General features: G+C 42.2%; 2 pseudogenes; one reads left to right on the top strand and one right to left on the bottom strand.

Annotated features, from left to right (window-relative positions):
• The first annotated feature begins 21,183 nt into the window (after positions 1-21,183).
• Positions 21,184-27,239, top strand: LOC136398474 (keratin, type I cytoskeletal 19 pseudogene; annotated as a pseudogene).
• Positions 27,238-29,286, bottom strand: LOC136398475 (beclin-2-like; annotated as a pseudogene).
• Positions 29,287-59,279: the final 29,993 nt, after the last annotated feature.

The following is a 59,279-nucleotide window of genomic DNA, read 5'->3' on the forward strand; positions in this document are numbered from 1 at the left end:
GAAGGAAACAGGTTACTTAACTTACAGGACTGTTCCAGAGCTCTGGGCACAAGGTACTACTTCCAAGCCCCTGAGGCAATCATCTTAGTCATCTTAATAAACCCTCATTAGGTCCTGTGTCCCTTCCTCCCCCTAGGAAAGACCAGGTCCCACCCAGAATTTGTACTGAGGATATTTTATAGAACAAAGATACCATGGTTCCTAAGCATCCTCCAAGGAAGTAGCTTTCCTATCAGGGCGAAAAAAGAAAATCTGTTTTTTCCTGTTAGATTTGTGTTTTCTTGTACTAGCCTGACCTGGACCACAGCCCCACCCAGCACCTCTCTTTCCCCTTGAGCCCTCAGAGCTTTCCAGATCAACCATCACAGGAACTCCCAAGACAATGCCATCCCTATCCCACTGGAGGGAAATAAACTCTGGGACTTCATCTAAAGGAGATCATGGTCCTGACTGACTCAGGAAGGGTGGAGATCTACCAATGTCCATTTTCTAGAGAAGGGTTTTGTACACATCCCACATTCCACCCTCTCAGAAGAGCCACCTCACACCATTTCAATTTTCTAGTGGCCACCTCAGGGATGGCCATGCAATAGCCCTCAGCTTTCCATCAGGGCTAACAGTCCAAACTCAATCCTTCATCTGTTCCATTTTGAGTGCCAAGAAAGTGGTACATTAGTCCTGGTCAGGTTGCTCAATGGGTAAAGCGTCATCCCAATGCACAAGTCATGTTTGATCCCCAGACAGGGCACGTAGGAGATACAATCAATAAGTGCACAACTAAGTGGAGCGACCAAGTAGAATAACAAGTTGATGCTTCTCTCTCTTTCCTCCCCTCTCTCTTTCTCTCTCTCTCTCAGGTCAATGGAAAAAAGATAAATAAATAAAGTTTATTAATTCACTTCAAAAAAAGGGAAAGTGGTACATTAACTGAGGTAGGTTGAGCGGAAAGGAAATGCTGTGTAACTGCAGCTACACTCAGTGCTGATGACAGGGTCTGGAACTGGAAAAGGCATGGGATGGAGGAAGGGGAAGAGTGTGTGTTTGGAAACTATTTTACACAGTCCAAATTAAACATGCTATTTTTTCATGTCTTCCCCCTCTTTCTACTAATTCTCACCTCTCCTAAGAGTTCTCTACCTCAATCCAATGTCTCATGTCTATCAGACGCTAGGGAATTCTTCCTGATCCTCTAGTTTTTTCTGATTTTCCTGATCCTGATCCTAACATGCCCACATAAACTTAGTACTATCACCTGTCAAATTTTAAATGCATAGAACAGAGTAAGGCCCACATCTTCTATTGATAGTTAAGTCTTTCCCAAAAACTGAAGCCATCTCTGTATTCTCTCCTTCACCAGTCTTGAAACTTTCTGACTGGATCATTCATTTCAACATTTGAACCTCTAATTAGCCCAACAGAGACTATCACTGTTTCATCTTGACTATTCTCAGATTGTTTCATGTAAGTATCTTGTCTTCCCAGAAAAACTGTAAGCTTCCTGGAGTCTAGGACTGGGCCATGTAGTCCCTTTGCATATGATGCTGTATAATCTCATGGTTCTGACTGCATGGGAAATATCTGAATTTATGAAGCTGCATGAGCTAAAAAGAATCAAAGGAAGGCACACAGCAAAACATGAAGCCACTGGACCTTTATTAGGACAATGGTTAGTGGCCTTTAATTTCAGGCAAGTAATGCATAAGATGGGCCCAATGTGTGTGCCAGAATAAAATATGAGCCAGTACCTGTTACAAAACACAAGCTGACAAAGCACTCCAAGGCTGGATTGAGCAGACTGCACATGGAAAGGGGAGAAGGAGGAAGATCCACACTTCATTTAGACCAAGACTCAACATCAAACCATAGGCCGACCCAGGCTAGCAAAATGGTAAACTTCCCTAGGATGGGTGCCAGGTTTGTGGGACCTGCTGCTCATCAGTTCATTTTTGCCCTATTTTACATCTCCATGATCATACAATTTCCGAGGAACATGTGATTTTACCTCAACTACTGCCTATGTTGAAACAGAAAGTAATTTGTCAACTTATTTTATCAAGCCAATTAAGTTACTGGAAATTTAACTCCCAGCTCTAGATTTTCAGGTCTATTCCCTAGAACTGAAACTCACTTTATTGTCCCACCAACACATGTGAACTCTAAGAGAATATTTTTGGTGGTGACCCCTTTGCAGATATAGCAAGAATGAATTTTCTAACCCCTTTATGAATGGGAGAAATCAGCAACCCGAGAGAAGACAGAGCTAACCAGACTGGTCAGTGAGGTTAATGGTGGACTCTCTGTAGTGTCCACCAGAGTTGGGAGCAACTTCGGAGAACATCTGCTCCAATGCTAGTTTTACAGGCCAGCAGCTCAAGGCCCCAGGAGATGGCATGCCCTTCCCAAGCTCACACAGCTTGGAAACGGTGTTCTTAGAGCTGGGGCTTCAGTCTCCTAACTCCCAGTCCAGTCCAAAGTTTTCCCAGTACACCAAGAAGACAACATTACAAAGAATAAATAAGTACAAACTCTATAGTAAAACTTGATGGGTGAAATTTTTTTTTAATTTTATTTATTTTTTGACAGAGAGAGAGTTAGAGAGAAGGACAAATAGGGACAGACAGACAGGAGAGAAATGAGAAGCATCAATTCTTTGTTGTGGCATTTTAGTTGTTTGTTGATTACTTTTTTACTGATTACTTTCTCATACGTGCCTTAACTAGGGGGCTATAGCAGAGCAAGTGACCCCTTGCTCAAGCCAGCGACCTTGGGCTCAAGCCAGCAACCTTGGGCTTCAAGCCAGCGACCTTTGGGCTCAAGCCAGAGACCATGGGGTTATGTCCATGATCCCACACTCAAGCTAGTGACCCTGTGCTCAAGCTGGTGAGCCTGCACTCAAGCCAGCGACCTTGGGGTTTTGAACCTGGGTTCTCCGCGCCCCAGTACGATGCTCTATCCACTGCACCACCATCTTGTCAGGCTGAAATAAAATTTTTTTTGATGGGTAAGAAGGACAATGTCCTTTGAGAGCTTACTAAGAACTGAAAGAAAAACAAAATTTCATAGAACACCTGAATTGGTTGACAAGTTCAAGTTGCCAGAGTAATAAAGAACACCAGGCCCAGTATATTTGTTTGCTGTGGCTACAATAACAAAGTACCACAGACTGGCAGGCTTAAATAACAGAAATCTATTTCCTCACAACTCTGAAGCCTAGAAGCCTGAGACTGAGGTGTCAGCAGGGTTGGTTTCTTCTGAGACCTCTCTCCTTGGCTTATAGATGGCTGTCTTCCCTCTATGTCTCCACTTGGTCTTCCTTCTGTGTGCCTCTGTGTCCTAATCTCCTCTTCTTATAAGGACACCAATCATATTGGATTAGGGCCCACCCTAATGACTTCTAAGGTCATCTACTCAGATATTGGGGTTAGGACTGTAAAACCAGTATCCACGGTCACCATCACAGCTGCCTGGCCCATGCAGGATTGCATTAGATTTAGACAGACGGTAATGAAACAATGGAGCCAAGAACTGGTGGGCCATCAGCTTTAATCCTAGCTTGCACCCGGCAGGCAAGTAAAAACACACACTGGGCTCCAAAATCCAATCATTCCGTGCTCACAAAGCTACTGACTTGTCCAAGTTTTCTAGAATCAAAGGTTTCTAGTTCACTAGCCTTATTCACCTCTGTTCCTCATCTCCTTCTCTCTACACAAACTGGCTTCTCCCTCGGCACTCCACCATCTTGGCTGCTTCTCCTGGCCTCCTCCACGTGGCCTTTCTCTGCTCTCCTCTCTAATGTTAATCTCAGGAACCAAGAGAGAGCAAGCTCCCAGTCTGCCCCACTTTATAGTATAGAAATAAAAACCTTTAATTCAATATACAAACAAGAAAGTCTCTGAAACAAAGTCACTTATCTGAGGCATAATGGGATTCCTCATGAGAGTGCACCACCCTACATCAAAAAGGGTGGGAAAGGCTTAGTCTTAAAACTAAGCCTTAGGCTATAAGAATCCTGCCTGCTTACAGCCTGTCCCCCCCCCCCCCACATCCAATGCAAACTATAAGCGAGCAAACATATATATGATTATTTACAAACTTATTTGACCAACAGACTTCAACATAGAAAGTTGAAGGGGACACAATTCAGCCCATTAGATCCCATAACGTTTTCTTCTGAATATACTAGTGAGGAGTCATTCTCTTCCTCCCACAAAGGGGATTTTGGCTAGTCTGGTGAGACGTTGACCTAGAAGCTATAGTGGAGGTGGGGTCCCTTAGTCCAGCAACCAGAGTAGGACTGCAAAACACCCAGAAGTCTCACGCCGACCTTTCAGGAGCCACTACTCTGAATCGTTTCATGCCTTCTCATCAGATTCTCCTCACTGATCTCCACAAATCTCCACATGCAAGTGCAGTATAAACAGAAGATTTTTCTGAAGGAGATGGGGTTCTGCCTTTAGTCCATTCATATGGAGCAGAACTCCTGAGTTAAAAGTGAGAGGCACATAGGAACGAGATGAAGGTTCTGGTGCAGCCCTGGCCTGGGCCCAAATAAGCACAGCCCTGAGGCGCTGAGATTGATCAGGCAGCTGCCAACCCAGCAAGCCCACACTGAGCAGGAAAGCCAAGGGCGGGGTAGCACCTCCCTCCTCTGGCTTCACACTTTCTTCATACTCTTTCCACATCTGCAGCAGCTTCCTGCGGACAAATCTGTTGGAGCCTGCCCAGATTTGGAAAACCACCAAAACAAAGAGCAAAGCAGTATCTAAATTGGTAGGAAATGCTGTTTTAAGTCTTGAAAATAGGCAGTCTTCTGATTCTCTATGAAATTGGCCATAAACATAACACAGAAATTGGATCACTCAGGGCAAACTGTGTGTTGGTTTTTAAAAAATATAGGTGGTGGGGGCTGTCTTATGAATTGTGCCCAGCCTGGGGGAAGAGTTGATAAGAATATAAAAGATAAACTGAGCAAAATAAAATAAAATAAATAAAAACCAATGTGTCCCCTTTTAACAGGAGACCCAGGAGAGAATCAGATTTGCCTAACACCTACTGGGACAACAAAGTTCAAGGTAACTGCAGAACTATTTCTCTAACCTTGTCTGGACTCACTGGCCATTTGCAAATGAGCTTCATCTACCTACAAATGTGCAGGTTTCTATGAGTGAGATGGAACTTGGTTCCTTGCTGTACCTAGAATCAAATAGGTCCTTGGCTCACTTTTGTCAGAACTCAACACAAAATGCCAAAACCTACTTTGCAATCAGTGATTTCCTTAAAGTCAGTGCAGCAGGCCAGTCATACAAGATAACCTCATACAAGTTAAGGTGCCTCCCCACCTCACAGCCTGATGGCTCCTTAGCTTCCCGTTCATGATTCAGCATCAGCCAGATCCCAGGGCTTTTTATGGGCTTGGCACCAAGCACTACCTCCATGGAAAGCATACATTTGGGGAATAGCAAAGGTTCCCCATGGCTGGCACCTCGGGTGTCGAAGTTGAAATTTTCCTCCCGCTGTCCAAGTACACATGAACTCCAAAGAGGGCTGGTTAACCAGGTGGGTGCTATATAATAATTTTAAAGTCTAGATATGGAAAACAAATGGCATATAAATAAAAACATAGGGTATTCAGGGAATATACAGACAGAAATATTGTGTTCTTATATGTGAGTACTTAGTAGACACACAATAAAAAAATGAGTGAATGAATGATCCTGGTTCATTTGCCCCGTGCTGGTCCCTATCCTCAGGGGGAAGGAGAAACGTCCATGGGGCCTTCATCCCCTCACAGCTGGCATCCCAGAGGCCACTCCATAGGCTGCCCAGGTAAGTGCAGGAGGTGAACACTATTTCAAAAATTAGTTTTGTTTGCTAGAATGTAGATAATAATTAATATCCACATTGGTTTAATAAAACAAATGGCTCGCTTTGCCCCCCCATATAATAAAAAATAAAACTTGCCACCAAGATAAAGAAAATCAAGCCTGACCAGGCGGTGGTGCAGTGGATAGAGCGTCAGACTGGAACAAAGAGGAACCAGGTTCAAAACCCAAGGTCGCCAGGTTAAGCACAGGCTCATCTGGTTTGAGCAAGGCTCACCAGCTTCAGCCCAAGGCCACTGGCTTGAGCAAGAGGTCACTTGGTCTGCTGAAGTCCCCTAGTCAAGGCACATATAAGAAAGCAATCAATGAACAACTAAGGTGCCTCAATGAAGAATTGATGCTTCTCATCTCTCTCCCTTCCTGCCTGCCTGTCCCTATCTGTCCCTCTCTCTGTCTCTCTCTGTCTCTGTCACACACACACAAAAAAGAAGAAAATCAAGCGCTCTAGTATATCAATGCAATTAGACATCCTCATGATCCTGGTGGCTTTCATAGCAACAGAATGCTAATTGTTCCACGAAAATAGAACAAGGTAGATAAGCACTAGTTTTTGATAATGTTACAGTCCTCTTTTTGTTTGTTAAGGAAAGGCTGTCCACCAGCCAAACCGTGATGTTATTGTAATCAGAGAAAAGGTCCAACCTTGGGATTATGAGCAGGACAGGATAAATCAACCCAACCCGCCAGGATAACAAGTCAAAGAAGAGAACAGAATGTTGGGGAGGTTTAATTGTAACCCCTACAGCCTGGATGAGGACGGGAAGCCCTACAGAAACTGGACAGCAGCAGGTGAAGGGAACATTTTACCTGGGCGTTACTTCCTGTGCACCCAGCCCAAGCCCTCAGAGCATGCAGATGAAGTAGATAGCACAACCCTGCCCTGCCCTTGTGGAAATGACAGTCTTTCTGGGAAGAGGAGACTGACTAATTTCTGCGCAAGTAGCAGAAAACAATCTGGACCACATGTGAGAAAGTGCTGGGTAGAGGCCCCAACCACACAGGCCAGAAAGACAGAAAAGGTAGGAATGAGGTGACCTGGATTAGCCAATTAGCCAGAGGAGATTCTTGAAGGGGTAAAACATAAGCTAGGCACTTAAGGACAGATGAGGAAAAGCATCTGGAATGAGGGGAAGGGAGGAAAAGGAAGGAAAAGATTTCTTTATAAAATAGAGTCACATCTAAAGAGTTAGTGGAAGTTTTTCTGTGATGGGTTGTTAATTATGAAAACCTCATGAAGGCCTAGTGTTCTCTTTCCTCCTGTTGATGTACATTTTGTCTGGTTATGAAACCAGAGGGTAACTCTGTAATCAGCACTTTCAGGAGAGTAGAGGCAGACCTCTGAGGTAGCTCCGAGTCATTGAAGAAGTATCATTAGCAAATAAGGGTGACTCTCCACAATCCCTCATGGGCAGGTGAATCAAGTAGAGAGGTTCATGACTCATTCTTCCTCCCTCTAGAAACCAGGTTCCCTGAAAGGGTAGGACATAATTCCTGACTTCTTCAGAACCGTTGACCATGGCATTCTGGCAGGTTACATGAACTTGCTTAGCCCGCCCACTCCTGAAGACTGGGGATTTATTTACTGTAAAGGGCACAGCTCAGGAAGGGTGTGCCTCATCAAATTTTGGGAATTCAAGAATAAGGCAACAAAGCCAGAATTTACTGCACCCTTTGCCCACCTTTCACAGATCTTCTTTCCCTAAATGTCTCATAGGTTCAAAATATAGGTCCCAGAAGGTCAGCCATGGGCCTGGTATATCACCTTCTTGTTTCACAGGAAGGGACATAAATCCTGAGGAGTTGAGTGATTTGCCCAAGGTCACAGAGCTAATGCCTATCAGACTAGAGCCCAGGCTTCTTGGATCTGAGTAATTACTCCCTCAACTGTGTCTGGTAACATTAATAGGAACAAAAGTCAGCAAACTTTTCTATAAAGGACTAGAAAATAAATATTTTAGACTTTTCAGCTGTTGTAACTGCTTGACTCTGCCTTTAGAGCTTGAAGGAAGTCGTTAATAATTTTATGATAGAATGGTTGTGGCTCATTTCCAATAAGACTTCATTTATAATAACAAGAAGCTGGCAGGATTTGGCCCACAACCCATAGTTCTCTAACCTCTGAACAAAAATATTGATCACGTATTGATTCCTTACTATGTTCCACAGCCTGTGCCAAGAACTAGGTGGGCATCCTGTCATTTAATTTTCAACCATCCTAAGAGATTAATATTATTCCCACAGTTCCACAGATGTGAAAGCTGAGGGTCAGAATGTTAGATAACTGGTCCAAAGTCTAGAAACTACAACTGGCAGTGCTGAAAGGCTGTCCGAGGTCTTACAATTTCAACTCCAGAGTCTTTACTAATCAACTATAGACCAAAGTACTTTCCAGATGTATGAAAACTTTTGGTTCCAAGTATCTAATGAAACTCCTTTGAAGACTGCTCCTGTTTAGGGCATACTGAGAGGAGATCAACCATCCAATTTGCCTGGGTCCAAGGTCTTCCCAGGATGCAGGGTTTTCCATGCTAATGCTAAAATTGAGATAGTCTCAGGCAAACCAGGATGGATGTTTGGTCATCCTACAGACATTTTGATGGTATAGTTGGGGCCTGTTCAACTGAACAAAATAAAGTAGACTCCTGTGGCAGCTACCTCAGGCAGGATTTGAACTGAGGCCCCTTGCCCTGAGTAGAGCACAGCTTCACAAAACAAAGTCATATGTCAGATAGGACTGGAGTGGAGAGTTACTGAGAAGAGAAGGATGACAAGGATGGGTAATTTCTCTCAAGAAGTCTATTTTATTTTTCCTGGTTGGCCCCAGACATTCTTTCTTTCTGTTTCTCTTCTCTTGGGCTTAATCTGTCATCCAGTGTCCTCTGAAGACTCCAGCTGGGGTATCTACATACTCCTGTTAGCACACAAGCCAAATAGGGAAGGAGAACTCACTGGGAAATTGGTCATGGTGAAGGGCCACAGGCTTTTGCATGTGCCTGAAACACAATCGGGCCCTCTGCTTACTTTTCAAGAGTCCCAATCCAGTCTAGTTCCTTTGGGAACTTTTCCCCCTCTGCCTCTCTTAATTCTACCTCTCCTTTGCTCCCATATCACTCTGTACATCCCTTCCATAAACTACATGATTCTCATGAGGAGATAATTATCAGTTTGGCTTGTTTATCTCCCTGGCCAGGCCTTGAGCTAAATGCTGGTCACTCCTGTTCAGTGCTATGTCCCTAGAGTCTAGAAAACAATGTCAAAAATAACTCCTCAATAGATGTCCACTCAAAAAGATGTGTTAGTTCAAGAGGAGAAAAGCATCTCATTAGACTTTTAGGACACAGTGAATGCTCCATGTGTTTTGTTTTGTTTGTTTTGTTTTGTTTTGATAAATAAATGCATGTAGGATCACCCAGTAGGATGCTAAGCACACAGTGAGTAACTTCTCTTCAAAGGCTGGTCCAGTATACTTTGGTCATTTCAGACTTTTAAAGCAACATTCCTCAGGGCAGTTGGTAAGAAAAGAAATAAAAAGCATACAGATTGGAAAGGAAGAAGCAAAACGATCTCTAACATTTACAGATGACTTGATCTTGCACATAGAAATTTTAGTGCATATAGATATCCACTAGAAAACTATTAGAACTAATAAGTCCAGCAAGGGTGAAGGTTACAAGATTAATATACAGAAGTCAATGTATTTCTATATACTTGAAATAATCTAAAAAGTAAATTAGGACAACAATTGTATTTGTAATATCATCAGAAAAAATAAAATACTTAGGAATAAATTTAACAGAAGTATAAAACTTTACTCTGAAGACTACAAAACACTGTTGAAAGGAATAAAAGAAAATCTAAATAAGTGGGAAAATATCCCATGTTCATGTATCAGTAGGTTTAACCTTGGTAAGGTAGTAAAATTTCCCAAACTGATCTACAGATTCAACAAAAAACCTATCAAAATCCCAGGTGGAATTCTTTATAAAAGTTGACACGATGACTGTAAAATTCATATTGAGTTTCCAGGGACCAGAGTAGCCAAAACAACCCTGGAGAGGAACAAAGTAGGAAGACTCACATTCCCAATTTCAAAATTTACTACAAAAACAACAGTAATCAAGACAGGGTAATATTGGCACAGGATATACATATAGATCATATAGATCAATGGAATAAAATTAAGAATCTAGAAATAAACCCATTTACATATGGTAAACTGATTTCCATAATGGTACCAAGACTATTTAATGGGCCTGACCAGGAGGTGGCACAGTGGATAGAATGTCATACTGGGACAAGGAGGACCTGGGTTAGAAACCTCGAGGTTGCTGGCTTGAGTGGGGGCTCATCTGGTTTGAGCAAGGCTCACCAGCTTGAGCCCAAGGTTGCTGGCTTGAGCAAGAGGTCACTTGGTATGCTGTAGCCCCCCACCCCCCCGGTCAAGGCACATATGAGAAAGCAATCAATGAACAACTAAGGTGCCGCAATGAAGAATTGATGCTTCTCATCTCTCTCCCTTCCTGTCTGTCTGTCTCTATCTGTCCCTCTCTCTGTCTCTGCCACAAAGGGAAAAAAAATCACAATAAGTTACCACTTAATACCCATAGGATGGCTATAAAAATATTTTTTAGTGGAAAATAACCAGTGTTGGTGAGAATGTAGATACAATAGAATTTTTATGCATTGCCAGTGGTATGTAAAATGGTACAGCTGCTGTGGAAAACAACAATTCAGTAGTTCCTCAAAAAGATCAACACATGGCCCAGAAATTCCAGTCTTGAATATATACTCAAGAGAATTGAAACATATGTCCATATAGAAATCTGTATATAAATGTTTATATCAGCATTATTCATAATAGTCAAAATGTAGAAACAACCCAAATGTCCATCGGCTGATGAATGAATAAGCAAAAAGCAGCATATACATAAAATGGAATATTATTCAACCATAAAGAGGAATTAAATACTGATACATGCTACAACACAGTTTAAGAATGAACCTTGAAAACATTATGCTAAGTGAAAGAAGCCAATCATAAAAGATCACATATTACATGATTCCATTCATATGGAAGTCCTGAACAGGGAAATCTATAGAAACAGAAAGTATATTAGTGGTGGTTTAGAGCTGAGGTGGGGTGGGGAAAGAGGATGATTGCTAAGGGGTATGGGGTTTCTTTTTGAGTTGATAAAATGTCCTAAATTGACTGTGGTAATGGTTACACAATTCTGTATGTGTACTAAAGACCAGTGAATTTGTATACTTTCAATGGGTAATTGTATGGTATGTAATTATATCTTAATAAAGCTATTTTTAAAATAAATAAAAGATTCCAATCCTCTCCCACACTCCCATATCCCCACATAAAGCCTTGCAGTCTCCAGATCTATGCCTGGAACTTTTTTAAATTGGGTTAGCTCATTTCCTAATTTGGGGAACTGATTTTTGAAACTTCTGGGGGTCCTTTTGACAGTTTGAGGTAATTGGCCATTTACATGCAATGACAAAGTAGTATTTGGATAATTACTAAAGCTACAGTCCTGAATCACAGGAGTTTGGAGTTTGGAAAAACACATCAACCTATTCAACGACCAGATTTCCATGAAAGGATGCCTCAGCTTCTGATAACTCTCAAGTGTATTCTAGCACACTCCACCCTTCTTTAGCTCCTCCTTCCTCATTTTGGCAAATTTTCTTCTCTCCCCCTCCCGCACCCCAACAAACTCTTTTTTTTTTTTTAATTTAATTTTATTTATTCATTTTAGAGAGGAAAGAGAGAGAGAGACAGAGAGAGAGAGAAGGGGGGAGGAGCTGGAAGCATCAACTCCCATATGTGCCTTGACCAGGCAAGCCCAGGGTTTCGAACCGGCGACCTCAGCATTTGCAGGTCTAGGCTTTATCCACTGCGCCACCACAGGTCAGGCCCAACAAACTCTTAACTCGAGAAAAAGCAAGAACATTTCCCGCCATCCCCTTTCCAACCAAACTCAACTGCCTCCTGCCCTCAGCTCACACTAAAGGCCAATTGAACTCTCTGATCTGAGTTAAAAGCTTTGTGTTGTGTGTGTTAACAAGCTAAGATTTTTGCCTTTTTCCTCCAGCTCAGATTACCTGGTTTCCAAGTGAGCCAACTCTGGGAGAAACCCTTCCAGTCAATGCCTTCAGTTGAGAGTTAATATTCATGCCTCTTACAGCAGCGGAATGAGAAATAGACCAGAAGGAAAACATGGTGCAACACGGTTATTGCATGATTTCTTTATAACCAAGGTCTGGGGGGGGGGGGGATAAAAGGTTTTTGTATTTAATGAATAAATGCCTTGTAATCCTCTTTGGCTTTTCTTTAAAGAACTCTAAACACACTACAGTACAAATATTCTCTCTACTGTATGTACACATACAGTACAGATATGCCACCCCCTCCTCAGGAAGGAAGTTGGAAAAATAAAACCCATTTCACAGATCCAGAAATGAAGGCAGCAAGTAACCTGGTAATTCTTCTGTCCCAAAACAAGTTCTTAAATGATAATTTTCACCATCCAACTTATTTCCCATGTTCCTTCTAGACTCCCACTACTTGCTTGTCCAGGCCAAAGCCTACCTCCATCCCAACCCTCTTCTTCCATGATGTGACTACCAAAACCCAAGCCATGCTGCTCCTCATTCTTCCGGGACACGCTAATCAAGCCACTAATTATATCATATTCTCTAGTTGTTTTCATGTAAATGGAGTGCCCTAGCAGAGTGATGCTTTGCCAGAGATAAAATTTGTGGGAAATTTTCTTCATTTGTTTTCTTTTATGTGGAGGGAAAATTACCTGCCTCTTCAAGGCACTGGACATGACATGGGGTAAAATGGCCTAGAAAATGTTTATATGAAGAAAAGAAATATATAAGATTTTTAAGACGTGATAAAGGAGAACATCTGATGAGGTAAAATTAAACTGAACTGAAACCCAAATCAATGGAAATGAAAAGGAATAATCAATAGAGTGTTGAGTGGTTGGTTACTTATTTGTAAAATACATCAGTTTAGAGCCTTACCTTATGTCATATATCAAAACTAATTCCAGAGTGGTTAAAGAGCTAACTGGGGGGAAAAAATAAAATTATACCTGGTGTGATGGTTAAATTTATGTGTCCACTTGACTGAGGCATAGGGTACTCAGTCATTATTTGACCAAACATTATTATTGGTGTTTCTGTGGGGTTTTTTTTTGAATGAGAGTACCTTTTACAATAGACTAAGTAAAGCAGATTGCCTTCCATAATGTAGACGGGCCTCATCCAACCAGTCAAAGGCCTGAATTTAAAAAAAGGTTTACCTTTCTCCAGTGCAAGAGGGAATTCTCCTGCTTGATGAATCTTTGAACTGGAATAATGGCTCCTCCTGGTTCTACAACCCGCCTGCTGGTCTTCGAATTCAAACTGAAAACCTATGTCTGAAGATTTTAGACTTACAAGTCTCCATAAACATATGAATAAGTTCCTTATAATAAACTATGTATGTGTTATTTATTGCTTCTATTTCTCAGAGAACCCTGACTAATACATATAGAAAAAATAAAGGTAGAAGAAAATAATAAAACTTGGGTTTAGAAAGGACTTTCTTAGCCTTAAAAGTGATGGTAGGAGGAACCTTATGGCAGAAATTCTCAAAGCTTACCTTACTTAATCTATGCCTCAAAATTATCTGGGGCCCTGGCCCACTCTTCAGGGTATGACTGAGTTAGTCTGGAACAATGTTAAGGCACTGGTATTTTTTTAAAGCTTCCCAGTGATTCTAATATGCATCCAGGTTGAAAACCATCGCCTGAAGGAAAAAGACCAACATATTTGATGACATAAATGTAATGCCTAGAAAACTTCTATGTTTAAGATAATGGACTAAAGACATTTCTTCCTCCTTCTTCCCTTAGAAATCACCTTAAAACAGTAAGAATAAAAAATAGAAATACAGCCTGACCAGGCAGTGGCACAGTGGATAGAGCATCAGACTGGGATGAAGAAGGACCCAGGTTCGAGACCCCGAGGTCGCGCGCGGGCTCATCTGGCTTGAGAAAAAGCTCACCATCTTGGACCCAAGGTCACTGGCTCGAGCAAGGGGTTACTCGGTCTGCTATTGCCCCACGGTCAAGGCACATATGAGAAAGCAATCAATGAACAACTAAGGTTTTGCAACAAAAAACTGATGATTGATGCTTCTCATCTCTCTCTGCTCCTGTCTGTCTATCCCTATCTATCCCTCTATCTGACTCTCTCTCTCTGTCCCTGTAAAAGAAAAAAAATAGAAATACAAACTCCACTTTTGATGAAATTCAGAGCCATATGTAACCGATATTAGAGCAGGTGGAAGAAGATAACTGATTAGGAAGAGGAGAAAAGAGAAGAACCTGAAGAAAGAGAACCAATGAGAAGCAAGGTATTTTCTAAGCAGAATTCTAAGCAGAAACTGGAGGTACCTGGAATCACAGACTGGGAAACAAGGTGTGGAACTAAACCAAAGAGTTTGGTTGAAAGTCCATAAATGACACCCATTAAACCTACACTGATCCCTTCCTTATGCAGGCACATAGATAATGGCTTCCCCCACCTTCAGGAAGTTTAGTCTCTGGAAAAAATGAACTAGATGGACTCCAAACCCCAGGCACCCCAAGAAGGATTGGATGAAATGTAGACCCCCCAAATCAAGCAGTTAAACGGAAGTCTGCACTTAGAATCATAGTGATAACCTCAGCCCCTTTCCTTCGCCCAACTACCAGAATGCTGCCAACAGCCTGGCTTATAACCGCAGGCAGGGGACTGATTGCTTGACAGAGTCTAACTTGGAGTATTGAAGGGGTAGCGAACATGTGCTCTTTGATATAAATGTAATTCAAGAATCTGAACAATTTCCCAATGAAGCTCAGGTGCAGTAGGAGCTCCTTTCCTTGCAAGATGAGAGGTTGTTAGACAAGGGAGCCTTCGCTGAGTGGAGGCTTCAAGCCATTTTGACTCCATCTGAACAAGCTTTATAGAAGAGTAGGTTTACCTGTTGGGACAACTGTCAATACAGATACAACTGGCCTATGGAAGAAAGGAAAGTGAGACATCAAAATGGCTCACTTGATCTTAGAATAAAGTACTCAAAGCCTCGAAACCCCTCCATGCGCTGACCCTTTAGCCCCCCACTCACTCACCGCTGAAACTTTTACAGACCCCAATACCTGCCAGGCTGAAATCCTTTTGGCTCCTCTCACATATGCTCCCTTAAGCCTCTGGTCTTCATCCAGCTGTTCTCTGCCCCTGGAACCATCTCTCCACCTGCAGCTACCACTTGTTCAAAATGGTCCAGAAGCAACAATGAACTGCTATTTCTACAATAGAATGTAGAAAAGGCTGAAGCAATGCTTCTTAGAAAAGAAAATGTTGCATGGCTCTTCTATACATTTCTCAGGTCTCAGCCAATGAGAAGCTTTCTCTGTCTTCTCTCCCTCGCCCCTCAGAACACCTCCCCTGACATACCTCCAAGAAACCTCTCATCATGGAAGGAGCTCATCCTACTGCACCTGAAATTTCACATAGAAATTTGTATAGGCTGTTGTCTTTCTCCCTGACTTATGGATATCTATGTAGTTGAATCTATAAGTATAGCTCATTTTATTGCACTTTGTTTGCGGATACTATGTTTTCACAAATTGAAGGTTTGTGACAACCCTGTGTAGAGGAAGTCTGTTAGTGTCATTTTTCCAACAGGTTCAGTTAGCACTTTTAGCAATAAAGTATTTTTTTAAGCAAGAGAGAGACAGACAGACAGGAATAGAGAGAGACCAAAAGCATCAACTCATAGTTGCAGCACCTTAGTTGTTCGCAATGAAGTATTTTTTTAATTAAGGTATGTACTTTATTTTTCTAGAAATAATGTTACTGCACACTTAATAGACTATAATATAGCATAAACATAACTTTCATATGCACTGAGAAACCCAAAATTTCACATGACTCACTTTATTGCAATATTCACTTTATTGTGGTGGTGTGGCATTCAACCCACAATATCTCTGAAGTATGTGTATGTGAGTAGCTGTAATGTAAAGAATGGGAAAAGGGCTCATAGTGACCACTCTGACTGGGCAGATGTGTGAGCGACCTGAGAGACTTCTGAGGGCTGCATTAGAAACATTTGTAAAAACCCTGACAGATTGATTACTTATCCCATTAGTTCTAGTGCATCCTCAAAAGTAGTTCGAAGGACAGAAGTGATCCCATAGAGGCAGGGGGAAGGACCTCTGGGTATCTAGTGGACTGTGGGCTTCACTATTAATCCCTTGGATTCAGTGAGACAAAAACCAGTAAGTAGGCTCCTATCACTAAGGAACTCAATACTTACTCCTTCACTAATATTGCTTTCACTTTCTCTTTTTTTTACAATTTAGAATTTTTTAAACTTTTCAACAAATATTACTTTGGGGCAGGCCATTTTATTTATTTTTATTGTGGTAAAATCACATAACATAAAATCGACCATTTTACATTGTACAACTCCATGGAATTTAGTACATTCACAGTGTTGTGCAGCCATCACCACTATCAAGTTCCAAAACATTTTTATCATCCCAAGAGGAATCACTTCCTTTTGGGAAGCAGTCACCTCTCATTCACTCCTCCTCTCAGCCCCTGGCAATCATTAATCTGTTTACTGCCTCTATGAATTTGCCTATTCTGGTTTTAAATTTTATATAGATGGAATCAGCCTCTTGTGTCTGACTTTGTTTACTTAGCATGTTTTTTAAGTTCATTCATGTTGTAGCATGTGTCCGTATTTCATCCATTTTTATGGCTGAATAATATTCCACTATATGGATATACCTCACTTTGTTCATCCATTCATTATTCATCAGTTTATGGACACTTGGATTGCTTCCAACAAATAATACTTTTGCAATCAGAAAAAATATAAAGTTTTGGACTATTTCGGGGGGTTTTTGTTTGTTTTATTTGGGTTACCAAATCTCTTCTATCCATAGGCAAAAAGAGGTTCATGTTCTAATTCTTTATTCACCCATCAACCAAACGTAAATATATTTTCTCAATTCTAAGGCTCATAATTTCTGTTTGTTTCTTGGGACAAACCTGGTAGGTTCAGCGACTTGCTGCTTCTTTCTCAAATAAGAAGAAAGCCAGTCTTCTTTTTTTTTTTTTTTTTTGCAGAGACAGAGAGTGAGTCAGAGAGAGGGATAGACAGGGACAGACAGACAGGAACGGAGAGAGATGAGAAGCATCAATCATTAGTTTTTCATTGTGCGTTGCAACACCTTAGTTGTTCATTGATTGCTTTCTCATATGTGCCTTGACCACGGGCCTTCAGCATACTGAATAGCCCCCTGCTGGAGCCAGCGACCTTGGGTTCAAGCTGGTGGGCTTTTGCTCAAACCAGATGAGCCTGCACTCAAGCTGGCGACCTCGGGGTCTTGAACCTGGGTCCTCCGCATCCCAGTCCGACGCTCTATCCACTGCACCACCTCCTGGTCAGGCACCAGTCTTCTTATAACACACACACACACACACACACACACACACACACACACACACACTCATGTAGAGGCACTATACACATAGTCTTAACAGTAAAGTAAAATTATGTCACATATTCCCAGGAAAAATTGTAAAAGACTTCCAAACAGCCAGAAAAGATTACTGTGTTATAAGTGCCTCTCATTGTCTTTGATTAAATTGTAAAAACTGATAAAAATGCAAATTCCTTGCATCCATAGAAATGCAAATAAGTTATATCCAGTGGAGTGCAATTGATTTTGCAATATTGCTTTCTGGACAGTTTAGAAACTATTTATAAATTTATTTCAGCACTCCCTATTGTCTATATACATACAGTCTTTTAAATACGCCCATTGAACCAATGCAGCATCTTACTGGTTCCCTCATTCATTAATAATTTAAATAAAATTATTGACATATGCTCATTTTATATTTGTGTGAGAGTCATAATTACCTTTGAAAAGTTACCCATACACTAGCTGCAAAATAAAATGTAGCCAGCCAGTAAAAAATGATGTATACAGTTCTTTGCTTGAATGACAATAAGATTGCTCAAAAATTAACAGCAGGTGAAGAAAACAAGATATAATATTGAAAAATACAGTGTGACTCAACTATGTCAAAAATATAAGAAAATAAAATGGAAAAAATAAGGCAAAATGTGAATAGGGACTGCCAATCTTAGTCCTCAGGTACAAAGAATGTGAGTAGCAGTTTTTTGTTTTTTGTATGTGTGGGGTTTTTTGTTCCTCCTTTATATCATTCCGCAGTTGGCACATTTTTCTAGTGAACATGAATTGCTTTTATAGGCACAAAAAAAAATCTTTGAAGAGGAAAGAATACAATATATTCCATATTCAAAACAAGACCTAAGACACTGAAACAGGTGGAGCAGGGATTAGGAAACAAACAGCACCTGCAAGACAATAAATGACCAAGGGCCTCTACAGCCAGATGGAACTGGCAGCTTGCTGGGAACCTGAAGGGCCTCTTGCATTTCATGGATATTTTTGTTTTCCTCTTTACAAAGGAAATATGCATGGCTCAGTGCCTGCTCCTAAGAAAACAACTGCTAGACTAATCAGTGTAAAGTAAATAGAGATTTAAATTTAAATTATACATATAGCCTGGAAAAATACCTACCCAGCCTTTAATCTCCACCAAGATGCTCATTAGGCAGCTTAGTGAACACTTATTACCTGTCCCTGTCAGAGACAGTTCCAAGGCCTTTTTAAATCAGGAAACCTACCAGAACCACATTCCGGAACCTTCCAGAATTACACAAACCAGAGCATTCCAAAATCTTGAGTTTAACAGATGTCAGTCACTGGTAGAAAAAGATACATGCCACATAAAGATGAAATTTAATGCTCAAGTAAGGTAATAAAATGAGCTTGTTTATACCCATTATTATATCTTCCTTTATAATAAAAGTATGCATATACGTTTGTCAGATGTTTTTCTTAGGCCATAGCTCAGCTCGTTCTTACTTCCCCACTTCCCCTGGGTATGATGTGAGGCTAGTCCTCTCATAGTTATCAACACAACATCAAGAGAGAATAAAAGAGCTTGGTAACCATGCGGGGATGAGGATCCAGATTCCCCCCAGTTTGTCATGATAGGCACATGCTATCTCATCCCAGGAATGACCAACTGCACCCATTCCCAAGTTCACTGACAGAGGGCGAGGCAAAAAGGGTTGTCCATTATTCATATTAGTGGATTTTAATGGAAAGACATAGGTGCATCTCTAGAATTGTTACAATGTGTCAAGTTTGGAGAACATTGATTATGGAAGTATTTTCCTGATTAATGAAAAATAACTCAGTTATGCCTATCTACCCCTGCCAGAAGGTCATGCAATGTATTACATAGCATGCAGTGCATTATGCAGCATATAATAGAAATTTAAAAGTAAAAAGAGAGAGAGAGAGAAAGAGGGAAGGCAGTGGTTAATGGGGACACTGTGAAATGAAACCTTCCATTTGCCCCAAGTCCTGCCTCTAGGCAGGCTGAGGAAGGTCAGCAATGTAACCAATTGCAATCATTTGTGAACAAAGTGACTCCTTCCTTAAGTAAATTAAATTAACAAAGTAAAATTTCACAAAGAGATGGAGAGGACTCAGGATGGGGAATGCAGTAAGAAGGCTTGGGATGGACGATATTTGGGAGAATGGACAGCACTGAGCAAGGTCCCAGGCTGCTGGGAGAATGGGCTCATACTCACCATTTCTCATTTGGGGCTACATTTACAATATTAGTGTTTATTATTTGCACCACCTGCTATGGACTATATTGCACCCTCCAAAAAACTATACAATAAAGCCCTAATCTCTGATGTGATTATATCTAGAGATATGAGGCCTTTAGAAATAGTTAAGGTTGAATGAAGTCATAAAGGTGGAGCCCTGATCCTATAGGTTTGGAGCTCTTATAAGAGTGAATAGCAGAGAATTCACTTTCTCTTTCCCTGTGCATGCTCAAAATAGAGCTTGTGAAGACAAAGCAGCCACCCTTATAAGCCAAAAAGAGAGTTCTCACCAGAAACCAACCCTCTGGACCTTGACCTCAGACTTCCTGGCCTCCAGAACTGTGAGAAAATAAATTTCTGTTGTTTTAAGTCATATAGTCTGTGGCATTTTTTTATGGCTGCCTGAGCAAACAAAGACACCACGCCCTGTTATTAAAGAACCTGAACTTTTTCCAAATAATTGTATATCTATTCTTTTTTATTTTAAAATATCTATATGGTCTTATATAGAGAAAGAGTATTGAATTATTTGATTTTATAAAATCAAATAAACTAAAATACTTTAGTAAGCCCTTATATCATGTGCCAGATATACTATGTTAATCTCTGGATATATAAAGATAAATAATTACACACAGCCTCTGACTCCAGGGCTTAAAGTCTAGTGAGAAATCTGTACATGCACAGAATTATATTACAAAATAATAAATGCCATAACTGAGATGTATTAAGGGGACTAGGGAGTGCAGAGGAAGAAATGCATGACTTTGACTGGCAAAGGGCTTTCTGGAGTTACAGACAGTTAAGTTGAATGAAGATGAATGATTATTCCACAGGGAGAAAAGGGAAAGAACTTTACAGGACAAGGATATAGCTTTAGGACTGGCATAAAAGAAAAAGACCAATGCTTGTAGACTCTACAATTCTATATAGCTGAAGTACAGTGTGTCCATAAAGTCATGGTGCATTTTTGACCGGTCACAGGAAAGCAACGAAAGACGATAGAAATGTGAAATCTGCACCAAATAAAAGGAAAACTCTCCCAGTTTCATACCTATTCAGTGCAGTTCGATGTGGGCTCATGCACAGATTTTTTTTAGGGCTCCTTAGGTAGCTATCCCGTGTAGCCTCTACAGACTCCTGACTGATGGCCTACCAGAACGGGGTTTCTCCACCAAACTGCCAGTTTCCTTCAATTGCTTATCCCACTGAGTAATGTTATTCCTATGTGGTGGTGCTTTGTTATAAACCCGCTGATATTCACATTGCACTTTGGTCACGGATTCAAATTTAGCAAGCCACAGAACACACTGAACTTTCCTTTGTACCGTCCACATCTCCACTGGCATGGCCATGGGCTGCTCCGCTGTATACACGGTGTTACGTTATCATCTGCGCATGTGCACATGCTGCCACACATCCTACAGAAACTGGGAGGGTTTTCCTTTTTTTTGGTGCAGGTTTCACATTTCTATTGTCTTTTGTTGCTTTCCTATGACCGGTCAAAAGTGCACCATGACTTTACGGACACATTGTATAAGAGGTGAATGGCCAAAGAACCAGAAGTATGGCTGGGAAGGTAGACAGGAGCCAGATCACCAGGTCATGGTCGCTGTGAAGCCTGGGAGAGACTCAGCCCAGCAGGCTGACTAATGGTAAGGTGACCAACTTTTTTACAATAAAAAGGAGGACAAAAATAAATTGAAGAAAACAATATCGTGAATAAAAGAAATATTTTATTCATTGCAACAATAATATACTATAATATAATAAATGCATAATAAAAAACATTTATAATATTTTATATTGTTATTATGCTTTTAATTTTTAATAATAATTGTAAGAAAAAAGGACTCATTTAGTAAAATTAAATATCAAATAAGACCCCTAATTTGGAGTGATATTCAGGTGTATTTATCATTTTCTAATTTAAAAAATGTCTGTTTTATACAACTATTTAATCAAAATGCCTTATTTGTAGATATGGTTTGAGGTTAGATTTCCACTTTAAAACTTGAATTTCGGGAAAATACTTATAAATAAAATTATACATATTTGGAAATTATTAAATAGATAATGAATTAATAAAACATGAATTGTGCTTACCTGTCTATGATTGAATATTCACTGAGAAAGAAATAATTGTGAGTCTACAATGTCATTTGTGCCGTGTCATGTTTCAGTAAGAAGTACACAAAGCCATTTGTGCGCCCAGTATATTGCATGCTCTCTCAAGGTCTCCCATGCAGAGTGCATGCGTCTCATAATCGCGTCTCACCTTACTGTACTGATCCTTGATGAATCGTCATGTCAAATACAAATATATCACATTACACGCAATGGATTGACTCTGCATCAATCGAATACAGACGTTTACAGATTAGTCTTCCAATATCAAAATGGAGGACATGTAGGAGGACACTTTTCAAGGGAGGACGGAACTTACAAAAGAAGGACTGCCCTCCCTAAAGAAGGACAATTGGTCACCTTACAAACAGCCTTGTAAGTCCAGTTGTTGCGGCCACCGCCATTCAGGTGCAGGTTCCCATTGAAGTCAGATAGACAGTAGAGAAACAACGAAGCCAAGAAATGGTGGGTCATGCCTTTATTCTAGCCTCGCAGGTGAGTAATACACACAGTGGGAAAATACTTCCCTTTCCATTCAGAGCCCCCAAAACCACTGACTTTCTCCCGGTTTTCCTAGAATCAAAACCCTCACCAGTTCAGCGGGGCTCACAAAGCCCCTCACCTCTGTTCCCCTTCAGCACCGCCCCATCTTGGCTGCCTGCCTCCTCTGCAACCACATGGCCTCTGCTCCGAAATGGCTCTTAGCTTCTCCTTCTTTTAAAACTTTTCAGCGCAACAACCCCTCCTCCAGCACATATTAGCATAACCAAGCCCCTTCCCAAGCATGAAGGTAATTAACAGTATCACCTGGGCAATGCAATCACATGGTCAGCAGCCATTTTTAACAATAAAAGTGAGCAAACCAGAAAATACAGATTTTACAAACTCATTTGCCCAACAGGCCTGTATCACATTGCTAACTATACCTTGACAAGAAGAGTCATGTGAGGGCACTGACCAGCCACTATGGCAAGTATCATTTTGATTTATTAAATGTATAAACTTTTATAATTGACCAGCATTTCCAGTATGATGGTTACTTTCAGGTGTCAAATTGATTGGCCACAGGGTGTCTAGATTAAACACTGTTTCTGGGTGTGTCTGAGAAGGTGTTTCTTGATGAGATTAGCAATTGAATTGGTGGACTCAGTAAAGAAGATGGCTCTCCCCAAAGTGTGTGTGCCTCATCCAACCCTGAGTAGAACACAAGGCGGAGGAAGGAGGAATTTACCCCCCTTTCCTGCCTCACCATTGGAGCTGGGACGTCTCATCTCACCTTCTCTAGCCCTCAGACTTTGGATTTATACCAGGGGCTCCTCTCATTTCAGGCCTTCAGACATGAACTGAACTACACCACTGGCTTTCCTGTGTCTCCACCTTGCAGATGGCAGATCATGGGACTTTTCGTTCTCCATAACTGCATATTGCATGAGCTAATTCCTCATAATACATATCAGAAATATATATATATTCTGATATATATTCTTTTGTTCTGGAGAACCCAAACAATATATTCAGTTAGAACTACAAATTGGTCTATATATGCCATGAATCTTTTTAGACCCTGAGAATTCTGGACTGAAGTTCTCACAAGGTCAGTAATCACTTAGTGCAGGGGTCCCCAAACTTTTTACACAGGGGGCCAGTTCACTGTCCCTCAGACCGTTGGAGGGCCAGACTATAAAAAAAAACTATGAACAAATTTCTATGCACACTGCACATATCTTATTTTAAAGTAAAAAAACAAAACGGGAACAAATACAATATTTAAAATAAAGAACAAGTAAATTTAAATCAACAAACTGACCAGTATTTCAATGGGAACTATGCTCTTTTCACTGACCACCAATGAAAGAGGTGCCCCTTCCAGAAGTGCGGAGGGGGCCGGATAAATGGCCTCAGGGGGCCACATGCGGCCCGCGGGCCGTAGTTTGGGGACCCCTGACTTAGTGTCTAATCCGCCACCCTCCGTTCTTCTGTCTTGGAGGCTGGTATCCTTGGAGGCTGGGTCCCAAGCACTGCTGGGGAGACTCACACAATCATTTGAACTGGTGCCAATAAAAATCAGGGGCGCCATCCCAGCTGTGCTCTTGGCACCATCCTGCACCTCAGCAGAGGTTTTTCTCAATCATCCCCACTTCCCTCAAGCCCCATCTCACATTGCAGTTCTCTGCCTTGGACATCCTCATTCTCAAGTTCTCAAGAGAGATACAAGGCTGACAGGCCTAGCCTCCTTTGTCCGCTCTTCACCATTTCCCACTGTCTTTCCCTCCCTCAAGGATCCTTCTAGATGCCAAGTCCTTCTGCCCCGAGCAGACCTGGATGCATCAGTTATCTTCATTCCAGCCCTCACCGGTATTTTCAGCCTCTCTCTTTCACCCATTTGCCCATCATCCCACAGCAAGGGGAAACAGGCTGTTGGTACTATAGCTGCCCCTGCTGAAGGAATTGATTTAAATTAGCGTTGCTGGAAGAGGGAGATTGCATGAGAAGGTACCCCAGTGGGAATGAGGGCAGGCCTTGAATGAGGGCTGGAAGGACCAGTCTTTTCAATTAGATGTGAAAATGCTTGAGGTCCTGGGCTGACCCAGCCACAGTCTGGGAAGGTAGGGCTCAGCAACCTGAGCTTTGATTTAGAAAAGCTTAAGAATTCAAATCCTAATGATTCCTCCTAGAAAGGTTAGGGCAGCTCTGTGAACCTTCACTGGCCAGTTTGGAAGATGTGAAACCCAGGAGCAGAGGAGAGAGCAGTCAGTGGCCATTGAGAATTTAGAAAACCTTTGTGCTTCTTACACATCCATTGCCCAGTGCCCCTGCCCATGCATGGGCCACCCACACCAAACTCACACCCTTTTCACCTACCCAGCATCTCAAGAAACCAACACATTCCCCGGGATTCCTAAACCTAGATTGCATTTCAAGAGAAAGTTAAGTTGCATTTCATGATTTACTTATATTTACCTCTTCCACTGGCTGGCGCCAAGCTGCTGGAGCCCTCTCCACAACAAGCCCCTTTTCTTTGAAACAGGAAGTGCCATTTGGCCCAGCCTGAAAGGAGTGGTCCTTCTAGCCCCCTGGAGGAGCGCCACCAAGATTGGCTCTGGTGGCCTCCCTCTGCCCACTCTGGGCTGAGGGAGACATAGGGTGGGATCTTGCAGTCCCCAGAAAAAGCAGGGATGGAGCTCAGGAGTGATTCTTACTTAAAGCTTCTCTGTAGCTGGAACTGGCAGAACTGGATCATGTTTACTGGAGAAAGACCAGTGTCCAGGTCGCCATCACTTTTAGTCTAAAATATTAGATTGTGTTCTCTGCAAGGCATACTGAATAAGTGGCCGTGGACTCACTGTGATTACTGTTGGCATGAGAAGAGTAAGGTTGGAAGGGGAGAGGCAGGAGGGACAAGTCTCTGCTCTGCCTTGGTGACACTGGGAATTTATAGTTCCACATCAGTATCAGCTGGTTTAGGCTCTTTTTATTTTCCATTGAAGAATGTGTAGGAATTTATATAATATTTCTCAGGGATGAGAAGGGAAGGGAGGTTGACATTTTTGCTATATCACAGCAAAAACTTAAAAATCTTTGAATATCTCTCCTCCCAAAGTTCTACTTCATACACCAGTAGCCCAATTACTTTTATTTTCTCATTAAAAAATTGAAGACCTTCACCCTTCTCTTTCCCACCCCCTCTGCTCTCATCCTCATCCTCAGTTCTTTCTCTACAACTCTTTATCCCATCGCCTTGTAATTTAATCTTTGCTGTCATTTTGAATTTGTCCGGGTGGGGAAGGGGGAAGAGGAAGGTACAAGGGGGGACAAAGTTGTGCTGAGGAAGATGGCAGGGGCTTTTGGTTTGCTCTGGACAACACTTTCATTCCTCTTCACTTAATGTCTGTGTGGTCATTTATCAATATTATTAAAATTATAACCTGCTCACCACCAAGGCTGCCTGAGTTCAGCAACCCCCTGGGCTTCCTGTTTCTTCCTTGCACTGCTCCTGCAGTCCAGGAAATCTATCATTGCCTGGTCAAATTTTTACACTCTGCCCCCCGTTACAGAGTAAAGGAAGCTCAGTGGGGTCTTCTGTTAAAGACATCAGATGGGAATGGTTTCCACAGCGGCTGAGTGGATACCTCTGAAACTCCAGACCAACTGTGTTAGGGCCAGGAGTAGTAAGCTGTCTGCTACCAGGCTGTGTAATTGATCTGATAAGATTTTCACAAATAAAATATTTCAAAGCCCCTCTTCCTCATAGAAAACAAAAAGTTATTTTTAACAAAATGTTAAGGAGACCCAAGGGAGACTCCACTTAAAATTTGTAAGCATGACTCCTCTTGTCATTCATAGTTCCTCTGACCAGTCGTTGCATCCTCCTTTGATATGACTTCCTACAGCTTCTCCAGTCCTCAGCCTCCTCGTCCTTCGGGGCCTGGGTGGCTGTACAGAGAGCTCTTCAGTGCAGAAGTGCCTACCACGTGGCCAGCACCCACAGGGGCTCAGGCAGCTGTGATGTGTTCGTGTCCTCCTCCCGCTTCACATCCTCATCCTTCTACGGTGGTGGCTATGTGGGTGCCCTGGTTGGGTCCTCCAGGCTTCTATTTGGGCAATGAGAAGGTAACCATGCAGAATCTCAACAACTGCCTGGCCTCCTAGCTGGAGAAAGTGAGCACCCTGGAGGTGGACCACGGCGACCTAGACATTAATATCCGTGACTGGTACAGAAGCAGGGACCTGGGCCCCTGCCACAACAGCCACCACTACCAGACCATTGAGGAGCTGCAGGACAAGATTCTTGGTGCCACCACTGAGAACTCCAAGAATGTCCTGCAGATCAACAATGCCCATCTGGCTGCAGATGGCGTCTGAACCAAGTTGAGACAGAGTAGGCCCTGCGCATGAGTGTAGAAGCAGACATCAATGGCCTGCAAGGTGCTAGATGAGCTGACCTTAGCCATAGCCGATCTGAAGATGCAGATTGAAAGCCTGAAGGAAGAACTGGCCTACCTGAAAAATCATGAGGAGGAAACCAAGGCCAGGTGGTGGCCAGGTCCTGAGTGGCATGAGAAGCCAATAGTCATGGCTGAGAAGAACCAGAAGCAGGAGGTCGCTGGCCACATGGAGCAACACAGAGGTCAATGAGCTGCGCCACACCCTTTGAGGTCTGGAGATCAAGCTACATCTCAGATCAGCATGAAAGCTGCCCTGGAAGGCACACTGGTGGAAATGGAGGCTCCTTTGGAACCCAGTTGGCACAGATCCAGGCACTGATAAGCTGTATTGAAACCCAGCTGAGTGATGTTCGTGCTGACACCCAGCGGCAGAACTTGGGTTACTAGCAGCTCGTGGACACGGAGACAAGGCTGGAGCAGGAGATTGCCACCTACCACAGCCTGCTCCAGGGCCAGGATGCCTATCACAACAACCTGCTCACCACCAAGGCTGCCTGAGTTCAGCAACCTCCTGGGCTTCCTGTTTCTTCCTTGCACTGCTCATGCAGTCCAGGAAATCTATCATTGCCTGGTCAAATTTTTACACTCTGCCCCCTGTTACAGAATAAAGGAAGCTCAGTGGGGTCTTCTGTTAAAGACATCAGGTGGGAATGGTTTCCACAGCGGCTGAGTGGATACCTCTGAAACTCCAGACCAACTGTGTTAGGGCCAGGAGTAGTAAGCTGTCTGCCACCAGGCTGTGTTAATTCATTCCAGCACATGGGTACAGTGGGGACGCAGCCCAATTTGAAGTTATTGATGATGGCCAAAGGGACGTCATGGGGGATCCCAAACATTGACCTGAAGGCATTGGTTTTCTCCAGCCAGGCTAGCTAGGTCTAGGCATCCAGCAGCAGCCAGTTCTCCACACTCCTCAGTTTATTATGCAATTCCAATTGTTGCCATTGCAGGTTACTGTAGTCCCCATAGTACTGCCTTGCCTGCTGGTCAGCATCTCAGTCTCTGCCTGGGCTGCCTCCAGAGCCACAAGCTCTTTCTCAGTTCTTTTCCACCTCCTCCAGCATTTAGACAAGCCTTACTTTCCCCAGCTCCATGTCCTTCAGCAACTCCTGCATTGTCTCCTTATTGTCCTCACTTATTCTCCCCCGGTCTCCAAACAGTGTAGTTCTATCTCTCAGATTCTGAGATAGTGAGTTGGGTGTCCAGCTGTTCCAAAAGACTGTCAGTACAGTTCTCACACAGGGCATGGTCCACATCTTCACTAGAAAGGATGTCAAAAATGTCCCTAACTGACGTCAGAGTAATGGTGGTGTGAGAGATACTCCTGATCCCTCCCCTTGAAATTTCAACAAATTGAACAACTATAACACAGCAAAAGAACACCAGATGGGCTCACAGGTGTGCCTGAAAAATCCAAGCACCAAATGAACTAAAGGTGGGATGAGATTAAAAGGGGGGCGGAAGATAAAACACATTTGCAGTCAGCTCTGGGGAGGAAGGGAGACAAACTCAGAGTGACTGGGTTTTTTCTTTCTCTGCTGGACTACAAGAAAGATGGAAGCTTGGGCTCTCTGGATTTTGTCTGAGGGGTACAAAGAGGAAACTTGGAGTGACTAGGTCTTCTGCCAGGAGTGGTGAGATAGAGGGGGAGAGGGGGAGATAAACCAATGTGACTGCAGCCCCATCTACATCACTGCTGTTGTCCACATCTCAGCAGAGCACAGCCCAGGAACTTCACAGAGATAAAACTTGTAATATAGAGACACCTACTAAAAGAAAACATCCCAAAACTGAAATTTATTTTCCCTTTTTCTCCTTCATTTTTTTCTTTTTTTCTTCTTATTCTTTTTTCTATTTCTCTGTTTTAAATTTTATTTTATTTATTTTTATGTATTTTATTCTTATTTTTTCTGGTTGTTTTGTTTTTTTTATTTTTTATTTTTGGTATTTTTTTACTTTATTATTATTATTATTAACTTTAATAGGGTGACATTGATAAATCAGGGTACATATGTTCAGAGAAAACATCTCCAGGTTATTTTGACATTTTGATTTTTATTTTCTGTGAAGAGGAACAAATATAAGGTGACAGAAAATGATTTGACTTTGGGTTATGCATGTACAACATAATCAACAGTTCAAATGCTATAGAAATGTTTATATGTGCTCTTATTGATCAATGGCCTCCTGTTAAATTTAATTTTATAAATAACATTTTTTAAATGCCCCTAGTGGCCTTCTGGATGCTGTTGAGAGTTCTCCCAGAGCCCAACTTCCCAAGCAGGGTGATGTTGCTGGAACTATACCTGGATGTCTTGCCATCGCCAGGGAGGGTCCTGCCAGAGGCACCATCTTGTCACTCTCCAACATCTGTCTGCACCCCAGGGATAGAGCTTTCCTCCAGAGATTCTCCTGGCTTTTCCTGAACTGAGGGGAGCTTTGAAGCTGCAGGTTCTTGGCTGGTGTCAAGGATCAAGGTCCCCATGAACTGAGTCCGCTTCAGGGGCTGGTGGCAGCACTGGCAAATGAAGCGAGTGGAGGACATAGTGCGGGTCTTGACTTTCAACTTTGATTCTAAGTGTTTGGTTGAGACTCTTCATTCACCCCCAGTCATTGCCAAGTTGCCAAAACTATTACCCTGATTAAAGAGAGTTTCTCTGGAAGAGAAACTAGGGCCTTGGCCTAGGGCAGGCCAAGGGCACTCTGTGAAATTCCAGGCTTGTCTTTGACTCTCATGTTCCCAATCCTACTTTCATTGACTTCACCAGACCTGAAGTTTCTGCTGAAGGACAAAAAGCTCATACACCCCCAAACAATGGTGGACTCTCTGATAGGAAGAAGAGACAGTATTGAAGGGCAGGAGAGCCTCCCCTCCTTCCTTTCAGGCCCATCATAATGACAGCTGCCTACTGCTATGAAGACTGTCTACAGAGTCTGGACTGCTCTGGGTTCTAAGTTCAGTTGGAGAGCAGCTCTGCTGGGGAAGAGCCCCACAAGGCTGGACTGCAGGAGGTTTAGCCTTGCCTCTCCTGGGGACAAGCAGGCAGGAAGCACTGCAGGGCTTGGGGAAAACATCAGTCTTCTAATTCTGGTCTTTTCCTTCTCACCTTCTCACCAGGAGCAAAACTGAGTCAGGGAATTTAGACTTCAAATAGACAGTCTGAGACCGCTATCAGTTTCAAGACCATAGGACTATACAAGTTCCACCCCCAGCCCAGGAACTCCACTTTCTGACCACAGTTAAGGAGCCTCACCTGCTGGCTCTATTTATCATGTCAGCCTAATGGATTGGCATACTGTCATCTTATTAGGCCCTTCGCAGGTCACATCCACAACTTCCTTCACTATCATTCCTGCTTGTATAGATGAGTATTGGCTGGAGCCTGCTGATAAAATTATTGTAATGTAATTACAGATTTTTCTGTCTCCCAAACTGAGTATTTCAAGGGCAGGGACCAGTTCTTATTTATCTTTGAATCTTCAAGGCCTTCATAGTGCCTGAAAGAATGAATGTATAAAAGCAAGAATGCAAGAAGGATGAATGGATGGCAGGGAGGGAGGGAGAAAAGAAAGATGAAAAGAGGGAAAGATTCAGTAGGACGATGACCTTCCATTATCCAGGAAGGATACATTCCAAGACCCCTAGTGGATGCCTGAAACCATGGAAAGTACGAACCCACATATACTATTATATTTCCTATATACACATACCTTTTCACTTAGGGGAAACATTTTACACCTTCTCTTGGGCAATCCCAATTGCCAGTATCACTACTCTTGTGCTTGGGGCCATTATTAAGTAAAGTAAGGGTGACTTGAACACAAGTACTTTAATACTGAGACCATCGATCTGATAATCAAGATTGCTACTAAGTGTCTACACCATGGAAATACCAGACAAAGGGACAATTCACATCCGGGGCAGAAAGAGCAAGATGGCACAAGATGTTATCACACAACCCACAATTGCATGCAATTTAAAACTTATAAATTGTTTATTTCTGGAATTTTTATTTAATATTTTCAGACAACAGCTGAGCATGGGTAACAAAGCACAGAAAGTGAAGCCATGAATAGGAGAGGACTGCTGCAGCTTCACCTCCGTCCACTTCTCTAAATAGCTTTATGTTACCACGGATGAAGGGTTAGGCATCTTCCTAGCCAATCCTGGTTTCAAAATGCCTTGGGACATGCTCACAAAGTTGGGTGCAAAATAACTTGGCTACGGTACAGAATTTTTGTATTATTTCCCCAGGGGTGCCCAAGTTGAGTCCGGTGTGAACAGAACTGAGACAGGGAAATTCAGAGAGACCCCAAAGCCGTCAGCCCCCACCCTGCCACTGTAGGTTTGCTCCTGGGACTCAGCCTGACAGGAAAGATCAGTGAAATAGACTTTGTTTCAACAAACAGGATCTTTAACCAAATAGGCTGTTCAGTCAAAAGAGACCATGTCACAAAAAACAGTCTAATTATATTTTTAATAAACATTCTAAGATATGTTCAAGCAGCTCAATTTGCCATCATTCTTGGGGTAGATATTGTACATGAAAATAGTTTTGTCATATTGTAATGTTCTATAAAAATGTTAGCTAATTAATTTTTATTTTTACACCACAGGGAAGACGAGAGTCCAGGCTCAGTATATAATAGTAGTTTTAAATGACTGTCTTTGAAGTCACACAGATCTTGGGTTAAAGTTCTGGTTTTGCCTTAATTAGTCATGTGACCCTAAGAGACTTAGTATCTATGAGTTTTAATTTCTTTATGTGTAAAATGACCTCACAGGTGGTAATGAGCATTAGAAATAATGCATGTAAAGTTCCTAGCAGAGCACCTGGCCCTGAATCACTGCTCAAAAACATCAGCTATCATTAATAACAAAAACGTAATAATAAATATGCATTAGCGATCACTAATAGCAGTTTATTACATACAAAGAAATGCAATTCTCTTGAGGAAGACAATATGTCTAATCCTTTTTCTCAGACAAGCTGGTGACTGAAGTGCTGGACAGAGTTGTAGCTTTGGTTTCACTCAAGGAATCCACTGCCAGGCATCCTCTCTGAGCAATTCAGGGACCCAAAGGTGTTGGGCAAAGAGGGGGAGATTCTGAGTTTGAGACAGCTAGAGGGAACCAGATAAATTCAAAAGGTTTAAAGTAGAAAGCAGAAGAAAAACATCAAGGAAATCTGAGAACCCGAAAGGAAGGATTCAGCTCTGTTTTTTTGGATGCTGGGGGCTTCATGTTACCTATAGCCAGGAATCCGTAAAGATACCACCAGGACTTGACTCTTCTGCACCCTTCTCCAACCCAGTGGTAAATGTTTAATGACCAACTTGGGTGAACTGGCCTATATGCATATATAGTTTACTGATATAAAGAAAGAGCATGTAATATGCAATGTACAAATAATAATAAAACTTACAATACTCATTATTGCAAATTCTATATAGCCAATTAATCAATAAACCAAAGAAGGTTTTTCTTTTTTTTTTTTTTACAGAGACAGAGAGAGAGTCAGAGAGAGGGATAGATAGGAACAGACAGGAACGGAGAGAGATGAGAAGCATAAATCATCAGTTTTTTGTTGCGACACCTTAGTTGTTCATTGATTGCTTTCTCATATGTGCCTTGACCGCGAGCCTTCAGCAGACTGAGTAACCCCTTGCTCAAGCCAGCGACCTTGGGTCCAAGCTGGTGAGTTGTTGTGGGGTTTTTTGGGGGTTTTTTGGGTTTTGTTGTTGTTTTTTTGCTCGAGCCACATGAGCCCGTGCTCAAGCTGGCGACCTCGGGGTCTCAAACCTGGGTCTTCCGCATCCCAGTCTGACACTCTATCCACTGCGCCACCGCTTGTCAGGCAAGAAGGTTTTTCTTGATTTTTGCCAAACTCTTTTACAGATAGCCAACCTAAGTTTGCAACTGCCAAGTGAGTATAGTTCTGACATGAATATTGGTTGAAATTTTGTTTACAGTAACAAATGACTTGCTCATTATACTAGAAGAATATTCTCTCATTTTTGTTCTATTCACAATGTAACAACAATGTTAAAATACACTTTAAGTTTAATATTTTCTTCACCACTTTAAGTCTAGATAGTCAACAAAAAAATAAACTAAGCTCTGATCTGTAGCTTTTGCTAATTTCTGTAATATAAAATATAAATACTAATAACATGGACAGTTTTCAAATTATCAACATAAAGTTACTATATGAGGCAGAAAAATTTTCATACTATACCATTCTGTAGTATTTTCACCATATAGATGAAGTAGACATAAACTCAAAAACATAGATAACTGTAAAAATGTAGTAAAATAATTAAGATGTGATAGGTTTGAGTATGCAGTACTATACCTTTGTGTGATATAATTTATTTAATTGTAAAACTTAAGTTAATTTTCAATATGTTTAACAGCCTGTTCACAAAATTCCTGAAAATTTAGAATGGGCTCTTGCAAGTCACTATGAGCCAGCTCTAACCCACTACTATCCCAGTCCTTCATTCTCCACCAAGATCGCCCCCACTACCCTCACCTGAGCCCTATATAGAGCATTTTCCCCAGCTGGGTCTGATAGGAGGGCCTAACAAGGTCTGGCAACTTTTTGGAGATGAGTGTCCATTCCACAGCCACTCCTCTGATCTCTGTCAGAGGCACTGAGAAACAAAACAAAATGAAATGAAATGAAAAATTCCATGAGGTTAACAACTTTGTAACTTCATATGAATACAAGCAATCATGTAACACTTACTAGTGCTTACTGGATGCCAGGCAATTTTCTAAGCACTGTTTGTGTGTTAACTCAAACCATACATATGCGGCACCTGCCACCCAAATGACCTCCTCAGCGTCACAGTGCCAGCCAGTTAACTCCATGCATAAGTCTCTGATGGAAAGAGAAGGGTATTTTTGGATGAGCTGTTACTGAACCCTCATACTGTCCCACACTGGGCAAGCTAAGACCCGCCACCGTCTCTCTCCTCTTCATTTACAGAAACCTTCATCCATTAAGCTAGTACTCTCCCTCCTCCAAGATAAAATCAGAACTAAATTCCATATGCACCTCAATCCTGTTCCCATTGGTCAAAACCCAGAGCTGAACACTTGCCCACTACTTCCCTTTTCCAGATGACTCCTCTTTTTATTGACCCTCCCCTTTGACTCACCCCACCTGACTATACAAACCTTTTCCCTTCCACATCACGTCTTTTTCCTGATTTTCTTATTTATTAAAGAATTGGCCACCTGTACTAATATTTCTATGATTCTTGGAGGAGTTAGATGCCTACTGACAAAGCTAACCCATCCAAAACCTTGGCTTCCCAGTTCCTGGACAACCTCATCTCCACCTCAGCCACACATCCCTACAACCACTGCCTGGCACTTGTCATGTTGCTCTGCCTTGCCAGCTCAAACATCCCACTCTCCAACCACAACATTAAATTCCCAGTTTGTTTGCCCAATTATTTGCACTTAATTTTGACTGTCCTGAACCTCTTTAAAACCTTCATTACGTATTAAATAAATACTTATTACATAACAGACAATGAAATTGGTCAGTTATGATAAATAAAGTGTTCAAAATTTAATTAAAACTCGAAAGCTTATAAAAATAGGTTATTTGTGAAAATGATCATTTGTAATTAGATCTTACAATTTTTATCTGTGAGGGAAAAATACACTGTTCATGGAGTATTATGTTTTTTTAATTTTAGTTAGACAATTAATTTTAACAGGGTGACATTGATCAATTAGAGTACATAGATTCAGAAAGAACATCTTGTTCATGGAGTTTTAAAAATACACTTTAAGCCTGACCAGGTGGTGGCACAGTAGATAGAGCATTGACCTGGGACACAGAGGACCCAGGTTCGAAACCCCAAGGTTACTGGCTTGAGCATGAGATCATAGACATGACCCCATGGTCACTGGCTTGAAGCCCAAGGTCCCTGGCTTGAGCCCAAGGTTGTTGGCTTGAGCAAGGGGTCACTGGCTCGGCTATAGCCCCCTGAGTCAAGGCACATATGACAAAGTAATCACAGAATAACAAAAAGGCTGCAATGATAATTGATGCTTCACATATCTCTCCCTTCCTGTCTATCTGTCTGTTTCTGTCTTTGTCTCTCTCAAAAAAAATTTTTTTTAAATATATATATGCTTTAACATTTCATTATTTTTAAAAATCTACTTCCCTGTAGTGTTATTTCTTCTTTTAGAATGGATAAATTCTTTTTTAACATTTAAAGTATTTGAAATATCATTTTAATAAAAATCATAGATATCATTAGAAAAAGTTCTTTAATTAGAAATATAACTCTGTGTCTTTGGAAGAGTTTATGAAAAATTTATCAGGGTGAAATAAAATATTTAGAAGTTCAAAAAATATCTCCATTCCATTGGCCTTTTTAACTATTAACTCCCTCTGTGTTTACTTCCCTCTCTTTATAGCTTTGATTTCATATTCCATCATTTCTATCACACTCCTGCCAATATCCTAAATTAGCTTAATCCTCTATTTTCTCATATCTGTTTGGCAAAATTCCAATGCCATATAAACCCATCATATACCTTTTTTGTACGTAGGACCCAGTAACTAAAAGCTACTGGAGCAGTTAGTTAATGAGTCGACTGTCCTACAAAAAAATTCATGATTGCTTGACCTGTGTTGGCACAGTGGATAGAGCATCAACCTGAAATGTTGAGGTCACTGGTTTGAAACCCTGGGCTTGCCCAGTCAAGGCACATACAAATACTTCTTGCTCCTTCTCTCTCTCTCTCTCTTTCTCTCTCTGTTTACTTCCTCTCTAAAATCAATAAATAATATCTTTAAAAATAAAATAAAATTCATGACCATCAACCTCAGGCAAGCACTTGACATTGCCTTAAACAACTATTTTCTCTGGCCAACTCTCTACCATGACATGTCAACTACTCTTCACTCTCCTCAAACTTTTGATCCTCCCACCCTCTCCCTAGGACTCAGCGGATGACTTTGCTCCTACTTAACAAGACGTGGCTAGAGTTAAATCACGCAAGTGTGTGTGTGTGTGTGTGTGTGTGTGTGTGTGTTCACCTAAACTATCAGGGAACTTTCACCTATTTTATTTAGGTTTTACGTTTTCAGTTTTTTCAATCCCAGCCAAAAATGAGATACAATTTTAAATTGGTAATATTAGTTATACTTTAGAGGAGGAGGATCACTTAGATTTAATTCAATAAAAGTATGCTACCCCTAAGCAAAGTTTTACTTAATTAAAAAAAAAAAACACACCTGACCAGGCAGTGGCGCAGTGAATAGAGCTTCGGACTGGGATGCAGAAGGACTCAGGTTTGAGACTCCGATGTCGCCAGCTTGAGCGTGGGCTCATCTGGCTTGAGCTAAAAGCTCACCAACTTGGACCCAAGGTCACTGGCTTGAGCAAGGGGTTACTTGGTCTTTTGAAGGCCCGCAGTCAAGGCACATATGAGAAAGCAATCAATGAACAACTAAGGTGTCACAACAAAAAACTGATGATTGATGCTTCTCATCTCTCTTCATTCCTGTCTGTCTGTCCCTATCTATCCCTCTCTCTGACTCTCTCTCTATCCCTGTAAAAACAAAAAAACAAAAAACAAAACAAAACCACTATGCCACAGCCTTTCATTATGTTCATTGTACAAAATAAATTAGAGTGGGGTTTTTTGAAAGTATGTTTATTAAAGTTGGAGACAGTGAAACCAGGATGGGCGTAGGATAGAAGAAACAATAGGAGAGCCTAGACGAGGCTGCTTTGGCTCACTAGAAACAGTATAGAAAAGAAATGAGCCAGGATGGGACTGACTGCAAAGTCAGAGAAAAGGCAGCCTTGGAGACAGGTTCAGGGGGTTAGCCCAGGACAAGTTCCCAATGCCAAATGCTTCCCTGGTTTCAAGCCTTCTGGAGACCCTTAGAGTTTAGGCGATGCATGCCTGAAAGGGAAAAAAGCTGTGGGCATGCTCCCCAGAGAAAGAGTGCCTAAGTTAGAATGTTGATATTCAAATTTTTTTTAATTTAAGATCTCAATCATATAGCTGTTTTTATTCCAAAAAAAATCTCATGGAATTTGGGCCAATATTTCCTTTTCTATATGTATTGACTATTTGAGTATGCGCTTTTATAAAATGCCTATTCAAGTATTTTGCCCATTTTTCTACTGGTTGCCTATCTTCTACTTACTGACTTGTATATAATCTTCATAGATTCTGGATATGACTCTTTTATCAGAATGTGTGTGTGTATATCTATATACATATACATACATATATATACATATGCATATATATACAATCTGTGTGTGTAATTGATTATACCTATGATTCTAATATATATATAATCACAAATATCTTTTCCCAGTCTCAAGCCTTTCTTTTCATTTCCCTAATGACTGAACAAAAGTGCTTAATTTAAACGTAGTTTGGTGACCTGGCCAGTTGACTCAATTGTAGAGCATCAGCCCAGCAGGTGGATGTCCCGGGTTCAATTGCATGTCAGGATACACAGAAGAAGCAACCATCTGCTTCTCCACCCCTCCCCCTCTTCCTTCTCTCCTTTTATCTCTCTCTTCTCCTCCTTCATCAATGGCTTGGTTGGAGCAAGTTGGTCCCAGGTGCTGAGGATGGCTCCATGGCCTCGCCTCAGATGCTAAAATAGCTCAGTTGCCAAGCAACAGAGCAACGGCTCCAGATGGGCAAAGCATTACCCCACAGTGGGGGCTTGCCAGTGGGTCCCAGTCAGGGTGCATGCAGGAGTCTATCTCTGCCTCCCCGCTTCTCACTTAAGAAAAAAATAAAAAATAAATGTAGTTTTGCTTTCATGGCCCGCATCACCATCTCTACACTGAAAATATATTTCTGAGCTCTAGGGATATTAGTAGCTGCCTAGCAGACCTTCATTTAGATATCTTTTTGGCCTCTTGACTTCAACATATCTATAAATAAATTCACAACTTCCTGGTTCTCCTCTGGCATTTCCTGTCTCAGCAGGTGGCACCATCATCTTCTCTATATGGCAGCCAGACCAGTGGCTCATTCTTGACAAGTCCATTCTATAACAAGTACTACTTATAACCTAAAGGCCCTAAATACTCTGGGCCCTTGGCCCCTCTCTGACTTCATCTGTGAAAACTCTAACTCTTGCTCACGCTCCTCCAGCCATACTAACCTGACGACCCTCAAAGTATGCTTCCGTCTGTCTCAGTCTTTGTTCTTTGTTTCTTCACTCAGAATGTTCTTTCCTCAGATATCCATATAGTCAGCTGCCTCACTGCCTTTACATCTCTACTCAAGTCGCCCCTTTATTACTCCTCCCTGCCCACCCCATCTAAGATTGCAACACCCCACACTCATGCACACGTGAATACCTTCAATCCTCTTTCTATTATTTATTTTTCTTCTTAGCATTTATCACCTTCTAACATTTTATATATTGCACTTACATATATCATAGTAGTTCTCTTTCTCCCTTATATAAGATAAACTCCACAAGGATAGAGATTTTTGTCTGTTTTGTTCACTGGTGAATCCCCACTGTTGAATTTGAACAGTGCTTGGCACATTATAGGTCTCTTCAAGAAGCGATGTGCCCTGAGATTAGCTCCTTATCTCAGCTGCAGAGAGCCACACATTCAAAGCAATTCACATCCAAAGACCTACCTGGACAGGGTATTTTCTTTTTAAATCCACTGAGTAAAATTGGAGATCTAATTGGCTTTATATCCAGGAAGCTACACAAAATAGAAGGCTTTTATAGTAATGAAGGTGAGCCTGGCCCATGGTGGCCCAGTGGATAGAGCATCATCCTGCAACACTGAGGTCCCCAGTTCAAAACCCTGGGCTTGCCCAGTCAGGACACATACAACAGGCAACCAATGAACAACTAAAGTGAAACAACTATGAGTTGCTTCTCATTCCCTACCTCCTCTTTCTGTAAAATCAATAAATAAAATCAGGAAGGAAGGAAGGAAGGAAGGAAGGAAGGAAGGAAGGAAGGAAGGAAGGAAGGAAGGAAGGAAGGAAGGATGGAAGGAAGGAAGGAAAGAAGGAAGGAAGGGATGGAGGGAGGGAGGGAGGAAGGAAGGAAGGAAGGAAGGAAAGAGGGAGGGAGGGAGGGAAGAAAGGAAGGAGGGAAGGAAGGAAGGAAGGAAGGAAGGAAGGAAGGAAGGAAGGAAGGAAGGAAGGAAGAAGGAAGGAAGAGAGAGAGAGAAAAGAGAGAGAAGTGAGGGTGAGACAAGGAAATTATTAGCAAAAGAAAAATGAAAGTTCATTGGAAAAAATAAGAATTCAGGTTGATGACAATTTTCATCAGCTGAGTTGCTTATTACTCGGCAAGAAGAAAATTGCCCTTCCTCCTGCAGAGATAATAAAGTACAAATACTTTTCTGTGGAAGATGCAAGTTATGTCTCCTCTTGTTTGGGGTAATTGATGACCAGTGGTAGAATGTAAAAACTTTTTCTAGCCTTGGCCGAGTAGCTCAACTGGTCAGATCATCGTCCTGATATGCCGAGGTTGCAGGTTCAATCCCCAGTCAGGACACATATAAGAATCAACCAATGAATGCATAAATGAGTGGAACAACAAACCAATGTTTCTCTCTCTCTCTCTATTCCCCCTCCCATCTCAAATCAATAAATGAAAAAAAAAATCCTTCTCCAGGCTTTCCCAACCCCAATGTTACTTGAGGTTTCCTTATTAATTTTTACTAAATGCCTGGTCATTTTGTGCTAATGAGAGACATCTCTCAGATCAAATAAACTCTATAGCTTCCAGTAACATTGACCACACTTTGTGATGACTGCATTGCAATTTGGCTTTTCTCTCTGCTCAATCCTACTTTCTCTCCTTTCCACAGGAAAGAATAGATATCCTGCCCACCAAACTCCATCCCAGCATCTGCTCCTGAGAACCCAAACTACAACAAGCAACTATTACCTCTCACCAGCTTATTCCATTAGTTGTGTAGCTGGTCTCCCGATATCCATTTTTCTAATACAGCCAAGGAGATCTTTCCAAAACCGAACTTAATCCCATGCTTAAAACCTTCAGTAGTTTTCAGCTGCTTTTATTAGAAAACACAAAACTTTTGATACGAACTAGAAGTTTTTGTGTGGTCCAGCCCTGCCTATCTCACTGCCGCAATCCTGCCGTTGTCCTAGTCCAGTAACCCTTGGCCCTGCACCCGAGAAGCCATTTTCTGATGTATCATGGTCCTTCCTTCTCACTTTCGGGCTTTACTCATTCTATTACCCAGCCTAGATTAAGGGTTCTCAACCCTAGAGGTACATTAAAATCCCCTGAGGAATTTTATTGTTTTTATCCCAAGCCCCAGGATATATCCAACACCAAGCAAATCAGAACTCTGTGGGTAGCACCCCGGCATCGGTACTTTTAAAAACCTCCCAGATGATTTTAATATGCAGCCAAGTTTAAGACGATGGTGTAGAGCCTTGATACTCAAAATGAGGTTTTCTGGCCAGTAGTTCTGGTGTCATGTGGAAGCTTGTTAGAAATGCAGAATCTTGGGCCTCATGCCAAAAACAAAATGCCCAAGTGACTGGAATGCACATTAAAATGCTGGCATAGAGCACTGCCCATTGCACACACACCCACTTCACCTCTCTAACTCATACCCATCTTCTCTCTCTTACTTTCTCAGTGAAGCTTAACCACCCAAACTCGGTCAAATCCCAGGGTGTTCTCATGGCATGTTGTACTAACTTCTCTTTATGACTTTTATCATCACTGAGCCTCAACCATTATGCATTGACTCTATTGAATCCCCTAGTAGAGGTGAGTTCCATTAAGGCAGGAATCAGTTAAGCCTTGCCCTTTATTGTACCCCCAGAGCAAAGAAAGCATCTGACACATAGTAAGTCTTTCGCAAATATTTGTTAAATTTTGAAGTGACTTTTGAGTGACCTAGAGTTCTCCCAAATACTGCCCACCATGGGGGCATATAGGGCAAGGTAATAGAGATGAAAGGTTGAGGGTTTGCTCCCCAGTCAGGGCACATACAAGAATCAACCAATGAATGCATAAGTAAGTGAACAACAGATCAATGTTTCTCTCTCTCCCCCCCCCCTTTCCTCTCTCTCTCTCTAAAATTAATTTAAGAAATTTTTGTGAACATTACTTTGATGCCACAATATGCCATAGAATGAATATATTTGATTTAGCCATCTCTTGAGTACAGGACATTTAGTTCATTTTAATTTATCAATATTATTTATATGACTTATAGAACATCTTTGGGCATAAAGCTTAGTTTTGAGTTCCAGAATTTGAGTTTGGGATCAAAGGAGGAGAAAGAGAAAAGGGAATATTTTTGGGAAGTTCATGTTATTCTTACCCATGCTGATATACTTTAGAACACAGAATAATTCTTTGGATTTTAATAGATCACACCTTTTAAAAGGCACATTTCATTGTCTAACCTACCCCTGGAGTTTCTGGGGAACTGCCACACCCACAGACACTGGAGGGGCAGGCCTGTTCCCCACCTCAGGCTAACAATTTGATTGGATCAGGTGTAAACACATGACCCAAAACCAGCCAGTCCATTGGCTAGCTAGAAACTAATCATATTTTTATCCTCTTAAAAACTGAGGATCCCTGGCCAATTTGCTCTGTGGATAGAGCATCAGCTTGGCATGCAGTTGTACTGGGTTTGATCCCTGGTCAGGGAACACTTAAGAAACAACCATCTGTTTCTCTTCCCCTCCCTCTCTGCCTTCTCTCTCTCTTCCCCTGCCACCACCAGTGGCTTAATTGGTTCAAGCATTGGCCCCAGGCTCTGAGGATAGCTCAGTAGGTCTGAGCATTGGCCTTCAGACGTGGGTTGCCAAATGGATCCTAGTCAGGATGCATGCTGGAGTCTGTCTCTCTATCTCCCCTCCTCTCACTTAAAAAAAGAAAATTGAAGTAGGCTGGCCCTGGCTGGGTAGCTCAGTTGATTAGAGTATCATCTCAGTATGCCAAGATTGCAGGTTCAATTCCCAGTCAGGGCACACACATACAAGAACCAACCAACGAAGGCATAAATAAGTAGAATGACAAATCAATGTCTCTGTCTCACTATCCCTCTCTCTCATCAATATATAAAGAAATAATTTTTAAAAAAATTTAAACTAGGAGAAATAGATGGTAAGTATTTATGGAAAAAAGACCTTAAATCAAAGTTGAGATGGCCAGTCTAGGCCACACACAGATGATGTGAGCAGAAGCAGTTGGCCAGGAGGAAAAGGGAGAAAAAAGGGAGATATGCCTAAGAAAACAGAGAGGGAGAAAGAGAGAGAATGGCTTTTGTTTCTGCCAGTATTCCATTCTTACCCCAGCTCTGCTCTATATTCTGCCCTCTCTTCTGAGAGATACTGCCCCCACCCCCCAAATAAATCCCACTTATCACTTGATCTAGCTTGAGTAGGTTCTTTTCAACCAAAAGATGATTGATTAAACAAACATAACATCAGTACTTCTTATACTCAGAGAATATCAGAACTGGAAAGAGCCATTGCACAAAAAGCAAACCCCTTCTCTACTCAGCAGCAGCCATGAGGCTGTGGGGTTGACCCCATTCCCTGTCCAGGGTGGTCTGCGGGCCAGTCAGGGGGGTTCCAGTCACCTCCCCACAGTGATAGGTTCTCCTGCCTTTTACTAGTGACAGGGTTAGGAATGACCTGACCTTGACTTAAGATGGTCCAATAAGAGTAAATAATCCTCATCTATGTGCTTGTGTCTGTTTTAACAATGAGGAAGAGGAGAAATTTCCTTTGATATTATAAAAGTAGCATGTGTTTCTTGAGGAAAAATTTAAATACAGGAAAGGATGAAGAAATAAATAAAAATAGCCCCACTGGTAACCAGGGAAATGCCAAAGAAAATCAATAAGACAACATTTCATTTATTAGACTGGTGACTTTTTTCTTTATCAAGTGTTCATGAAATTGTGGAAAATGAATACTTTAATACTACAGTAGAAATATCAATTATTACAGCCCCTATGGAAGGCAAATTACCAGCATCTATTTAAATTTAAAATCTTAGAACCCAGTGCTCCGCATCTGCCTTGAGGAAACACGTATACCTATGCCCAAGAAGTTGCGTTCAGGGATGTTGACTGAAGCATTGTCTGCAATGATAAAATATTAAAAACAACCTCAATGTCCATGAAAAGGGAGCAGCTAAGTTATAATAAAGCCATTCTATGGCCTAGCTGGTGTAGTTAAAAAGATAAAGTAGATCAATGTGTCAGACAATCCAACAAAACATGTTGTTGAATAAAAAATGCAATTTGTAGAAAGAAAGGTACAGTCCAATGTCATTTAAGTTTCTCAAAATGCCCTTCACACAAAACAGTCTGATTTTCATCTGTGTGTTTTTACAGGTGTGTGTGAATGCATAGAAAAAGTCCCAAAAAGCGCAATGGCTAAAGGGGACTTAATTTACTCTGATCATAAAATAGTCATTTTGCTCAAGAAGAATGCAATAACATATTAATTATGTGATTTTTACATTCATAAAATTAAGGTCTTAAATAATATATACACAAAAGAAAATTTGGAACATACACAAAGAACAAAGAAGTAAATAAAATAATCTCCAATCCCACCTTAACTGCTAACCCTTTGGAGCCCTTTTGGAAAGGGTCATGGGTCAGTTCAGCCCTCTTGCCTACAAGGGAGTCTGGCTCTATTCAACCCAGCAGACCCCCTAATCCAAATAGCACCCTTAACTTTGCAAATGTCACAGTGCCCACCCACCATTTGTGATTCAAAATACAGACCTGAAACAAAATTCTGAATTTTCCCATGATTACTTCAATGCTTTCTTTTAAGCAGTGAATATCAAAATCTTTTCAAATCAATGCTCCTCCTCCCGTTCTTTGTTTGAATATTTGTTTGGTTTTATTCTGTCAGGGGTTTTTGTGTCCCTGCTTCTTGGTGCTGTAAACCCACATACAGTCTGCCTGTTGACTACTCCTGTAGCCCTCCTCTCCCCACCCCCAGGCCGGCCAAGTAGGCAAAGACACACCCAGGTTGCCTGCCCCCACCCTCCCCACGTGTCCCTCCTGTTTCAGTCTTGCCATTGTGTCCCAGGCAAGCTGCAGAACAATGAATTCTTGGCAGATGATGGTGTTGCCCTGTCTTCACAATCTGAGCCAACCCTAGTTATGCTTCGCATCTGAGAGTCAGCATTTCATAGGCTTCTGTGACATTTTAGAGTTTACATCCCACTTCTTCCAGCATTTAGAAGAGAAGGGAGGACAGAGAGCTGCTCTTCCTACCACCAATGAGCTCATCCTTTTCAGAGAGGCAATAAGAAAACTAAATTTCAATCCGTGAATCAGGAAGCCTGAATTCATGAAAAAGCACACATTCCTCAGCTGCCTGACCCACCCAGCTGACCTTTCTATAAAAAGGACAACTAGACTGAAGCCTCCTCCCTAGAATAAGATAAATGATTAAACAAGGAATGACATTTTTGAGTGAAACAGACCTTTCATGCCATCCACCTGAATCCTTTGATTCCTGTATACCTTCCTATTTTTTTTTCCACGCCTCTTGCAGCTAAAGTTACCCGCTTCTGGGAACCCTTCCCAACTTCAACACTTGGGGCAGTATAACCACCGCTCTGAGTTCCTGTTTCTCAGTCTGTAAACTGGGATCAATAATTCCTATCTTTCTGCATTGTTAAAAGGGTTCCCGTTGTGATTCTAGGACAAAATGCCCCTAAGTATTACTTGACTGTCTCAAAATAGTGGCTGCCCAATGAACTGCTTGATAAATGGTGCCATAGGATTTGGTCTGACACTTCATCAATATTCATTCTACACTGAAGCCACTGAGCTATCATCCCTGTCTTACAGAACATTGGCCAGATTTTCCTACCACAGGCTCCTCACAGTAGAGAAGGCTTAGTGTTGTTAGCTTTCTGGGTTTTTGTGGGGTTTTTTTTTCAAACTCAACTGACCATAAGAAGCCTGCTGGTCAGCGTTCTTTAACTATGGGGCCAGTCTGCCTCTACTCTCTAAATTCTTGCTTTACATTTATTGTCAGGCATATCTCTAACTTTTTTTTTTTTTAATTTCTTCAATGGGAATTTTTGAAGACTTTGGCATCAGAGTCTACAGGTTTTCTTTCTCCCCTGGCCAGCATCCACGGTCCTTCCTGCTCTGAAAGGTATCTGATTTATCTTTCTATTCTTCAGCCTTTTGTGAATTTGCCATAAAGATTATCTATTGATTCAGGATCTGAGATGGATCTAGGCTTGGACCCCTGAGCACAATAGCCTCTTTGCAGCTTTGTAATAAATTGTCTGTTGTAAAGCATGGCATTGGTGCACATTCGTTCTAAATTAACCTCTAGTCCTTTTGTGAGCTGGTGGTCATCATTCTAGAGCTCTTCTTTTGTGGTACTAAAGGTACTAATTTTTTAATTGAATTTATTGGGGTGACATTAGTTAACAAAATTATACAGGTTTCAGGTGCACAGTTCTACAACATATTTTCTGTACACCAAATTGTGTACACCCTCCCCAAGTCAAGTCTCCACCCATCACCACTTATCAACCCCATCCCCTCCCCTCCTGCTCCTGCCCAGCAATCACCACACTGTTGTCTGCGTCCATGAGTGTTTTCTCCTTCTTTTGTCCTTTTTCACTCAATCCCTCCGCTGCCCTCACTTAGCACCACCCCCAAACAGCTGTCAGCCTGCTCTCTCCGAGTCTGTCTCTATTTTGCTTGTTAATTCATTTTATTGATTAGATTCCACATATGAGTGAAATCATATGATACTTCTCTTTCTCTGATTGACTCAAATGTATCAACGAATATATTCTCCTGTTCACTGGGTTGTCTTTGCATTTTGTTCGTTGTTTCCTTTGCTGTGCAACAGCTTTTTAGCTTGATGTAGTCCTATTTGCTTGTTTTATTGTTTCCCTTGCCTGAAGAGATATAGCAGAAAAAATATTGCTATGAGAAATGTCTGAGTTTATTGCCTATGTTGTCTTCTAGGATTTTTATGGTTTTGAATCCAACATTTAAGCCTTAAATCCATTTTGAGATTATTCTGTGTATGCTGTAAGAAGTGCTCTAATTTAATATTTTTTTCACTTATCTGTCCAATTTTCCAAGCACCATTTATTAAGTAGACTATCTTTACCCCATTGTATGTTTTTCCCTTCATTGTCAAATATTAATTGACTATAAAGGTGTGGATTTATTTCAGGGCTCTCAATTCTGTTCCATTGATCTATATATCTGTTTTTATGCTAGTGTCATGCTGTTTTGATTACTATGCCTTGTAGCATGGTTTGATATCAAGTAGCATGGTTCCTACAACTTTGTTCTTCTTCCTCAAGATCACTGTTGCTATTCATGGTCTTTTGTGGTTCCACATAAGTTTTTGGAATATTTGTTCTTTTTTATGTTGAGGTATTTTCTTTCCATTCCCACTTTGCTGAGGGTTTTTTTGGGGGGTTTTTTTGTATTTTTCCGAAGCTGGAAACGGGGAGAGACAGTCAGACAGACTCCCGCATGCGCCCGACCGGGATCCACCCGGCATGCCCACCAGGGGCGACGCTCTGCCCCTCTGGGGCGTCGCTCTGTTGCGACCAGAGCCACTCTAGTGCCTGGGGCAGAGGCCAAGGAGCCATCCCCAGCGCCCGGGCCATCTTTTGCTCCAATGGAGCCTCAGCTGCGGGAGGGGAAGAGAGAGACAGAGAGGAAGGAGGGGGGGAGGGGGGGGCAAGCAGATGGGCACTTCTCCTGTGTACCCTGGCCGGGAATTCAACCCGGGACTCCTGCACACCAGGCCGATGCTCTACCACTGAGCCAACTGGCCAGAGCGAGATTTTTTTTTTTTTTTTTTTTGTCATAAATGGGTTCTGGATTTTATCAAATGCTTTTTCTGCATCTATTGATATAATCATGTGATTTTTATCTTTCATTTTGTGCCCTCATCCAGGAGCTATCCAAACCCTCCCCAAGAGTAGCCACTGTTCTAACTTCTAACAGCATACTTCCTTTTTTACCTGGCTTGGAATTTTATATAAATCATATCAAGTGTACTTTTTTGTAACTGAAATCTTTCTTAACAATATGTCTTATTCTAATGCTTGTTTTAAATGAGTTAGCACCCTCAAAACAGACTGAAAAATCCATCATCACTTTTTTTATTCCACAGCATATCCTAGGATTCTTTTTTAAATTGAATTTACTGGGGAAACATTAGTTAATAAAATCATACAGGTTTCAGGTGCATAATTGTACAATACATCGTCTTTAGATGAGAGGGGAGAAACCAGAAGAATGCAGGAGAAGGAGCCTGCAGGAGTGACTGGTTCAGCCAGTTAAAGATTATCCACATCTTTAACTCTAACAGGAGATTTCTAGCTGATCTCCCGGAGACTCTTACAATACTTACAAGAGAAACAAGATCTGTAAATAGATAGGGCCAGGGGTTCAGAAATCTGTTGCCCCTTGCTGCCCCGCTGAAACTCCCCCACCCCACCTTGAGCCATTAGGTGCACGTAGGACCTCAGACAAAGGAATCATGCACCACTTGCATGACTCTGTAAAAGGTATATAAGAAGTAAGAAATCTGCCTGATCAAGCCGTGGCACAGTGGATGGAGCATCAGACTGGGATGCGGAGGACCCAGGTTCAAAGGTGCCACAACGAAGAATTGATGCTTCTCATCTCTCTCCCTTCCTGTCTGTTCCTCTCTCTGTTTCTCTCTGTCATTAAATAAATAAGTAAATAAATAAATAAGAAGTAAGAAATCCAACTTCAAGGAGCTCATGCTTTGGTGCTACTAGTCCCACGTTCTCCTCCGACTACTAATAAATTCTTCTTCCTCCATTGAATTGTCTGGGCACCTATTATCCTCCATTTGCAGGCCGTTTCCTGCTACATATATTGCATTGTGTGTTTACCACCCCAAGTCAAGTCTTGGCTTCTTAAGGAAGACCCACCCTTGCTGAGGTTTTAGGGCTTCCAGAGGAAAGTAGGGTGGGAGGTGGAGGGGAATGCATAATTGCTTACAACATCTTAGTCTTCCATATCATGTCCCCAGGGTTCCAGGGAAGGGCCTCAGGGAAGCAAGTCTTCGAAAACCAGAAACACTTGAAGGGCCCTCCAGGACTCAGAAAACTGGACAAGACTCTTACAATTCTGGGACTGGGATAAAAGGATTCAAAGGAAGGATCTGAACTGGAAAAAGAAGATCAACCAGCAGCAATTGAGGCAAATGGAATAAATTGATCAGTTATAACAATGTGGGTGGGATTAAGGGAAAATAACAGTCCTGTGCTACACCCTGGGACTAGCAATCATGGGGAGCTGTTACTATCCCTAGACCTGGTGGGGAACAGGAAGGAGTGATTACTGGAACCTGGAGAGACCCACAGGTATGGGAGAGAAATATTCAACAGGAGCATGGCCTTCAATAGAGAGAGGCAGCCACTGCCAACCCATTGGCCCAGCCGGTCCCATGAAGCATTTAGCATCCTGCTCCTTAAAGCAAAGGCCTATTGGTTGGGGTAAATAAAGCAGAAATCACTAAGAGCCGTCTAATTTTTGTCCCCATCCCTTGGCCCTAGGGTTGCTTAGGTACTTCTTACAACCAGGGGGATCTGCCGGCATATGTTCGTTGGCCCACACAGCTGTTTCATCTGTTTATGCTGAACAAGACAAGGAAAAACTGGCTTGGGTCTGACTTTGGTGTTTCTGGATCAAGTGAGAGAGGCCACCAAAATCTTCCCCCATCACACACACACACACACACACACACACACATTAAAAGTGATAAAGCCTGACCAGGTGATGGCACAGTGGATAAAGCATTAACCTGGGACACTGAGGGGAGGACCCAAGTTCGAAACCCCAAGGTCACCAGCTTGAGTGTGACATGACCCCATGGTCACTGATTTGAGCCCAAAGGTTGCTGGCTTGAAGCCCAAGGTCACTGGCTTGAGCATGGGGTCACTGGCTCAGCTGGAGGCCCCCGGTCAAGTCACATATGAGAAAACAATAAATGATAATATAAGATGCCGCAATAACGAGTTGATGCTTCTCATCTCTCTCTCTTCCTGTCTATCCCTGTCTGTCTGTCTCTCTCTCTCTCTTGCCAGAAAAAAAAAAGTGATAAAGTACCTTATAACTGTTAGTTATTTTTATTTTATTATCTAGAGTTCTGTGGGTGGATAAATTAGTCTTCTAAATATAGAGAGATATCTTTGAAGTTCCTAAAAGCAATCTGTAGTGTAAAAGGCAAGGAGAAAAGAAGAGGAGGAAAATCTAGGCAAGAGGAAATTGTAAGGCAGTTTAAGACTAGGGTCTCTTGTGAGTAAAGAGATCAACAAAATATCTCCAGTGGTGGCATGTCTGTCAAAGGATTTTATAATGTTCAATTTGAACTCCTTCTCTGCCCCCTCCCCCAAATATTCAGTAAAATCTGCTACACACATGAATTCCCTTGTTTGGTGGCAGCATGGATTATGTGGAAATTAAGGAAGAGATTGCATTGCACACATGGAACAAGGCAGAGTAGAGGACACATCCTTAAACTGAAGTGCGAATTCAGCCAGTGGAAACCATAAGCCCCTCTTACTCTCTTCCCTGTTCCCCCATCCCCACTCTAGCCCACAGCTCCAAGGATTCACCAAAATCTTAGGGGGACCTCCAGGTTCCTCAGATATGAAAAAGATGGTTCAAAGAAATCTTATCTAGGTCTTAAAGAATTATGTGACCCTGGTTGACACTTGGGCAACATTTCAACAGACTCAAAACAGGCTGAGGCAAAGTTCTTGCATTCATTATATTATGTTATTCAATTATTATTCACTTATTCATTTAAGCATGCAGGCAATCAACAAATCATATTGGTGGAGATTGGCACATGGAAAGCACAGAGCAATCAGTGCTGGGGATTTGGCAGGGAGCAGTGAGTGAGTTACTGTCCCAACCCAGACTGATGAATAATGAGGTAAGATGAGCACAGGGGACTCTGTTCTGTGACCAGGGTAAGCACAGGAGGGACAGTGCAGCAGCCAACCATCTGGATAATTGTCCAGCCTCTAGACAGTGCAGGTGGCACACCAGAGGGAAGTGGCAAGGAAGCCTCCCTTTGGACATGACGTGACTGTGGCTGGCATTGCCTGAGTCTCCTCAAAGCCTTCTTTGAGCTGAGCTCCAAGGCCTCTCCTGGACACTTACAGTCCCTTTTCCTCCCAGAAGCAAACCCCTCTCCTCCCAGCTGCAACCACTCTGGCCTCTGGTTCTCTTTCCCAGCTCACCCGCCACAGTTCAAACAGTGGAGTAAGTCACAGCCTCCCTAGCTCCCTTTGTACATTCCTCTCCAGAAATAAATAGCCAGGAATCTTGGTTTTGAGAATTGTACTAACTATATCATAACTATAGGATAATAGGGAATATAAAATATAATAAAACTTGCCTGACCAAGCGGTGGTGCAGTGGATAGAGCGTCGAACTGGGATGCCGAGGACCCAGGTTCAAGACCCCGAGGTTGCCAGCTTGAGCGTGGGCTCATCTGGTTTGAGCAAAAAGCTCACCAGCTTGAACCCAAAGTCCCTGGCTCAAGCGAGGGGTTACTCGGTCTGCTGAAGGCCCGTGGTCAAGGCACATATGAGAAAGCAATCAATGAACAACTAAGGTGTCGCAATGCGCAACGAAAAACTAATGATTGATGCTTCTCATCTCTCCATTCCTGTCTGTCTGTCCCTGACTATCCCTCTCTCTCTCTCTCTGTCTCTGTAAAAAAAAAAAAAAAAAAAAAATGAGGCCCTGGCCGGTTGGCTCAGCGGTAGAGCGTCGGCCTGGCGTGCAGGGGACCCGGGTTCGATTCCCGGCCAGGGCACATAGGAGAAGCGCCCATTTGCTTCTCCACCCCCTCCCTCCTTCCTCTCTGTCTCTCTTCCCCTTCCGCAGCCAAGGCTCCATTGGAGCAAAGATGGCCCGGGTGCTGGGGATGGCTCCTTGGCCTCTGCCCCAGATGCTAGAGTGGCTCTGGTCGCGGCAGAGTGACGCCCCGAGGGGCAAAGCATCGCCCCCTGGCGGGCAGAGCATCGCCCCTGGTGGGCAGAGTGTCGCCCCTGGTGGGCGTGCCGGGTGGATCCCGGTCGGGCGCATGCGGGAGTCTGTCTGACTGTCTCTCCCCGTTTCCAGCTTCAGAAAAATACAAAAAAAAAAAAAAAAAGATAAAACTTATAATACACATATTACAAATATTCCAAAATCTTATCAAGCCTTTGTAGTCCTGATATTGAATCCTGTTCCTGATTTTTCTCTGATAGAGTAAATGAAATGATGATGATAGCATGTATAGGGTGACTAGGATTTTCAGGAACTTTGCATTCTACAAATGCACAGGTTTAGTAACATGACCCCCTTTTTTGAAAATGATAAAAAAGAGGCTCAGTACTAAATGACTTGTTTAAGGGTGCAAACTTAGTAAAGGCCAAGCAAAGGCTGTACTATTTGCACTACAGTAGACTTTGCCCTCCACCTTTATTCCTGAAGACAGATGTCACCATCTCCTCCTCCTTCTGACTAGACCATGGCAAAAGTCATGAGATCCTTTCCTCCACACTGGTCCCTCTTCCCAGACTCAGAACAATTGTGCTTTTTCTTCTTTGTCTCAAGCAGGCAGTTTGCCTCACAAGTGCTTCTGGGTTCAACGATGGCTATTCTCTCTGAGCTTCAGGACTGACCTGGAAGGAGCACACCCCTCTATTCCTTAGAGCCATATTCTTTCCATGGGTACATAAAGCAAAGAACTCGCCAAGGAAGAGGCGGAGCTTGCAACAAGAATGATTTCTGTTTCACACATTTTCGAAAGGGTAAAGTGATTTCTGTAAAAACAGTTAACAGAGCCCTGGCCGGTTGGCTCAGTGGTAGAGCGTCGGCCTGGCGTGCGGGAGTCCCAGGTTCGATTCCCGGCCAGGGCACACAGGAGAAGTGCCCATCTGCTTCTCCACCCCTCCCCCTCTCCTTCCTCTCTGTCTCTCTCTTCCCCTTCCGCAGCCAAGGCTCCACTGGAGCAAAGTTTGCCCAGGTGTTGAGGATGGCTCTGTGGCCTCTGCCTCAGGCGCTAGAATGGCTCTGATTGCGGCAGAGCGACGCCCCAAGATGGGCAGAGCATTGCCCCCTAGTGGGCATGCTGGGTGGATCCCGGTGGGGCGCATAGGGGAGTCTGTCTGACTGCCTCCCCGGTTCCAGCTTCGGAAAAATACAAAAAAAAACAAACAAAAAAAACAGTTAACAGAGTAAATTCTAAGTGTATGTGACTCAAAACTAAACGAGCTTTTCACTCACCTCTAGCTGGCTGGTAAATTTTTCTCAAGCTTTCTACCCCACCAGGCTGCTCACTCTGGAAACAAGAGGCTACTTGAACTAGCTCAGCCAACCTCCCCTTCTCCCTGAACCTTGGCCTCTTCCCTATTTTATGGGTCCTCCTCTCTCTCAGAAGGAATGGCTACCTTCCAAGGCTCATCCCTCCATCAGGCCTTGGGCCTCACTCCCCTCTGTGTCAAGCTGTATCAATTATTCCTCATTAGTCTGGTTTCTCTTTCCCCATCTCTTTTTCTTCACCTATGTATATGCTCAGTCTTGCCCAAGATTTTTACAAAACAAACCTCTTGACCTTGTCCCCCTCTCAACTTTCCATCCTTTACTGTTCCGACTCATCACTACTGAACTCCTATAATGCCCTACCCCCCCTGGCTCCCTACAAATGTCATCATAAAAGACACCAGGACTTTATGTTGCCAAATCCAGTGATCTATTTTTAGTCTTGATTTTGCTGCCACATTTGACCTTCAGGACCACTCCTTATTCCTGGAAACTGGGCCCCTACCCTGTGCTGCCATTCTCACCAGGTTTGTCTCCTGCACCTCTGACCATTTCTCACCTTCTTAGTCTCCTTTGCCATTCTTCTCTTTAAATGTTGAAGGCACACCCTGCCTGACCAGGTGGTGGCACAGTGGATAGAGCATCAACCTGAGACACTGAGAATCCAGGTTCAAAACCTCAAAGTCGTCAACTTGAGTGTGGGATCATAGACATGACCCCATGGTCACTGGGTTGAGCCCAAAGGTCACTGGCTTGAGCAAGGGGTCACAGGCTCAGCTGGAGACCCCCGGTCAAGGCACATATGAGAAAGCAATCAATGAACAATTAAAATGTCACAACTATGAGTTGATACTTCTCATCTCTCTCCCTTCCTGCTTCTCTCTCTTGTGCACATGCACACTAAAAAAAAAAAAAAAAAAAAAAAGAAGAAGAAGAAGTTGAAGTTGAAGTTGAAGGCCCCCCAGTTTTCTCTCCTTGGCCCCTTTTCCTTCTCACTTTATACACACTTCCTGGGGAAGCTCATCCACTAACAGATCTTCAATATTCCTCCAAATCCTCATTTCCAGTCCCTGAGCACTGGAGGCATGGTGCCAGCCACACTTTATTGGGAATTGTGGGCTCTGTGTGAGAGCACAAAGGGCAGCACTATCCTACCCAAGCTTGGACTTCTGCTTGGTAACTCACAAGCACTTTATGTTTAGCTGTCAAAGTGGGTCCATATGCAAGGTCCTCTGCTTGGGGAAGCAGGGGACAGCATGGAGGTGGGGATGCCCATAGACTTAAAAGCCCTGCGAGTTGGCCACCAGCCCTCCTCATAGTGTCCAACAATGGGGCAAAGGTGTACTGGTAATGAGAGGGTATCTTTAGACCAAAAGACAAAGTATGCAACTCCATAGACTATACCGGAATTTATTATATGGTAATTTACTTACAGAAAGATTGGGCCAGAGTCAACAGATGGTGCAGCAATTTTTCACAAATTATTCTCTGCTAACAGATGCCAGTTACAGTACATTTTTTATAATATAACTTAACTTCTAATGATTGACAAGACAAAAGGACAAAGAATGCAGAAGCACCAGGGGCCATACCTCCTGGTGGTATTGTGATAGATGGTTGCTTATAATTAATACTATTACCAGTTTGCTACTTATCTTGGTTATCATGCCATTCTGGGAATGGCTATTACCTTTTTCTTTTTTTCTTTTTTTCTTTTTTTCTTTTTTCTTTTTGTGACAGAGACAGAGAAAGGAATAGATAGGGACAGGCAGACTGAAAAATAGAGAGATGAGAAGCATCAATTTTTTATTGTGGCTCCTTAGTTGCTCATTAATTGCTTTCTCATATGTGCCTTGACCAGGGGGTTCCAGCAGAGTGAGTGACCCCTTGTTCAAGCTAGCAACCCCGCACTCAAGCTGGTGAGCCTGCATTCAAACCAGATGAACCCGCGCTCAAGCCCGCGACCTCGGGGTCTCAAACATGGGTTCTTCCTTGTCCCAATCTGACGCTCTCTGCACTGTGCCACCACCAGGTCAGGCCATTTTGGCTATTTCTAACAAAAATATTTATGGCTATATTTTAAGGAACACAAATAATCATCAACTAGGAAACTCCAATATGCTTGCTAAGGACAGTGAGATTCGTCAAAGGTCACAGAATAAAACAAAAAATGAAATGAAATCCAGGATACAGAAATAGGAGCTAGTTTTGTTCACATCTACATCTATACAGCTAGGATAACCACATGACCACACACACCGGGCCCTCCCATCACATGTTCTATGCCAGAGAAATAATAATGCGAAAAAGATTAGTTGCTTCACCATTGGCAACACCCAAATTCCTTTGTCTCTCTTCCCTATATCCTACCCATCACTTAATCCCATCCCCCAAAGTCAAGTGGATCCAATGACAACAGTGCCCTCTAGAGGAATGATTTTCAAATTGCAATGGTGCCCTCTAAGAGAGTGTGACAGAGTGCATTTCCAAGGATGCTGCACAAGTATCTCCCATCCCACCTGCTCTTCTTACAACGTGACTTCTTCACTCTGTACATCAAGAGGAATAGTTTATGTTCTCTCTTCTTCAGTTGGGGCAAGCTTGTGATTATGAAGGAAGTGATGCTATGTGACTTCCAAGGCTAGGCTACCTTCTGCCTGGTTCTGATCTTTGGAGCCCTGAGCCATCTGTAATCAGTTCAACCGTCCTGAGGATGCCATGCTGTAAAGAAACCAAACTAGTACATACAGAGAGAACACATGGAGAAACCACTTGAAAGACAGCTGACTTAGCCCCACACTATTCCAGCCCCAGCCATTAACTGACTATAACCGTTTAAAGACCTAAGTCAGAACAACCCTGCTGAGTCCTTCCCAAATTCCTGCATCACAGAAAACAAGGGAGATAATGAAATGATTGGTGCTGTCTTAAAACATTAAGTTTTGGTTGATTTGTTATGCAGCAATAGATAACGAGAATAATGGGTCATGAATTTACTCTCTTCTATGTGTCAGTGGTCTCTACGGAACAAAAAATATATATTGCAAGACCTGCCACCATTAAGAGGTTTAAGCTCTGGTCACAAATTTCTCCTAAAGAAGAAAAGCTGTTTCAGTGTCCTTGATCTTTTCAGTTTTCACTTCATTGATGTGCACAGAAGAATCAAATTCAAAAGTCTAAAAAAAAAAAAGTCTGCCAAATGCACTCCTAATAATAAAATAACTAACAATTGTAGAGCACTTTATAGTTCTTAACATATAGGGGTGGGTGTGCGTGTGCATGCACACATATATACACAAAGAGGCTAACAGCAGGTCCTCGTGACTAACCACTGTGAACAAGCTACCAGGTGTCTCTTCTGAAGTCAGAAGTACTTTGCATACTCTGGCACTCTCATCAGAACAGAAGTCAAAGCTCCAGTGTGACCACATCTGTCCTGTATACTCCAGCTAACTCACCTGCTTTTCCAAAGTTACAGAGAAAAAATAATTCTGTTAAACCTTAGAGTGATTTACATGGGTGAGCCAGCAGAAGTGAGCAGGAGGGTGTTTCTTCAAGTTGAAGGAGGTAAGGGAAAAAATTCCATTGTAGCAATCAGTCAGTCCCAAACGTAGAGTGACTCAGGGCAGGTCCTTGGCAAGCAGGCACTGAGCTAGGACAGGCCCATCCTCTGGATAGCATTCTGTGACCCGAGTGGGAAGGAATGCATCCGCTCAGGAAGCCAGTGAGGCGAGGCTATCATTAAGGCAATCTGGGCAGAGCTATGATTACAGATGGACCAACCTGTCAGGATGAAAACCAAAATTCACACAGCCAGCTCCCTGATATATGGCCAAGCCTTTCCCATGCTGCCCATGCTACTCTAGCTAGTATATCTGGGCAGTGACATGGCTTTAAGGCTTTGTGGGGAAAGCACCTGACAGTATAAATAACAGTAATTTAAAAGTGTTGCTGAGCCTGACCAGGCGGTGGCGCAGTAAATAGAGCGTCAGACTGGAATGCGGAAGGACCCAGGTTCGAGACCCTGGGGTTGCCAGCTTGAGCGCGGGCTCATCTGACTTGAGCAAAAAGCTCACTAGCATGGAACCAAGGTCACTGGCTCAAGCAAGGGGTTACTCAGTCTGTGAAGGCCCGCGGTCAAGGCACATATGAGAAAGCAATCAATGAACAACTATAGTGTCGCAACGAAAAACTGATGATTGATGCTTCTCATCCCTCTCCGTTCCTGTCTGTCTGTCCCTATCTATCCCTCTATCTGACTCTCTCTCTGTCCCTGTAAAAAAAAAAAATTTTAATAAAATAAAATAAAAGTGTTGCTGAGTGAGCTGCAGTCTACATGAGCTGATCCATCCTCAATTTCTTGTTCATCAATTATGATAGAATGTTCTGACATGAGAAAATTTTTATATTTATTGTAGAAAACTTAGACATTCTATGAAAACATTCAAAAAAATCATAATCACTTATAAATCTATCACTCATGTACAATAAACATTTTATTGTGTAGCTCTCTAAACTTTCATATAGATAGATACAGATATAGTTTCCTATAAAAAATTAAAAATCATGAGATATAGTACTCTTTTGTTACTTGATTTATTCACTCACTTAAATGTAACATAAATCTTTCCATGTTAATAAAACACACTTTCTATCTTTTAAACACAGCATCATTCTTTATGTCTGCAGGGTACTCCATTGTATGGTACTTATAGTAGCTATTTAATTACTTTCCTATTGTTACACATTTAGTTGTTTCCAAATATAGACTGTTAAAAATGCTGTACTAAACATCCTTGTTCATATATTTTGCCAAACATGTCTGATTATCCCCTTAGGATCCTCCTTTAAAGGAAATTGTTGGGCTAAGTTTTCATGTAAGTTTGGCTTTTGAAATATGATATATTGCCAAATGGCTTTGCCTTACTGATAAGTCATGCCATTTATATCTCCACCACCATTGTATAAATGTTCCTTTCTCTTGCAATTGTTTTTTTTTGTTTGTTTGTTTGTTTGTTTGTTTTGTTTGTTTGTTTTTTACTGAGGAGAGAGGGAGAGAGAGAGAAAGAGGGGAGGAGCAAGAAGCATCAACTCCTATATGTGCCTTGACCAGACAAGCCCAGGGTTTTGAACCAGCAACCTCAGTATTTCAGGTCGACTCTTTGTCCACTGTGGCACCACAGGTCAGACCACCTGCAATTGGTTTTATCTTGCTATCTAACATGTTGAACAGTGGTATAAGAAACACTGACTTTATTTTTGTATTTCTTAAATTTTTAATGAAGCTGGACAATACTTTATATGTGTATTAGTTTCCTAGTGCCACTATAACAAAGTAAAACAAACTGGGTGGCTTAAAAATAACGGAAATACATTGTCTCAAAGTTGTGGGGGCTATAAGTCCAAAGTCAAGGTCTCAGCAGGGCCAGGGGCTACGCACGCTCACTTTGAAGGTTCCGGGAAACATATCAGTCCTTCTGACCATCTATCTTCTCCGGTATTTTCATCACCATACCACTCCGGGTTTTCACACCACAGCTCGCCTTTTTTCTGTTCCTCTTTCCCAAACTTTTCCACTGTGCCCACCAGAACTTGTTCTGTATATAATAAGTCCCCCCATGCTGTCAACCTCCCTACTAAATGTTTCTTTCATTTCTTTGCTTTAACTGAAATCTAGATTTCTCCCCTTGGGTCTCCTCTTCTAAAATAATTTTAAATTCTATGGCCCATATTTCATTTCAAACTGTTTTTTCCCCATTTTTCCTGCTTTCCTTTTTATTTATATACTCATTAGTCAGCTTAATTTTTTTATTTGTCTATGACCCCACTGTCTCATTTTTCCCATTTCCCAGAAACCACATTTTCTTGAATTTATCTAAAAAAAAATGCAAATATTATCCAAAATCTTCCTTTGTTTCCTGCCATAAATCTCTTTCAAAGGTATTTCTTTTTCTCCACTTATTCTGTGTTATAGTCTCTTCTTGCAGGGCACTGATTTTTTTAATAGATATCCTGGGGAAGGGTGGGCATTAATTTACTTATTTCTAAACTGTAAGGGTTTTATCCAAGTCTGGCATTTTTCCTAGAAATTGGTTGCGTAGGTTCTTGGTTCTTTTTGGTTCCCCTCACTTTCCATTGGTAGGCGTGACCTCTTGCACCTCAGGTTGAAGGATGTAGTATCCGTTCAGTGATCCAGGTGTCCAAGGGAACCAAGGCCACGGGGAATCATGAGAGAGGAACCCTTTCTTTGCCACTGTTTTTCCATTTTTAACGAGGTTGCTGTACTACGTGACACCTGGTAGCTCTCAGCCTTCCTTAACATCTGTAACAAACCTACAGCTTCCTCAAGCCAACACTTCCAACCAGGGCAGACCTGAAACCTTCCCTTTTCCACTGTAACTCTTCCCCACTCCTTTGAGTCTTTGCCCCAATGCAAGTGATGGGCAAAGTGATGGTTTCTGACTCCCTTACTATGTAAGTTCAGAATAAACAACCGTTGCTTTCTCATTCAGTTGGTCTTCATTTATTTCCACACTTCCAAGGGATGACTACTCCACATGATGTCCACACCCTCAGGTTATCAGGATATGGCAACTCCAGTGGAGTAGTGATGAGGGACAAAAAGGTATGGGACATGCAGGGTTGAAATACACTCAAGGCTCATGTACATACATCTGGACTCTTTGAATGCCTACTGACTAGTTCTTTCCTTTCCTCTTCCCCACCACACGTGTCCCACACACAGCCCCCCGTTTCGTGGTTGTCCTTTGGTGTAATACTTTATATCTTTCATGTCTGCCTGTCAAATACATTTTAGCTTTATTATTCCTAAGAACAAATAATGGAGAAACTTAACCTTAGCCACACCCCATGCCTCACTCCTGTGAAGGATGCACAGTTCTGCTCTGGGTAACTTAAGGTCCTCTCAGGCTAGCACAGGTGAGCCAAAGGTATTTGCTTTCCATTTCTTGCCCTTTCACCAAGAATGTGCTCACTTGGGCCCTGCTAAACAACTCTCCATGCTTCCATCAGGGAGGAGAGAAAGTCACGCTGGTTATTTTTCCCATTATTACCAACATGGCTTCAAGTCAAGAGAAGAAATGTATCCCACCCCCTGTGGTGTTAGATGGAGCCATCCTGCAAGTCTGCTAAGAG

The sequence above is a fragment of the Saccopteryx leptura genome, chromosome 3 (assembly GCF_036850995.1).
Source record: "Saccopteryx leptura isolate mSacLep1 chromosome 3, mSacLep1_pri_phased_curated, whole genome shotgun sequence".
In the NCBI taxonomy this organism is placed as follows: domain Eukaryota; kingdom Metazoa; phylum Chordata; class Mammalia; order Chiroptera; family Emballonuridae; genus Saccopteryx; species Saccopteryx leptura.